At 34.7% G+C, this 60,948-nt stretch overlaps 2 protein-coding genes and 1 long non-coding RNA gene across 6 annotated transcripts; 2 read left to right on the top strand and 1 right to left on the bottom strand.

Moving 5' to 3' along the window:
- The first annotated feature begins 10,089 nt into the window (after nucleotides 1-10,089).
- LOC145055461 (cyclin-C1-2-like) lies at nucleotides 10,090-20,637 on the top strand. Of its 4 annotated transcripts, none has more exons than XM_079003796.1 (10): nucleotides 10,090-10,246; nucleotides 10,411-10,517; nucleotides 11,017-11,056; nucleotides 11,303-11,347; nucleotides 11,462-11,580; nucleotides 11,667-11,781; nucleotides 11,855-11,899; nucleotides 11,985-12,132; nucleotides 12,216-12,324; nucleotides 20,433-20,637. In XM_079003796.1, the coding sequence occupies exons 1-9, from the start codon at nucleotides 10,215-10,217 to the stop codon at nucleotides 12,318-12,320; spliced, it is 756 nt and encodes a 251-aa protein (XP_078859922.1). In that variant the 5' UTR covers nucleotides 10,090-10,214; the 3' UTR covers nucleotides 12,321-12,324; nucleotides 20,433-20,637. The 4 variants fall into 4 exon arrangements, with proteins under 4 accessions (XP_078859922.1, XP_078859923.1, XP_078859921.1 ...); XM_079003797.1 differs by lacking the exon at nucleotides 20,433-20,637 and adding an exon at nucleotides 12,798-13,050 and having other exon boundaries at nucleotides 11,673-11,781; XM_079003795.1 differs by lacking the exon at nucleotides 20,433-20,637 and adding an exon at nucleotides 12,798-13,050.
- A 5,702-nt stretch (nucleotides 20,638-26,339) lies between these two features.
- Nucleotides 26,340-28,714, top strand: LOC145055460 (GTP cyclohydrolase 1-like). Its single transcript, XM_079003794.1, has 2 exons — nucleotides 26,340-27,224; nucleotides 27,364-28,714. The coding sequence occupies exons 1-2, from the start codon at nucleotides 27,017-27,019 to the stop codon at nucleotides 28,506-28,508; spliced, it is 1,353 nt and encodes a 450-aa protein (XP_078859920.1). The 5' UTR covers nucleotides 26,340-27,016; the 3' UTR covers nucleotides 28,509-28,714.
- Nucleotides 28,715-39,249: 10,535 nt separating this feature from the next.
- Nucleotides 39,250-41,409, bottom strand: LOC145052081 (uncharacterized). The gene is made up of 6 exons (XR_013683966.1): nucleotides 41,323-41,409; nucleotides 41,134-41,249; nucleotides 40,997-41,054; nucleotides 39,617-39,693; nucleotides 39,440-39,543; nucleotides 39,250-39,366 (listed from the first exon to the last, which is right to left on the bottom strand). It is a non-coding gene; the product is annotated as an uncharacterized LOC145052081 (long non-coding RNA).
- Nucleotides 41,410-60,948: the final 19,539 nt, after the last annotated feature.

The raw sequence follows: 60,948 nt of genomic DNA, 5'->3' as shown, positions 1-60,948 counted from the left end.
CGACGTCTGCTGCCTCCTTCGCAGCCTCGAGCGTCATCTGGAAGGCTCTCGCCTTCAGCTTCGGTGGTATGTTGGGTCTTCCTGTCTCCTTCTTCTTCGGGCAATCCCTTGAAATGTGCCCCTCCTCGTTGCACTCATAACAGACCTTCTTAGTGAACGTGCATTCATTGGCATAGTGCCCAGGCTTTCCACATTTGTAACAAGTGACCCCTCCTTCACACTTCCCAGAGTGCTTCTTCTTGCACTTGTCACACCACTTCGCTTCTGATCCTCCTCCTCTCGAACCAAACTTCGAGAATCTACCTTTCTTACCGGACCTTGAGGATCCGTCAAATTTCCTTTTCTCTCCCACTTCCGCTCTCTCCAGACCCTTCTCTCGTATCTGGGTCTCCATATTCTTAGCAGCCCAGATGGCGGCTTTCAGAGTGGTAGATTGTTTGACCATTGGACCGAAGTCCGCTGGTAATCCGAGGGAAAATTTGTTAACCTTGGAGAGTTCAGTTGGGACGAGGTGAGGAACAAGCTTCATTTTCTCAGTAAAGCTTGCAGCGTATTCCGTAACGCTCATTCTTCCCTTCTTCAGATTTTGGAATTCGTTGTTGATTTCCAGAAGATCCTGCTCAGAGCAGTATTGCATCTTCAAATGTACCAGAAAATCCTCCCACGACATCTTGCTTGCTTCCCCTTTGGGCATTGAGTCAGCTAGTAGCTTCCACCAACTTAGTACTCCAGATTTCAACAAAGGAACCGCAAGAGCGGTCTTCTGCCTATTGCTACACTCGCAACTCTCAAACATTGTCTCCATCTCAGAGATCTAATTCATGACTTCCACCGGCGTCGGGCTTCCAGATAGACTCGGTGGCTTGGATGCCATGAAATCCTTGTATTTGCATCCACGTCCGTCATTTCCTCCCTCCTGGTGGTTTTGCCTAACTATCGGTGGGTTGGGTTGACCAACAGTCCCACTATAGTTTCCCTCCTCAGTCTGCCCTTCGTTCAACTCGGGCTGTTCGATCTGAATAGTCTCTTCCTCTCGATTTTGCTGGAGCAAACGTCTGGTTTCCTCCATTTGACGATCCAACATAGCCTGGATCATCGCTTGCACTCCGGCCATCGTGACTGGCTCAGGTGCAACTTCTTCTACAACAGGTATTTGTTGAACCACTGGGGGTTGGTTCCTATCTCCATTCGCGTTCACGTTTCCGCTACGGGTCCTTGCCATCTTGATCTATACACCGAATAAGGTGAATTTAGATCTTTATTTAGGATAGACGTTTAGATCGTCCTTATCACTCCGAAACGTTTACATACTAGTTCTAATATCGTAGTCGTACGTTTAGAATCCTAAACACATAAGGTTTCCAGATCCGGTCGGCAACAGACCACAGATCCGAACAATTAACAGCATATTATGCACAAAGCATTTAGCACATAAAAGCATTTTAGGCACAATTCCTAAAATAAGCTAGTGCTCACACCTCACAATCATCGCTTAGTATTCTAAGTTTAAGTCTAGAAATCCTACAAATTCCTAGTTCGCTTAAACTAATGCTCTGATACCAATTGTGACATCCCCAAAATCACGGCCAGAAAAGACCAGTTTGTTTATGCTTTGTTTAAAAATCAGAGTTACATTTTAAATGAAAGTGTTGCGGAATTTGTCCCAAAACAAAAATATAATAAAGATTTATCAAAAGCATTTCCATAGAAATGTATTTCATTAAAAGACTTGGGATGTCATGTTCGTACAGATCAAAAGCATAAACAGTACAATATAAGCCTTACTACATTATTTCATATCTACAGGCCTATATCCGTAATCCCTCGTCCAAAACATCACACCTATGCTCATGCACCACTACCTGTAATACAAGAAACTGAGTGGGTCAGGCTTGGGAGCCTGGTGAGCACATAGGGTTTTCAACCCACAATAAATAAGTTTATTAATTTCATCAATCAACAATAACTCGATTACCCGTTCCCGTTATCCTCACTTTACGTCCCTAAACACCTATCATAAGGGACCTAGCCTAAGGATCATCATCGGGACGGACACTACTGCTAAGGGGATTCCTCGGCAATAAATGTCCTAAAGGCAACCATGTGGGGGATGGAGTACACCGGTGAACACATCGTTCACAAACACCTACAGGTTGCGAGCCTGCTAGTGTTCCACTGGACTGTCTAGAAGAGTCTGTGGTCGTCATCCATACTCCGCTAGATGACAGAAACAACAACATCAACATCGAGGCCTCTCATCATTTTATCACACATCACCTATTACATCTACCCATGTTTTACCCCAACATTTTCGTAGATATAAAATACATATACAGTTTAAATCATTGAAAACATGTATAACAATGTTCACCCAGCATAGATAGCAAGTATTCAGATAATATGCACACATAGCACGTAATTTATATAAAATACTTCATATTTATGTGTAAGTTGAAAGTAACTATGCACTCACCTGATTAGGTGGTGACTCAGCACTCGGACAGCGCTTCGATACTCTCAAAACGATATTCCTTCGATAAAACCTAGTACCAATACCACTAGGGTTTAGTCTAACGATAACCGCGATTAATTAATATTCTAGCTATTATTATTATTATATAAGCGTTAAACGATACTTATATAACCCATAATAATAGCCCAAGTACTTATTATAAGGTCCTAATAACATTACTATATTAAAACGTAAGCTTAACCAAAGATAGGTTAGGCGTAGCTCACTTACAGCGGGTTTTCTTGAAAACCGGGCTTCGCTGTAGCAGCGTTCCCGAGCCGAAAGGCTCTTTTCTCGGGACTCCGGGAGCCTAGGGGCTTCCTTCGGGTGCTAGGGGGTTTACCTAGGCTTTAGGGGGCTTAAGGAGGCTTAGAGAGAGAGTGTAGAGAGAGAAAGAAGAGGGTTGAGGTGTGAGAAATGAGAGAACCCGACACTTCTATTTATAGGGTGAAATCTTGACGGACTCGCCGAGTCGGTTCACTGACTCGCCGAGTCAGTGCCACGTGTCATCATCTGATGGCTTTCCTTGGGGAGAAAGCCTTGGCCCATATTCAGCCACGTCACCCCTTTTGCAGCAGCACTCTGCCAACTTCTAAACCCCGTAACTTTCTCATACGAGCTCCGTTTTCGACGTTCTTTTTTTTCCACGCGTAGGTAAAAACAAGATCTACAACTTTCATTTAGACTCCGTCGGCTAATTCTCGACTGATCTCAAATTTAACAGTAAGAGGCGTTTAGACTGTTAAATGACCGCGAAGAATTCGTAACTCCTTCATACGAACTCCGTTTTCGTCCATATTTTTACCTTTGAGTTCCTATTAATGAGATCTTCAACTCTCATTTAGGTCGCGTAAGCCAAAAACCGCTCGAACAAAAATTCGAGTTTCGGGTCGTGCACTGCTAAGCCGAATCTTAGAAAAATCATAACTTCCTCATACGAAGTCAGATTTGGGCGTTCTTTTTATCGACGTTCTTAGTTTAACATATTCTACAACTTTCGTTTAGATTGCTAAGGCTAAATCTCACTCTATCGTAAATTCACTATTTACGCTTCCCGGTGTCGTGCCGGTTTTGCCGTAAAACTTCGACGGGCCATAACTTCTTCGTTGTAACTCGGATTTCGGCGTTGTTTATATGTACGGAAACCTTGAGACATATTCTACAACTTTATGTAGAGATATCAGGATTATCTCATACTTTAATTTTGACGCTTATTTTTATTATTTATTAATTATACACTTATAATTAAATAATAAACACATAAACACACATAATTCACATAATACTCAAATATTTCATCTTTATTTCTTCAAAAAGAGTTACAAGAGTTGACCTAGACTATTACATTGACAAAAATGCTTAGCCCTGAAACCCGGGCGTTACAGATACTGTCTGGAGTCTGCATTTCTTTGTTTTAGACTTTGCTAGTTGTGTCGTTCATTCGATACTGTCTGGAGTCTGTATTTCCTTTAGGTTAGACTGAGCTAGGCGTATCATTCATTCGATACTCTCCTGGAGTCTATGATTTCTTTTGCTTTAGTCAGCAGTATTACTGTTGAGGCATATGTTATTTTTCCCCTAGTATTTCTACTTGTGATTTTATCATTATTCTTTTGAAGTCAATTATGCATTTTTGGTAATGATAATAATTTTGGGAAAACTACTCCTTAAAACATAAATATGTTGGGTCTTGGTAGAAGACTGCTTTTATTTAGGAAATATAGGATTTTCTGGAAAAGACGCTAATACACCGTAGTTCTAAACTACTATCTTTCATAAAGTTATTTTGAATAAAAATGTATATTTATACAAATGAAACTAAATACTTATGAACTCACCAGCATTATAAAAATGTTGATACTCACTTTCAAAATAACTTGTATTCTCAGGTCATCGATAGACAGGTACATCCCGGGAGCTTTTGCGAAGTCAGCCTAGTACCAAGCTGCATCTATACTATTCTCTGTGTTACTTGAATGTTGCTATGAAATGTAACCTATGTAAAATTATTACTATTAATGCAATGGTTTTTGTACTTTGATTACTATACTGCATATGTTGTGATACTTGAAATGACGTCATCCACCCCAGAACGTTTCCGCCATTCCGGTTTTGGGGTGTGACACTGTAGCTAGCAGTTATGGTGTGAGATTGTCAATCTCGTATAGATCTATACATAAACTCACATTCCCCCCTCCAGGAGACTCTGGTTATAATGTCAGGACTTTTGCTATTACTTAGGTAAGTAAGCGAAGAATTCTCACTCATAAAATGCTATACTAACGATTACATGTAGAGTAAAATGAATCCATTGAATTTAACTTACTATTTATATATTTCATAAACTACACCTTTAATAGTTTATATGTCTAGTTGCATTGAATCTATGAATTGTACATTGCTATGTTAATTTTTCCATAAACTATACCTATTATATTTTATATGTTCATTCATGTATTCAATTCATGCTTTACATTGAAATTTCTATGATTATGATGAAGAGTTCCCTTATGCTCTGCATAATACAAAAGGGACAAAATATCTACATATTTTATAAAAGTATAGAAACTGTATGATTGTATCAATTGCATCCATTTTAAGTTTATTGAAATCCTTTTGTTTAAACTTCATAAAATCATTTATGTTTGGCTTGTATTCCCCCTGAAAACGTTAAAAACAGTAAAGACATAGGGGTATGAACTCACAGTTAGTTGTGTGCGAACGTCAAATCAACGATTTTGAATGAAGACCCTCAAGTTGTAGCGTGTGGCACTTAACAGAATCCTAATAACAATACATATATTTATCTAAATTAGCGATTTCGTTAGATAAAGTGTTAGAAAAACATATATTTTTTGGTTAAGGAATGTTACCGAGACTTGATTGAATCGAGGAAAGTGGGTTTTCAGTCCAATTCATTGCTTAGGAAGTGTGTACGGACGTGAAGGGAGTGTACGGCCGTAGACTGCTTCTTGAATGGTGTACGGCCTTTAAAGGCGTACGACCGTGCATTCAAGAACAAGGTTACTGGATTCAATGAAGAACGTGTTCTGGATGCTCAGAAATGACCCCCGATGGTGTTTTTTGATGTTTTTCCGGAAGAAATAAGGGTGTTTTAGAGGTGTATGGTCAAGAGTCTAGAGAGAGAAGGAGTGGGTGTTCGACCAGAAAAGTGTAAATGAGGGGTAGGGTCTTGTATTTATAGGGGTTGTCATGGTCTGTGGTGGGGTCCACCCGACGCTGGCCGTAAACGAGTGTACGGCCGTACAAGGATGTACGGCCGTGTAGATTTGTCTGATTTGTCCGAATAGTTATCTTATGGTATATCATATTATTCAAACTATCCACAGTCGATCATACTTTGGAAGTAGGTATTGAAATAAGACTGTCATGAATTGGGTTTGTAGATTTGTCTGAATTGTATTAGACATAGAAATTGTTGCTGCAACATTCATGAGTGCTCATAAGTTCTGAGTATTGGATTCAACCTACGCTCACTTGTATCACATCACTGAATTTATCTTGAGTGATTGTGAGCCGGTAATATCATATAAGTCTTCAAACCAAGAGATATGATTTTTGACTATGAGTTGGTTATACATTGATAGTACGAAAACGCATCAGTAACTTGATGTTATAAAACGTGCTGTTGTGTACAATTTGATGATTAGTTAGTACAAGCATATGAGTCGAAGTTTATCTGTTCCTTTTAGTCCTTGGAGGATTAAAAGCGATATCTTGGGCCCTTCGATAATTTTTTTTTACTCATGTGTTGGGCCCGGTCAGAACTAATTGATGTGTTCGATTAAGTTCTATGTCAAACAAATCGGAAATCGGGAAACAAACTGCTGGACAATAAGTACAACATTGTTCCATGTATTTTTCTGGCTAATATCTTGAACAGAGGATTATATGATCACTTATCTAAAAGGGCACAACTTAGTTCCGTGAGACCTTGAAAGAGCCACGAGTGCTAGTCGGATCCTGAATTCGTACTTACAACTATAGTTATTGGACTTATCCAAGTGGGAGACTGTTGGATAAGGTGTCTAAGTCCATAACTATATTTGGTATGTACTTGACCCGATTTGGCATGGTCCATTTGGGTTGCATGACATCAGAACATTTGGATAGACTTTTGTGAGAAGAAGATATTTATGGTTTACAAATATATTATAAGTTCTAATATATTAATATGAATTATTTAATTAGTATTGATCAAGAATTAGTTTGGAATTAATTTTGTGATCAAAAGAGACTAATTAAATAAATGGGGATTGATTTGGTAAATCATTCATTCTTATGTAGTGGGCTTATGATCCATAGTTCTTCATGATGGGCTAAACCCATATGGTTACCCATGGATACTCCATGGAGGTTAAAACCCATGGATCATGAAGAATATGGAAACGCATGAGTTACATGGTGTAACCCTACTTCCTCTTCCGCTCTCATCACTTGTATCATTGCTTGTCTCTGTTCTGAATTTCCCATGTCTGATCTTGGCCCTTTATCCTTCTTTCTTGGTATTGTTGCTTCTTGAACTACCCAGAGTCATTTTCCGTCCCAAACTTCCTTTGCTAATGAAATATTGCTTGTGCTGCAATAACCATGTGCAATCCCTGCAACACTCTTTATGACTTAAAATCGAAACTCTCTCCGGATGGTAGTCCTATCTCTGATCTCACTCTTTATCGTAGTCTTACTGGTGATTTGCAATATCTCACCTTCCCTCGTTCTGATTATGCATGATCCGCGTGAACCTCACTTTCTTGCTCTTAAACGTATCCTTTGTTACCTTTAAGGTACGTTATCTCATGGTTTATTCATTCGACCATCCTCTGTTGATCACTTGGTCCCCTATACTTATGCTGATTGGGTCAGTTGTCCTCATACTCGTCGGTCTACCTCTAGGTTTTGTGTCTATCTTGGTGATAATATCGTGTCTTGGTCGTCTAAACGTCAACACGTAGTTTCTCGATCCTCAACTAAGGCTGAGTATCGTGGGGTGACTAATATTTTGCTGAAGCTTCTTAGTTTCGTAATCTTCTTCTCGAGTTATATTGTCCATTATCTAAAGCTACAGTTGTGTTTTGTGATAATGTGAGTGCCATGTATTTATCTTCTAACCCTATACAACATCAACGTACAAAGCATGTAGAAATATATTTACATTTTGTTAGGGCATGTTTCTATTAGACATGTGTGTGTCTTACATGTGTGATCAACTCACCAGTTTGCATATATTTTTACTAAGGGTCTTCCTACTCGGTTGTTTCTTGATTTTCAGGACAGTTTAAACATTTGTAAACCCCATGTTCAAACTGAGGGGTGTGTTAGTTTATATACGTTTGTGCTCTTTTGTATAGTGTAGGGACCCCTTTTGTAATATATATATATATATATATATATATATATATATATATATATATATATATATATATATATATATATAAGACGTGATATCAAGAAACAGGATAATCCTCAAGATCCTGGACATGACTCGGAATGTTAAAGATAATAACAAAAATAGAAATTATCATTCATAACAATGTTATACAACAACATAACATTTCAATAACAAATAACTGTATAATAGTAATATCATAAGATATAACACCAACAAATATAATATTCATATGATATGTGGACATCAATGCAAATAAATGCATAATGCCCACCCATTCCTCTATCATCACAACAAATCTAATTAGGATTTTCATAACTCACATTGATCATAAGATAGCTGAAAAAGATTGTGATGTATTAAAATGAAGAAGAATGAAGCTAGGTTTTTTATTATCAATAACTAAGAAACAAGAGGGAAACATTTAAGATAAGCAATTTATTTATTCTTATGAGTCAGTGATTATAAAGCTTGGTTGAAAGCCAATTGTTTATAGTATGATTTGATATTTTGTTTCTTTTTTGTGGCAGTATTTACGTTTGGTTTCACCAAATCCACCAAAAGAACAAAATTAAATCATCAAAAACCTCTATCATGTAAAAAAAAGGATTCTAGATTGCATAAGAAACAAAACAACCCAGAATACCGACAATGACACTTGACGATTGGGTGTGCTCTAACAAAAATAATATCTTGATTAAACCGTGATTGCATAAACCAGTAAATTGAGTTTTTTTGTTTCTTAGTTTGTTTGTTAGGGTGCTACTGGTTCTGATATATGTCATATGTGTAGTCATGGGGTATTTTTGTGTTTCTAAAACTTAACATTGCATATCTAATGTGCTTAAATTAGATGCTTAATTATAATACTAGTATCTAGAGTTTATAGAAATATAGTCTATAAATATAGCACATAACAATGTAGTAATGAAACTATAATACCATCATCAACTTATGTATCATCTTAGAAGCACAACTAGATGTAGCATATAACATCGTACAACAAGTTTAGTAGATTCATAAATATAAACTTTAGATGCTTACATGATGATCTGATGAGAAATTGTAGAAATTTAAATATTATGTTCTATAAGAGTTGAAAAATCAACGACCTAAGTTTTGATAACTCGGATGACTGAGTTCTTGATCTTAGCTATCTGAGTTCTAGATATCGGCTTACTAAGTTTCCAACTTTGCTTGCCAAGTTTCCAACTCAACTAACCGACTTTCGATATTTCCACTATGTATAGTATATATGAGGTTGAGTGTTAGTTGACTATGGACGGTAGAACTAGATTAATAAGTAGAAACTAGAAATATTTCACATTTCTCAACAATAATTACCTTTGTTGATATGTAATTCTTTGAGATTATCTATTTTAGCATGGAATAAAGACATTTTTTGTCTTCACAACGATAATTCACCTTTGGTGTATCGGTCGAACTTGCAACCTCTTCGCCTTTGTCAGTCCTCATGGATGACTTGTAATTAGTGAGTCGTTATTTGAAAACGAACTAGTAATTAATATCTTTGCTCTTTCATTTTATGTTTTGTAATTTTGGATTTCGATAAATCATGATTTTGGTTAATTTGTGTTATTTGAAGTGTTTTGGTAAGAAAGTTAAAATATAGTTTTTTCTAATTCAGTAGATCCGTTCAACAACTTTACCAAACATCAACTCTTAACGATTTAGCACCAAATCATTCTATTTCTACCAAACAATCCTTAATGATCGTCTTTTTATGAGATATGATAAAAACTTTGATATCATATACACATCTCAAATATTATTTTTTAGGGAACAACTCAAAACTTAATCCATAAAATAATATTAAAAGACAATTTAAAACAATTGTCTTCAAACACATATGGAGTTTAAGTGGGTGTTTGGTTTATCTAGAGACCAAACGTCCTTTTAGGAAAAATTGCAAAAGTCGGGTTTTCTGAATTTTTTAAAAAATTCATTTTATTTATATCAAAAATCCAAAAGTAGTCTTTAAAAATGTTTTTACCAAATATCTTTTACCTTTTATGTTTTCGTAAAAAAGAATTTTAATCTCTCAAAACACCCCCTAAACTTAAAACCCCAAACGTGCATATCTCAAAAAACAAGTATAAATAAAAGACATGGGCTAACATTAAAGTATCATAATCCACATACCACTTTCCACTTTTCAAGACTCATGAGTTATGATATAGGCCTTACCTCAGTTTTCATTCATAGAGCCCATAACTCGATTCCATAACCTGCAATTTCTCCAACCTCCTTTTGTCTTTCCTACCAGAAACAAAAATGGCGACTAATTTCTGGGCATCCACACACTAGTAAGATTCCGTTGCCCGCTTTCCTCCCTTCGATCACCTTCAATGTTAGGGTTTCGTGTGTTGAATTTTTGTTTGATCGTAACATTACCCTAGTCGGTCCATTTTCGAATAAACAATCGGAATTGCTAATTGATAATTCTGTTTATGGTTTTGTTTGTGCGTAGCAAGGAATTATTGGACCAAGAAGAAGTGGATGTGGTGCATAACCTCGACAGGGAGAGGGGAATTACCCTCGAAGATTTCAAGCTCATCAAGTTGCAGATGACCAATTGTATGTACCTCTCTATCTGTGTGTATATCTAGGTCTAATTCCCTTTAAGTTTATATTTAATTGATTGAATCATGGTATCATTCTGGGGGATTTTGTTTCTGTCATCTGTTTCATTTTTGTTAAACTCGTAAGTAGTTGATCATCTATCTGCATTACCATTGATCATATGCTGTTGGATTGTGTCGATTATTACTAACCAAAAGTTGCGGATTTTGCCAAATCCAATTTGGGGTTTTTGGATATAACTATGCAATTTTTGTGTATATATCCGATCGAGTAAGAAAAATTCAGTATTCTTAAGCTCGTATAAGATGGATTTGGATGCAGAGCGTTTGAAAAAAACTGCTCGTGATTATGATTTTCACTAAGAAGACTGATGATTAAGATAATATCAAGAACTGTGCTCTCGATTGATATACAATGCTCTTGTTTATGTCTAATATTTAGTCTTTAGTCTCTTAATCTTTGTATTTCTTCTCTTTTTTGTTTTTCCTTCCAGACATTGCGAGATTGGCTCAAAATGTGAAAGTGAGGCAAAGGTTAGCCTCAAGTTTTTGTTGCTATAAATATATTTTTTTCACTTATTAGCTTCTCTCTTTCGTGTCAAGTCATTAGCTGTAATGCATCCATGAATATACATCTTCTTGTAATCCATCCATAAAACCCATTTGTCATTGATCATGATCTTTAGTCTAGGCATGTTATCATGTAGTTCACAATGGTTTCTCAAATTATTTATTATGTTGCAGTAGTGTATATGATCATTTCATTGGTTACTATTTCAGGGTTGTTGCAACTGCTGTAACATATATGAGACGTGTTTATACAAGGTATTTATTTCTACTTTCTTAGATGCCCCTTTTGTTATATAGCAATATTTGTCCCACTTTCTCTGTACAAAAGACGTTAATACCCTCCTCATCTTTTTTTTTCAATCTTTACAGGAAAAGTATGACTGAATATGACCCTCGTTTACTTGCTCCATCATGCTTGTACTTGGCAGCAAAATCTGAAGAAAGCACTGTGCAAGCAAGACTTCTTGTATTCTACATAAAAAAATTCTGTAATAATTTTTTTTTATAACTTTCTCTAAATAAACTTTCAACTTTGGAAAATGGTGGTGTTGAGCAATATGTCGTATCTTTGTAGATGCAGATGAAAAGTATCGATGTGAAATAAAAGAAATACTTGAAATGGAAATGAAAATCTTGGAAGCTCTCAACTATTATCTTGTTGTCTTCCATCCTTATCGTGCATTATCTCAGTAAGACCCCATTTCTTTTTTCCTTTTTATTAAAAATATATTTTGAGAAAGTTTTGAGTTTTGTCTTAAACAGGTTGGTTCAAGATGCTGGGATGAGTGATGCAACTCAGTTGACTTGGTATTGACTTTTTTTGACCATGTTGGTTTGAAGTTTGAGCATCTTTACATCAATCTTGATTTTGTTTTATGAAATTGTTGATCAGGGGACTTGTGAATGACACATATAAGACAGATTTAATTCTGGTGCATCCACCACATCTGATTGGATTAGCCTGTATTTATGTAGCCAGTGTGCTTAGGGAAAAAGAGAACACTGCTTGGTTTGAAGATCTAAGAGTTGACATGAATGTGGTAAAAGCTTTGAACTCATAAATTGTTTTGGTGATATTTATGAATGTTTTGAAAGTCTTTATTGAGTTATTTTTGTTTGATAGGTGAAGAACATAGCAATGGAAATACTTGATTTCTATGATGCCCATAAAATGATAACTGATGATAGAGTGAATGCTGCAATGCATAAGCTCACCATAAGAACTTAAAAAGGTCAGCTGGATTTTTTTTTTTTTTTTTTTTAAATTTGTTACATCCATTAAAATGGCTACTATATTTGAACTAGTATACATTCCTCCCATTTTATACTAAATTCAAGAGCATCATTTATTGCAAGTTTCTATGTTTTTCTCTTTTCAACTTTTGAAAGAAGCGCTCATGTAACATCTGTTGCATTTCATCACGATTAATATCTTTGTTGATGGTTAGTGTCTTAATACATTAAGCCAAGTTTTTTTTGGCTTAACACATTAAGCCAAAAAGAAACAATAAGTGCCCATGAAGCTCGATAAGTCAAAAGAAACAACCCCTTGTATAACTTGCTAAAAAGAATATAGTACTGCCAAGAAATGAAGATTATTGTGCACATCATTTTGACAAAACACTACATTTTATTCAACTTGTTTTAAGAGAGACAATCATGATTCAAACAAAAAGAATGATGTGAAACTATATTTTTAATGCAGATCTAGGTTTTCTACGTAAGATTGAAAAGCTAAGAGCTCAAACCAAATGATGTCAAATGCTATCCAATGAATTAGCCGTTGAACATTGATGAAAACAGAGTTGAACATGTTATCGTTTACGTCTAAAAATATACGTTTTCATCTTAAATCAATATGGTTTCTAGATATGCTACGAACGCATAAATAAAAACCAAAATCAATGATGAAAAAGACGGATGAAATCAAGGATGAATAAAACGATTTTGTTTTCAGATTTCGCTAAAATATCAAACAATGAAAAAGACGAACAAAATAGATCTAAAGATCCAACCACAACCGCCATCATCTCCATAGGCGGAAAAATGCTTCCTGGTGACTTACATCACTCCACCTCCTCTTACACCCCGTTTCCGAGTTCAACTTAACGAGATAAAAGAAAGGAAATAGGTGGAAATGAGAAAAAAATAAAAAAATCGGTGTTCCCGAGTTTCATTAAAGGAAGGAAGTCGAGGGAAATGGAAGGTTCACTTTCCCTCTTAACTATCCTTTCGATTTGGGAGGATTTGGAAAGAAATAACAAAATGATTAATTTTTCTTCCATTTGTCTCCAACTTAGGAACGCAAAAAAAATGTTTTCTTTTTCTTTCTCTTCTCGTTACTCTTTTTTCTCTTCTTTTCTTTTCTTTTGTCAAACTCGGGAACTAGGTTTTAGAGATGTTTGTTTGAATGGATTGGTTCGATCTGCTCCGAACAAGTAAATTCAAATTAATTTTGATTTTCAAAAACATAGATCCAAATAGTTTATACTAAATTAAAATACGATCCGAACCAACTAAACTTTAATTCGGTTGGATTGATTTTTACTATTCAGTTTTCAAGTTTCAAAAATATTTAAAAAGAATATATAACTTTAACATTAATAAGCTAGTTTTTTTAAAGTTTAAATCCAAAAATTATTCATGATGTGATGTCATCCAACTTGCCAACCTGTTGTCAACTAATGAACACAACACGATTGTCATCCCTAGTTATCATCATCTTTTAACAGAAATCCAAGTGCCAAGTTTTACAATAATCTCCTTCATCCCTAACAATACATTTTTCTTTCATTTGGTTTTAGAGAATGATGGCTCACCCTTGACTTGTGATTCCCCGTGAACATTTGAATTAATTATTTGCCCATTTTGTCATTATTAGGAAGGGTGGGGGCATTAAATAGTAATAATTTGGGCACAGACGAGTAGTCAGATCGACATCAATATATGCAATTCTAACAAATAAAATACCATGCATAATAAATAAACTACATTGAACAACTTTTATCATTATATCTATTAATATTTGAAGAAGATTAGAAGAACATATACTTGGTTGGGACATAAGTGTTATCCAATATATCTTATCATGTGTGAATTAGATAGTGTTTAAGGAAAAAAAATGAAATTTTATTGTGGCAGTTGAAGTAGATAAGTGATCTTATAGTTGGTGCAACACCTCATTATGGATTTATTAGCTTAGACACATATTGAAGGTTTTAAAAAGAGATGAAAACGTTCAATGGCATTTTTAGAAACATCCCCAAGGATAATGGATATCTAATTTATGATACAGCTCATATTAGATGATATGATAGAAATACATACAATAGGAACTGATAAGTCATGAATGAACTCATAGGTTTGCATTATGCTAAGCTTAATGGCCAGTTTTGGAGTTAGAAGGGCCGGAATAAAAGTCAATTTTAGCATTGGGCTTTGAAAAGGCATCAAATTTACTCTCAAGACTAGTTAGGTTATCATCAATATTATTTTGGTATGATCAAAACAGATTGGTGAAGTCATCCTTTTTTGAAGAAAGGGTTTGAATGACACATAAAATATGTTGCTAGAATCAAATGATGTTTGCATAAGAGTATGATCAATAGGAGGTGCTAATGATGGAGTAGGTGTTTCAAACCATTTTGTCTTTTCATGAACTGAATTTATTTCAAAATCAAAGTATGTGTCATGTTGATTAGGGCCCGACGTTGTTACACCACAAAATCACACTGGAACAAAGTGATAGGGTTGACTTTCATGTTGATTAGAACCTGAAGTTTAGCACATCGTGCTTTGTGATGATATTTTATTTTTCTGGTATAGGTGACAAGGAAAATGACATTTTCTACTAGCTAATTAAGAACTAGTAGCACCATTATGTAACTTCTAATGCAACGATTTTCTATTAAAAGGGAATATGTATTTCAGTGATTTACTCATTGTAGGAGTATTGTCTAGATAATGTGGCTCCCTTTTTAATGTTCATGCCCGCTTTTGAGGGCATGGAATGGCTTTGGGTGGCTTGGTTTAAGGCACCCACGTATGGTTTATTTGAGATTGGAGTTTTGCTAGATCCAGCATGGTTGGACTTGGTCCAAACTCTTGATTTTGAATGGAAAAAGGTTTGAGGGGTGATGGTTAAACAAAGCATGTTGTGAAAGTTAGTACTAAACACAAACTAAATAGAGGCCCTACCATTAATAAAAGGTGTTAAATGTGACTTGAGTTTAATGGAGCACTTGGAACTCATTTGGAGCAACTTGGAACATTTGGAGTGGAATGGAGCAACATGTTGAGCCAATCATATACATGTTGTGCCATTCATGAAGATGTTGCACCAAAGTGAAGATGTTGTGCCAAACTAGAAGATCTTGCACCAACCTGGAAGAAGTTGCGCCACATTGGAAGCATGTTGCGTCACTTAAGAAGTAGTTGCGCTATCCTTGCATGAGATGGACAATCATCGTGCAAGATGTGCCATCTTGGTGGATGGTGCACCATTTTGGTTCCTTGATGAGCCATGATATCCCTGATCAGCCACGTATGCTATGAAGTCATCTATGATGCTCAGAAGTTGGTGATGCTAAAAAAAATACACCATATGGTGCCGCCATGATGGATGTTGGGCCACTAGTGTTCATGACGTGCCACATATACACCATGATGCTCCAATATAGCTCAAGATGCTCCATCATGTGTGTTTCTGATACTCATGTGTTGTATGTCATGGGTGAATGTTCTAGAAGCGACTGCATGGCAGATTGTGATTGGTTGGCACAATTCATGGGCTTGGCCCATTAGGGTTTTAGATCTATCCCTCCAGTATAAATAAGGATGCATGTTAAGTCATTTTATGTGTCTTGTAATTATAGAGCGATAGGCAAATCTCTATGAATTTGTACTTGTAACCTCTATTTGAGAGCTTTGAAATAAAGAATACTCCCTTTGTGCCCGTTGATGTAGGTCACATTAACCAAACCACGTAAATACTATGGCTTGTGTGTTTTTGGTTTTGCTTGTTTTCTGCTTTACTTCCTAACCAAATTATAACATCATACCAGGAAGGTACAAGTACATATGGAACATCACACAAGCACCACGAGAAGAATTTATAAGACCCCACCAACTTATAAAGGCTTTTCTACAATGCCATTCACAACATCAATATCCATACTGGATATCCAGGTCATCATAATGTCCAAACCATACAAGTCTCAAAATCCACCCAATGAAATGTATGAACATGATCATGATTTTCAAATTCAAAGTTCTTTTTGAAAACACATAAGTAAAATGTGTCTGTTTCAAACATTCATTCTCAACACATGGAAGGTATGAATGCACCATAAAATACATATAGTATTACAAGCAAGTATATGCAGATAGTATTGCAAAAATTGGAAAAGATATCAAAATATTATTTCATATTAGGGGGCATGTGCTCTAGGGTAATATACTCACATCAAGTGTTTATGTAAGACTCTATCATTTTTCTTAGATGTATGGATGCTTAAAGATCATCTATAAGATCATAACTAACTAAGTAATTAATCACTAATTAACTCTTAATTATCTAAATCATGATTTCTAAACTTAATTACTTCATTTTATCATTTAGATACTAGTTCCAAATCCATAGAAGAGTAATGGAGGCAACCAGAGGCTAAATAGATCAAAATTGATGAAGTTGCAAAGTGTGTTCAAGGTACATAATACAAAGACTACGTAAATTAACAAAGATTACTAAATAAAAAAGTTACACGAATTATGTAAATGCACAACTTACCCTTTTTGTTTAGAAAACCAAAAAACAACATACTTTACTAAAATCGATTCTAGCACTTCTAAAACCAATTTCAATGATTTTTATTGACTATAATAATTCTAATAGTCCATTTAATCATGTTTAATCATTCATATAACATCATTAATATAATGAAATCATAAATCTAGTAGGTCATCACATAATTTCCAAATTATGTTTTTAAAAGCATCAAAGTGGAATTTTAGATATGGTTTTCACTTATGCTTTGCAATTAGGGTGAATACACCTAACTCTTGTTTGAAATTTGGGGTATTTCGATATTGCTTGGATTCACTAAAAGTCGTGTTTGCACTATCAAATTGAAGTATTTCGATGGTACTCTTGAAATCTTAATTTGATACAATTCAATGATGTTCCAAAACAGAGAATGTGAGAAGTTATGATCTTGTTTTTACTAGAAAATGATCAAAAACGGGTATTTCACCCTTGTCTGAAAACTGACACAAGAAACTGTTATAAAACAAATTCACAACCACTATAACATTATCATAAGAACTGCCACTAAAAACGGGTTCAAATACATGATCATAAAACCAGATTTAAGACACAAATTCATTGACAGCTCTACCCAGCCAGGGGTTTTGCCCTTTGGGCCACGCTTCTAGGGGCACTGACCCGTACCCCCTATCGATTCAGGGGCTTCGCCCATAAATATAAGTATACTTTCAACTAAGACAAACTTAAATAAATGTGCACTCGCACCATCCTAACTTGTTAAATATTTATCAAGGCAATCATTGATCAATAAATTAATCTCATTACACTTAAATAATATTAGTGATACAAATCACCAATAAACTCTAATGTATAATAGAACCTTAACAACATAATTCAATCAACATCTCATGAATTTAAAGGCGATCTAACAAATTTTATCCCAAAAATCTATTAATATGTCATAAATCCACATTTGACCTAATAGGATGTTTCAACCCCATTTTTGGACTTTGCATCATTAAACTTAATCCAAATCATAAAATAGAACTATGTTAATGCTTTGAATCAAATTTTATTAGATCTAGAGATGATTCCATGAAATCAAGGTTTCAAAACCACAATTAAAGCTTCATGAACTCACTTTTAACCATGAAAATGAACTTACACAATTATATTACTATTAGAAACAACAAAGTAAAAAATAAGCTCGAATTATTCTAAAAGATCATCATAAAATTTGAATTTGAAAAAATTTTAGAATTGTTGGAAACTTAAATAACAAGAAAATGGTCGAATCAACTACTACGACTGGTCGACTGCAATCGATGGATTTGTTGTTGGAAGATCACTAGAACTTCAAATTTGCTTCTAATATTCCAATTCTTTCTCAAAATCCAGATTCACCTATTCCTTTCTTGCTCCCAATAGTTTGAATGAAGAGAAATAAGGCTTTTGGGTGTTTTGTTCTAAACTTTCCTCATTTAGAAAGATAATCCCGTCAACTTTCAAAGTTTTGATTAACTTCAATATGATTCCTATTTAGCAACTCTAACACGGTAAGCTTGATTTTAACCCTAAACGTTAACATGTTAACAATTTAGGTCTAAATTCTAGTTAAATAAATGAGTCGAGTGCCATATCTTAATTTCCAGCTTTGAAAAGTCAACTCTTATTTTTTCCTTTACCCATATTGTTTAAAATCTAGCCTTTTAAATGAACATTTTTAACTAATTACCATTATTTTATTTTTAGAAAAAATAATTCATTTTCCCAAAGAAATTATACTTAGAGAGGAGAACTTTGAGTTCCATTTTGCGGATGTTATATTTATTAAATGTTTTTTTTTTTTGAATTTGAAAAAACCATTACAACAAATGTAAACCATAAAGACCATTCATGTTACAATATCAATAATAGGACCAATAGTATGAATTTAAAAAACCCACATGGACCACACATGTAATTTACTCTGAATCTTTGTTTAATCATGCAACATCCTTTACATCTTAAATGGTAAAATCATTATGTGTATTTATACATTGAAAGTTCATATAAAAAGTTTAAAACACAACACTCAGCTTTAAAATTCACATCTTACATACTTATAAATGATGCATTTTTTCTTGCACCATATTAATTTGAAACCTCCAAAACATTTTTCCTTGAACCTCATGCATTTGAAACTCCAAAGACTATTCAACTTATATAATTTAATTTATGATTAATTGAAATAGTATGATTTGTAACTTCCAAAACTCTTCAAATCATGCTATTTAATTGATGAGTTAAATGAAATTTTTAGCCTATATAAGAACATTGTAGCTTGCATATTGCATGTATGTCAACACAAAATAATAGATTATATTGGTAGAGTTTGAAGAGTTATACGATTGGTTCCATGGATGTAAGAGAACAATTGCAACTTTTCTAAATGTAAATGTAAACTTGGTGCATGTAAAGTTTTATATATTAACCAAACTTCAAATTTGGGTTTGTGTATAAAGGTATACAGATTTTTTTTTTTTTTTTTTTTTTTTTTTTTTTTTTTTTTTTTTAAATTTTATGTGTTATGGATCTTTTTATAATCATAAGATGATGAAGTGAGACTAATAATTACTTCTCATGAGCTTTTGGTAAATCAATCTTTAAGTTATTTATTTATCAGTTAGATCAATTAACTTTGTTAACATGTATGTATCTTTATGTCGTCTTTCTCTTTTATGTTAAGACAATCTTTTTTTTTTTTCTGTCCAATAGAACATTATTCAACATGTATTTTATGTTATTGGTTATGTACTATGTTAGTTTCTATCGTTTATTTTGGTGTAAATAACATCGATGGAACTTTTGATAAAAAGGAGTTTACACTTATTATCCCAAAATGTTGGTGATAGTGATAAATTAGAACGAATGATTTTAAATATGATATGGATTTATTGTTGAAAACCAACGATTATTTATGTGTTATAAAAATACTTTCATTATGTTCTCAAAAAATTTATATGTATGTATCCATTTTTTAAATGTTCTTTATAGTAATAAAAATAAGCACTTTATTATATCTTATTATATTAGTCAATTTTTTTTCCTATTCATTCTTCACCTTAAAGTTAAAGTAAAACTAAATAAAATATTAATACTTTTATAAGAAAATATTAATACTTTTATATTCCTTAATTAATAGCATTTATAATATTTATAAATTTCCAATAATTTTTTGCATTCTCTTATTATATATGTAGTTATATTAGTATATTTTTCTTACAAAAAGTCGTCATTTGATTGAAGATATTGTGATTCAAAAGTTTTCATATAGTGAAGCATTCATGATCCAAATATGATGATTTGAAGAAATGGGTTATGTCACATCGATGGTAATTGTAATATGATTTTTTTTTCTTTGAAACGATACAAATGAGGCTTTTCTATTCTTTCATTCTATTCAATTTCTCATTTGATCTTTATATGTGATTTGTGTGTATTATTCAATCTTGAATGTGACTCTCCAAACATCAATGTTTTGCTTGAAATATCTTTTTTGATTCTTCTTTTTTAAGAAAAACATTTTGATTGCAGGTTAATGAAGAATTCTCATCAAGTTTCTATGGTTGAATGGTGTTAAATGAGGAAAGAAGATTCAAAAAACGGATAAAGGTTTTTTGTTTGAGCAAAGTAGACGAACGTTAGTTTTTTCTTTTGATTTAAATGTATATTTGTGTAATATTTTTATTTATATATTCAACAACTCAACGTTCTTATTTATTTGATTGTAGTTTTTCTATTTTGATTATGTTTATTTTCTATTATTTTTTTGTTGGATTATTCTACACAACATATTTACAAGACAATATTTAAAAGATAGCATAATTTTTGACATTTGATATGTAATTATGACGAATTATCATGATATGTTCTTCATATGAAAGTAATTTATCCATAATACTACGACAACAATTACATATGACATTTACGAAATTATATATTATATGTGATTTGTTTAACACACACACACACACACATATATATATATATATATATATATATATATATATATGTTGTAAATTTATAATTAAATATCTTTATGTTTAATAATTGAAGGGATTAAAAAGATGCATCAAACCCAATTATTTAGAAGAATATAATAATAATAATAATAATAATAATAATAATAATAATAATAATAATAATAATAATAATAAATACATATTTTCAAGTACCGTATTCATTTGAAACTTACACTACAACTCAAAAGTTTTCTAATTTAAGTATATTTGTTAGTTACAACTGAAGAGTTTTTAACTTATGATTATTAATTAGTAATCACTAATAACTTTTTATTTTTCTTTCTTTCTTATATAAGGTTATAAAGTTTTGCTCATTAAAAGCATTAATGTATTTGAAGAGATTTGTGATTTAAATATGAAAAGTTAATATAAATGTTATAATAGATGTTTTAGTGTTTTATGTTATTAAAAGTTGTAGTGTTTATTTTTCATATTTTTTATTATTCGTTGTATATGTATATATCTTAATACAAATGTTATAATAGATGTTTTTGTATTTTTATGTTACTAAAAGTTGTAGTTCATATTTTTTGTTCATACATTTTGTTACTCGTTATATATAAATTATCACACGTTTGATATATAATTTACATAATTTTAAACGGTTTATAAAATTATCAAATAATTGTATATATCACAATGACCTAAAATAATTAAAACTATAATGTTTAATGAAACTAATATGTTAACTATATGTTTGCTTTTCTACTAGCATTTTGTTTCAAAGAAGAAATATTATATAATAATTTGGTAAAAATTATCATTTTAGCTATATAATTGTATTCTCGCGGAACGCGCGGGGATTCGCCTAGTTTAACATAATTGTGTGAAAAATATCACATCAACCATAAAACTCAATTTTCACATAAACCTTTTTAATGCTTAATGCTCAAAACCTAATTTCTTAAATATATCCATCAATGTTGTTTAAAAAAAGTCTTCATAATAGTTCTTATTCAACATAAAAATATATAAAAAAAATAACAAAACCTATATTATTATTTCTTCAAGTCTACAAAACCTTAACTCGAGCTCTAAATATTAATTAAAAAGGGAGATGGCCCCACCATCTCTCTCTCTCTCTCTCTCTCTCTCTCATACACAAATACACACACAAAAACTCCAAAGCATATGGTTTTTGTGGGTCTTGAGACCTCATCATAAATGAATATCAAAGATTTGCCCTTGATTAAATATGAAAAATTCGCATACCTTCGATTAACTTGTCCGTAACACACCTTCGATTAAGCCTGCAAACACTGTACCAATGATTAACTTGAAAAAAATCACACGTCCCATTAACCTATTTGAAAAACCCCCTTTACCTTCTGCCACCAACTCCGATAAGCATCTCTAAACCAAATCCCACATTTAATTAATAATGACACTTAGTTCCTATAAGGGCACTTAAAGTGTAGGTATGTGCTTTGAGTAGTAATAGACAATAGTTGGAGGTTGTTGGAACTACATTTTTTCCGTCATACCTCTTTACTTCGGATGCGATCTTCTCTTAGCCCCAACTCTTTCTCTCTCTTGGGAGTAGTCTTTATTTTTTCAGATGAGAGAAAGAGAGGGAGAGGGAGAGAGAGAGAGAGAGGGAGAGAGAGAGTTGGTGGTCTTGTCTCTTTTTTGATATTTAAAAGAGTAAATTGGTTAAAGAATGGAAAAAATAAAGACAAAATTGCAAAAATGGGCCGTGTGGTATGCATTTTTTCTGAGGTTTTAGTCCAAATTTCGACTCTTTTTTGCTTCATGGTTTTTTTAAGCTAGTTTCATTGCGTATTTGGTCCCTCGATAAACTGAAATGACTTTAATACCCTTGGGTATTTATTTTCTATTTTTAAATTCATTTTTTTAAAGTTTAATAATTATTTATTCATTTTAATAATTAAAAAAAATAAAAGGACCCACCTCTCTCTCGACCGAATCATCACCTTCGCCTCAACCTCCCACGATTCACCACACTAACCCACCTCCTCCGGTAAACTAACATCACCGCCAATCAATCGACTCCCACGAACCACACCATCTCCTTTCTCTTTCCATCATGTTTTTACATATTCAGATTTGAGAACCACTAAACCATCTGAAAACCCTTGATTACTCGTCCAACCTACGACTAAGGTTCTCGGCTGGTGAGATGGTGGAGCAAGGTTGATGATGGTGGTCAGATGATGTCTTCCCCCATTAATAGATAATGCTTCAATGGTGTCTTTTACCCCTAAACCCTCTTCGATTCTCGATGTCAACAAAAATTCTACGATTCTTCAGTGATGAAATCAAATCTGCAAAGAGTTTGATGAAACCTCTCCATCTCCATCGTCATCTGAAACCCTTCTCGGATCTATTTATCTCAAGCCCTAGGTGAAGAAATCAAATCTGCAAAGAATCTAATGAAACCTCTCCATCCCGTCTTCTCCCCTAAAACACACATATGCTCTTTCTCTTCTCTCTCGCTTCATATTTAGGGGCTCCGTCTCTTCTCTCTCGTTTCATATTTAGGGTATTTTACTGTAATTAGAGTTTCTCAGTGGAACTCCTTAGTTCCAGTTAGTTCTTGTTTAGATTAAGTGATTTAAGTCAACTCTATGAGATTCTCAATTGATGGATTCAACGAGTCTGAGTGGGAATGTGTGTATTTTCTCATCACTGTTCAGTCGAAAACACACACACACACATACGAATCGATTACAATTCATCAGATTACAGTTTTGATTACATCTTGAAGCTCACCGAAGTTCATTCTTTCCACTATCTCCATTAATTTGGAGATTTTTAGACAGGTTGCTGGTTTGATTTGTTTTGAGCAAAAGGTTATTGTCACTAAAGCCCAACTATGTTTAGTATATTGGTTTAAAAGGTCCTTTATAACTTTTTTTTTTTTTTTTTGCATTTTAGGGGTATGTACTTGTGTTTTACCGTTTTAAAAGGTCATTATCAAAAATATGAAGGGGTCACCCGATGAACCCCTTCCTAATCATCAATTTTGATATGCCACTTGGCATTTAGTCAATTGAAATGGTCCAAACTACCCCTGATGTCACTGCAATTCATCTCCTTAGATTGAGTTTGAAGACATTCGTTCCCGCAATTGAGCCCTGTCAAATCAAAATCAAAACAAAGAAAGACTATCAAAATCAAAACATATACATAGTGACAAAGAAAAAAGACAGAAGTGAGAGTCCTATAGGTTACCTCCGAGTCGAAAAATTTAAGGAATAATCATGATTTGGGAACAGAGAGCTTGGAGCTAAGAATCTCGGCAACTGCAGCACTTAGTTTCTTGTTTACATCAGGATTCAAATCTGCGATGGACACCAGCTCACCATATGTTGCTGGTTGCTCGCAACCTCCAAAATCCACCGTCACAGATCCCTTGCTTAACTTTGACTCTAGAATCACTGCAATCGGTTTTCAAGTGATATTGTCATAAGTTCATAACCACTGCCTAATTCATTTCTACCCCAAGGAAATTGGAAATCACTCATGAACACTGAAACATTAACCACTCGTAAAAGCAAGACATGGATTGATTAGAAAGGGAGTTTCTTTTCCTTGGATAATTTTTGAAGCTATAATAACATCAAGTCATCAAGTAACATTCAGGTTCGAAGTAAGTACATAAAACACACACGCATTCATAACACACACACAGAGAGGTGTACGTACGACTTTGGGTTTGCCGATCAGGTCGACGACGGTAGAGGTGGCTTCAGAGAGGATGACAAAGGCATCCACGCCCTCCAAGCTCACGTTTGTTGATAGATTCAGGCACGACAAACTCTCCAAAAACCATCGTCTAGTCTCAACTCTCGGTTCCCTTCCACGTGGAACTCTCACATAACCCGTATTCGATTCCAATTTTGCAAATCTAGTTTTGTTTGAGTCGAATTTGGTGTTTGATTCGTTGATTTTAGGGGAGGAAAAAGATAGTAAGAAGATGTTGTCAAGGAACCGTCGGGAGGGAAGAGGCGTTCGTCATCATCATCATTATTCAACTTTTGTGTTCATTGGTCAACAAAAGTAGAACAAAGAAAAACATGGGCCTGAGATTTTAAAAAGAAAAATGAACAGCAATCTGTAAAAACGGCTCAAAATACAGTCTATCCCTTTATTAGCAGGAAAAACACAAGTACATGCCTCTAAAATGCAAAAAAAAAAGTCATAAGGGACCTTTTAAACCAATATACTAAACATCGTTGGACTATAATGATAATAACCCTTGAGCAAAATGATTGACCACCATCTTGGAGAGAGAATGCACGGGATGGGAGGAGGAAACGGGTGTGTGATTACAAATTCGTGATTTGATTGTCAAATTTGTATAAACAAACAACTATGTGTGTGTATGTGTGTTTGTCACACTCCATTGAAGAAATAACATTTTCCTTTACAATCAACAATAGATATGCATTTCCTTTTGAGAGTTCGATTGATGAATTACATGGAACATCGAGTACAATGAACTTTTGGGGTATAATGGTACTGGTAGCGGTGGTGATAGGTGGTGGAGATTGAAGGAGTGAACAAAGAAGCATGGTGAAGGGGTGGAAGATTGTGTCAGGTTGGCAATGGAGATGGCGGTGAGGTCTAAGATGTTGAAAAACATAAGGCTTTGTTTTTTGCAGATGGGGTCACAAACCGGGTATGAGAGAGAGAGAGAGGTTCTTATTTTTTTATTGTTTAAATAAATAAATAAATAAGTATTAGATTTAAAAAAATAAAAGAAAAATAGAAAATAAATACCCAAGGGTAAGTGAGACAAAATCCGCTACGAAACTAACTCAAAAAGACCATAAAGACAAAAAAATTGAAGTTTAGACTAAACTTCAGAAAAAAAATGCATACCATAGAAACTAGTTTTGAAATTTTGTCAAAAATAAATTAAAACAACAAAATAGACATTTCAACGTTTACATGGACCAAAACCGACAATGAAAGCCGTTCTATACAAAAATGAAAGTTAAAGGGACTTAAACCCCACAATTTTAACATCCACATGGACTAAATTTGCACACTACTTAAAATATTAACAAATCAACCGTACTTCTATCCACTTTTTTTTTTTGAAGAAAAATGTTAACAAATTAACGGTTAAGATACCACATAAACCGTTAAAAAGTACAATATACGCTTTTAAACAAAACCCATTTTTATTCGTTTTCTAAATCAATTACGATAAAAATAACTCAATAAAATATTATTGGTGTATTTACTGTTCTCTGATCCGGAATCTATGGGAATGAAAAAAAAAAAAAATTCCAATTTCCAAATACCCAAATCACTATCGTTAAAGTCCATTTCCATTTCTATGGTGGGTTGGTGGCCTCCATCATCAAGATGATTGTCATAATGTCATCATCTCTTTGACCCGACGCGTTTATTCGACCCGGTTCCCATCAGGCGGTGGGTGAGTCCTATAAACCCCACTCAGCACACCTTTACCTTTTGACCTCCCACCACTCCCTATCTCCTCCCTCTATTTCTCTCACATATACATATACATCCATGTATCTATATATTCCACAGGCACAAACACCATGCAAGTGTGTAACAGATTGAAAACGATGGATTACTAACCCCAGATCTTGCACAAGGGTCCCACTTCAAGACTGGTGAAAAAAAGACACAACCGCCGATAACCCTCATTCACCAAGGAGTTAGAAGATCCAAGGTTGGGATTGGATCTATTTCTTGATTTTTTATTATTCAATTTAATAAACGAATAAAACCCATTACAAAATCAACGTCATACATACCCTTCATCTCTATATAATTCACACAAATTACATTCACAAAACGCACATCTTTGACTCTTATTCTCTCCAACTTGTTTATCATTTCTCTCGTAATTTTCACAACCCCATCCTCCATATCCCTAACCAGTGGCCACCTTTCTTTATCTTAATCTTCCAAAAAGTGCTTCTATTTGGCTGGTTTATTTCTTGTCTTGACGTTTCTGATTTTCGATCTGGGTTTTCGATTTTTGGATCTTTTTACTCAAAGATACAATCTTTATTGATAAATCAAGAAAGGGTTTTGATTAGATTTAGATTTTAGATTAGATCCGATTTGGGTTTTAAGGCTTCTCTTTCAATGGGAGCCTTGGATGAGGGTCACTACAATGTGGTGCTAGAAAATGGAGTGAAGCTTGGTGGTTGTGGTTTTGAGCAAGAACCAGAGACTGTAGCCATTGAAGATGCTGTGAAGGTTTTGTTACAGGGTTTGGGTGAAGACATCAACAGAGAAGGTCTTAGGAAGACCCCTCTTCGTGTTGCTAAAGCCCTTCGTGAAGGAACCAGAGGTTAGCTCTTTTCTTATTGTGAAGATATATGTTGAATTACTGTGGTTTGAATGTTTCCTTTTCGAATAGGGAATCAAAAATGGTGTTTTATGTATGTTTAGTTGTAATGTTTTTTTTGGGTATACTTGCTCTTATCCAGGCTATAAACAAAACGTGAATGACATAGTCCAAGGGGCGTTATTCCCGGAATTGGGATTAGAAACCGGAATTGGCCATGCCGGAGGAGCCGGTGGACTTGTTCTTGTTAGAGATCTCGATCTCTACTCATATTGTGAGTCATGTTTGCTCCCATTCCAGGTCAAATGTCACATAGGTTACATTCCATCTGGTCAACGAGTTGTGGGCCTTAGTAAACTTTCCCGTGTAGCCGATATCTTCACAAAACGTCTCCAAGATCCACAACGGTTAGCAGACGAGATTTGCAACGGCTTACAACACGGAATCAACCCAACCGGTGTTGCGGTTGTTCTCCACTGCTCACACATCCACTTCCCCGATTCCCATTCCGCTTTTCTCGATTCCAACCAAAAAAGATGGGTCAACGTAATAGTCAATTCCGGTTCCGGGTCTTTCGGAAAACCAGATTCCGCCAATTGGATCGATTTTTTCGGTCTTTTACGACGCCGGGACATAACCTTAGATAACATCCATTCAAGAACCACCAATAAAGATTCTTGGTGCCCGTGCCCGTCACGGGTCAAAACCGGGCCCAATGTTTCACCCATGGATACCGCGGTCACCTCGATTATACGGTCATTGGGTCAAGACCCGGGTCGAAAAGAACTCACGGGAACCCCAACCCGGTTTGTAAAATGGCTATCTAACTTTAAGGATTCAAAATTGGAGATGAAATTTAACGGGCTTGGTTTGGGCCCATTGAAAACCACAAGCCCAACGAATTGCAAGATTAGATCGGAGTTGAACTTATCGCTATGGTCGCTTTGTGAGCACCATTTACTTCCGTTTTATGGGTCGGTTCATATTGGGTATTTATCAAGTGAAGAGGTGAGTCCGATTTTGAAATCTATTCTACAATCGGTAGTACATTTTCATGGTTTTAAACTCCAAGTTCAAGAACGACTCACGAGGCAGATTGCTGAGACTGTTTCTCGATTATTGGGTGGAGATATAATTGTTGTAGTGGAAGCGAATCATACTTGTATGATCTCAAGAGGGATTGAAAAGTTTGGTAGTAATACGGGTACAATTGCGGTGTTGGGTCGGTTTTCACATGACCCAGCTGCAAGAGCGGAGTTTTTAGAATTGATTCCAGAATCGTTGTAGGGTTGTGCTCAATTTCGCATATATTTTGTATCATTATTTTGTGGGAATTCATCAAATTGTTAGGGTAGATGCTGGTCCTGTTGTTGCAATGGATCATTATTCTATCAACCACTTTATGGTTATGGATCTTTGTATGGGGTATCATTATTCAGGTTTTTGAAAGTCGACTGAAAGATTGTATTAAAAGAAAACATGTTTTCCGACCACGTTCTCCCTCTCTCGCAAGTTCAGAGAGTTTTGAAATTAAATATAATTTATGATGAAAATAAAAGTTCACAAACATGAAACATCATTTGTTACTTGGTAAAACTAATTAAGTAATTCAAAAATCTTACTAACATTCCTTGAAAATATCTTAATCTAAATGAAGAATTAAATGGAAAGTTCAAACATGTTTAAAAATGACATCTAATTCTTTTAAACTAGATTTATAAAAACCAAACCAAATTCAATCAAAACCCAAAAATTTAAAGAAAAAAAAAATTCAACCTAATAATATTTTTGTTTGCTAAACCTAACTTTGTTTTAGTTTTGGTTTGATAAGAGTTTAAGATGGAAATTGAGGAGTTTAAGACGTAGTTATTTTACTTGGACTTTAAGGACATTTTGTAACGCAGGGACAAACCTTGCAACAAAATTATACTTTAATGACCACTTGTGCAACAAATGAAATATCTAGATCAAAACCATAACTGTATTTTGAAATATCACAAGGACGGAATTGTAACTTACTTTACTCTATTTACCAATATAGGCAATGTACATTAGTTTTTTTTATCAATCGAAGCAATGTACATTATTTTTTATCCATATTAGCAAGTATACTTATACTTTTACCTGTAATAGCAACATATTTTCATTTCCCTACTAATAAGGGCAATGTACTTTATTTGTTACATACATATTGGCATATTGCAATTATTGGTAAAGAGATCTAAGTATGTTACCATAATTGTAAGTGCAATGCTTTTATCTATAAGGAAATGCAAGTATGTAGCTATTAAGGGTTACACATCACTAACATGGGTATAACATAAAGTATATTGCCTAAATTGATAAAAAGAATGAAGTATATTGCTATTTCCTGAAATTTCCCGTATAAAAAATAAAAAACAAATGTGTTACCTCTTCAACCCCCAAAGGATGCTGTCATGGCTTTCATAAGACCAGTGATAATTAATCGAACTGCCAAATAAAAATGAAAAATAATAACTTTGTCATGATAGAGTAATAATTATATTAGACAAAGCCTAATTATTATTGATATAAAAGTAGCTTTTCTTAATTAATTTTCTGATATAAATTACCTCAATGGGGACTCTTTGGGAACTATGGGGGAAATCAATGGGGGCCATTTCAAGAGGCTGGTGGTCTTTGGAAGCCCAAATATTTCTCCTCCTTCATTTTGACCTTGACTTTGACTTTGACTTTGACTTTGACCATCTACAAGGCCTCTGCCTGTTGTTTTGCTGCCTGCTGCCCGAATGATTGTCTTCTGAAGATGGAGTTGTTCCATTCGCAAGAGAGAGATGTTAGAAGCTCCAATGAAAACAAAGTTCTTTTGAAAGTTAATCACAGGAAATACATTTGTGTCTTCTGATGATCTGAAACAATAACAACAACAATTTTTAAGCATATCAGATATCAGATGCAATTTTTTTTTTAAGGAAAGAGATGAATTTTGTTGGGGTGTTATTTATGCTGCTTGAACATGGAAATGAGAGAGATGAAGAAGACAAGGGTAAAATGGTCATGTTGAAATATTTAATATGTGTTGTTAAAGTTGACAACTCATGGAACAAAAACGTTATGGAACCATGAAATGAGTACCAAAATTTCAAAAAATATTCTTTTTTAGAGATTTTTTTTCAGGGATTATTAGGATATAGTTATGCTCCTTAAACGTATGACAGACAATTTTTAAGAAAAGTGATGAATTTTGTAGGGGGGTAAGTTATGATCCTTGAACATGGAAATGGAAGAGATGAAGAAGACATTGGCAAAATGGTCATTATCATAATCATAAATTTAACATATGGGCTGCTAACGTTGAGAACAAGAGACCAAACACAATATTATCAAACAACGAAATGAGTGCCATACTTTCAAAAAGATACTATTTTAAAGATTTAGGGTTTAGTTATTCTCCTTCAACATATATGACAACAGTTTCTAAGGAAAGAGAGAAATTTTGTTGAAATTTCATCATGCTTCTTGAAAATGGAAAAGAAAGAGACGAAGATGATAGGGACAAAATGGTCATTTTCATAAGTTTAACATCTAGGTGATGATGACCCAGGTATAAAAAGCGGTTGAGAAACCATGAAATAAGGACCAAAATTGCAAAAAGATTCTCTCTTGGACCTAAACCAGCAACCTGACAATAAGGACATGTTGTTTAACCGTAGCAAGAAACTCCCACACTCCTCCACTATAGAAGTAAAGAGGAGGGAATGCTAGACCTGAAATTAATAGAACACATTTTAAAAAATCATAAATATAGCACAAAAGAATGTAATAACATACCAGATGTTAAGACACAAATCCAGAAAATATAAGCCATTTTAATCTAGGTAGCACAATATCAGTGCAACACTTCTTGAGAAAAAAAAGTTATGTGCATCATATCAGGAACAATATAAGCTTCTTTTTTTTTTCCAAAATTCAGTTGGACTTAAAAGTAAAGATTGGAGAACCGGGATAGAAATCCATAGAGGGAAAAGGCGGACTAAAAACTAATGAATCAATCCGATATAATTCTTATTTTCTTTGCAATTTACAAAAAAGGAATAAAATGAATTTCGTTCCTATGGTATTTTTTTTTTCCATTTTAATATTATGTAATATTTGACGGCATGCCAAATATCATAAAGGAACTGTACTATTTGTCTTGGTTAAAATTATAAAGTTGCATTTTGTACTGTTTAAAATTGTTAATTGCTACTAAAAGAATTTATCATTTGATCAACTTCTTTCAGCTTCTCATTGATCTGCTTTAACAAATGAAGAACTCAGGTGTCTGGACATTTAACAAATCAGAACGTTAGAAAGATAAATTGATATGAACATGTATAAGGGAAAATTAGGTATGTTCAATGAATCCATCTGTGTAACCAAAATAAAAGAAATTTAGATTTATAGAAGTATTGTATAATATCTTTAAAAGGTTAACATTCAAAATAAGAAGTCACAATAGAAGATAAAAAAAAGGTACATGATGTCAAGTGTGTGTTAATATGTTAGATTTCGAAGTTATAATGTCATAAGAAATAGTATCATGTTAAAACTGAAAGTACAATCTTAATAGAAAATAAGTGAAGGTGTAATGCTAATCAAGTTTAGCCTTCAGATTAACAGGAAAATAAACAACTTCTTAATAGGTTGGATTTTGGAAGTACAATAATATAAGTAGTTAGATTTTCAAAAAAAATATTAATGGTAAAGAAATTAGAATTACATGGTCTTACTAGAAAAAAGAGATTAAACCAATGTCTTAATATGGTTGATTTTAAAAATGAAATTCGTACTTAACATAACTGGTTTGGTTTGGATAAAAAGTAACAACAATAAAATGTTTGTTTAAGCATCATAGCTGAATGAAGAGGTTCCTACAAAAAAAATGAAGTTTCTTTAACAAAATTCTCATATATAATATTTTTATTCACAAAAGAGAATTGATTATTACCTCTTTATATCGACCACCTGTTTTTAATGTTTCAATCTACCAAAGACCACACCATTTCCTGGAGTAATAAATAAGCACAAGTTTTAGGGAATGAGGGGTACTTCTGGAAATACACAAACAAGGTCATAGACTCATAGCTACCTGCATATCGCTTCCATGCTTTGTCAGCATGTAATCAGTGGATAGAAGGTGGTAATTTGATAAAGCAACTTCATAATTCCATAACATGAAGGCATAAATATCCTTATTTGAGATTCAATGATAACAGCACCCTTATTGGTTATTTGATGATATCTATTGGAACTAATAGCATAGCTTGTTATTTCCCACAATTTTCCTTAAAAATTTAACATAAGTTTTGAGGCTTGTGGTTATCATAACCAATTTGGTGATATCCATCATCATTGGTAAAGAAACTTGCTGCACCATCTCTGCCTCTCTTGTTGCCATTATTCACAAAAAGAATTAATATTTTCAATCTGAAAATAAACACAGGAAACATTACATGACTAAATTTAAATAAATGAAACTTCATAGTATTTACAAAATGATGGTTACCTTCTCTGATCCTTTCTAGAGAACGTTAAGATGATGATTACCCGAAAAACCATCGTAAATATATTTCATTCACTTATCATTTTTTTGAGTGAGATTTAATTCTCTAGAAATGTATTTATTACTTTTAGTAATAACAGATATGAAGAGTTTGAAAGCGTATTTATTACTCACTAACACACGACAACTATAATTACTCATAGCCTATTAAAAACTAAAAAAAATTGATTGTTAATGAATTTAACTCTCTTATGAACGTTTTGTGGAAACTAAAAACCGAAAACTAAACTACAATGATATAATTGGGAATATCTTTTTTTAAAGTAGGTAGGATGCATACAATTCTTTTCTGGCTTAAGTATACCAACTTACTAAAGCGTTAAATTTCGTTAATCATGTCTTCTGTGAAATGAAAGCCCAACATGCATAATATGATACCATTTGACATTCTGAGCATGTCAACTTATCATGAACACTTTCGATCAATCATTTGGAAAAATACAAAATATACATAGTAAAGTATAGTTTACATACATTATAATATAATATAATATAATTATGTACATTCACATCTGATATGAGTATAAAAAAAATCTTATGCCTTGATGAGAGATAGCCTTGATTAGTGCATACCTTGAAAGGGGGGTAGTGTTGATTCGGTTCTTCATGCCACAACGTTACACGACTTTTAGTGGAAACTTGAAAGATTAAGGCATAAATAAAATGTTTTGTAATCTAAATAATACTCAATTGTGGAACTTGATTTGGTGCTAATAAATACCTATGATGTCTTAATATGAAAAATAAAATAAAAATTAAGTATAATGTTATAATTGGTAACCATGGTTAAACAAGTTTAGATTCTAAAGTAGAATGTATTAAAACTAGTGTCTTGAAAGGGTGGATTTTTAAAATATAATTTTACGATTTGGAGTATAATGCTGCATGCAATTGGTTAGATTTTGATAGTAAACTATCTTAATAATAATAACTTTGAAGTTATAATGCTATAAATGGTATTCAAATCCAAACACGATTAGTTTTTCAAAATACACTGACTTAATAGGAAAAATAATAAAATTACAATGTCTTCATAGGTTAGATTATGAAAGTATAATATATTAATATAAGGTTTTATAGCTTAGCATCTAAATAACATTCTACTATATATATATATACATATATATATATATATATATATATATATATATATATATATATATATATATATATAGTATTCAATAAAGTAGGGTTTGGTTATTTACCTTGGCATCATATATAGTCATTTAGCTTTTTCTCTAGATTTCTATGTGCTCTTGACTGCTCCAGCTTTTCCTATCAAATAACCACAAATTAGAAATTAAATACATAAATTAAGCTTTACTACCAATCTTCACGGGGAATTGATAGAAACAATAACCAACAAATAAACAAGGAATCTAACGGGAGATTTAAAAGTGGAAAAGAAGATTCAATTTCACTAAAATGGAGATGCAGATACAATGAAACAAATCATGGTTAACCTTCCTGCCCAAACTATTGCTAGCCGATTCTTTCTAACTAAAAATGCAGAAGATATTCCCCACTACTACCAGGACTCTTATTTATACTTAGCTAAGGTGTTTCTAGAATGGGGTGTAAAACAGTAATTAAGAAATATTCCAAATAAGTCCCTCCATCTTTTCCCCTATATTCATATACGACTCATTCTCTATCAGGAATCAAAACCCATTTTTATTGGTTTTTAACAACAATAATTTTTAAGCATATCAGATATCAGATGCAACTTTTTTTCTAAGGAAAGAGATGAATTTTGTTGGGGTGTTATTTATGTTGCTTGAACATGGAAATGAGAGAGATAAAGACAAGGGTAAAATGGTCATATTGAAATATTTAATATGTGTGTTGTTAAAAGTTGACAACCCATAGAACAAAAACGTTATGGAACCATGAAGTGAGTACCCAAATTTCAAAAAAGATTATTTTTTTAGAGAATTTTTTTCAGGGATATTAGGATATTGTTATGCTCCTTAAACGTATGACAAGATCATTTTTAAGAAAAGTGATGAATTTTGTTGGGGGTAAGTTATGATCCTTGAACATGGAAATGGAAGAGATGAAGAAGACAATAGCAAAATGGTCATTATCATAAATTTTGATCCTTGAACATGGAAATGGAAGAATGAAGAAGACAATGGCAAAATGGTCATTATCATAAATTTAACAGATGGGCTGCTAAAGTTGAGAACAAGAGACCAAACACAATATTATCACACCATGAAATGAGTACCCTATTTTCAAAAAGATACTATTTTTAAGGATTTAGTGTTCAATTATGCTCCTTCAAGATATATGACAATAGTTTCTAAGGAAAGAGAGAAATTTTGTTGAAATTTCATCATGCTCCTTGAAAATGGAAAACAAAGAGACGAAGATGATAGAGACAAAATGGACATTTTCATAAATTTAACATCTAGGTGATGACCCAGGTACAAAAAGCGGTTGAGAAACCAGGAAATAAGGACCAAAATTGCAAAAATATTCTCTCTTGGACCTAAACCAACAACCTGAAAATAAGGACATGTTTAACTGTAGCAAGAAACTACCACAACTCCTCCACTATATTTCATTCACTTATCATTTTTTGAGTGAGATTTAATTCTCTGGAAATGTATTTATTACTTTTAGTAATAAGAGATATGAAGAATTTGACAGTGTATTTATTACTCACTAACACACGCCAACTATAATTACTCAAAGCCTATTAAAAACTAAAAAAGTTGATTGTTAATGAAATTAACATTTTTTTTATAAATACAGGTGATTTGAGGTCATCGAAATTAACTCTCTTATGAACGTTTTGTGGAAACTAAAAACCGAAAACTGAACTACAATGATATAACTGGGAATATCTTTTTTTAAAGTAGGTAGGATTCATACATTACCGGGGGGGGGGGGGGGGGGTTGTTACACGGCTTTTAGTGGAAACTTGAAAGATTAAGACAAAAATAAAATGTTTTGTAATCCAAATAATACTCAATTGTGGAACTTGATTTGGTTCTAATAATAGACTTAGTGATAATAAATACCTATGATATCTTAATATGAAAAATAAAATAAAAATGAAGTATAATGTTATAATCGGTAACCATGGTTAAACAAGTTTAGATTCTAAAGTAGAATGTATTAAAACTATAGTGTCTTGAAAGGGTGGATTTTGAAAATATAATTTTACGATTTGGAGTTTAATGTTGCAAATGGTTAGATTTTGATAGTAAACTATCTTAATAATAAAAACTTTGAAGTTATAATGCTATAAATGGTATCCAAAACCAAACCCGTTTAGTTTTTCAAAGTACACTGACTTAATAGGAAAAATTAATAAAATTACAATGTCTTCATAGGTTAGATTATGAAAGTATAATATATTAATATTAAGTAGTCAGTAAAGTAGGGTTTGGTTATTTACCTTGGCATCGTACCTTTTACTCCAGATTTCTATGTGTTCTTGACTGCTCCAGTTATCCTATCAAATAACCACAAATTAGAAATTAAATACATAAATAAAGCTTTACTTACAATCTTCATGGGGAATTGATAGAAACAATAACCAACAAATAAACAAGGAATCTAACGGGAGATTTAAAAGTGGAAAAGAAGATTCAGTTTCACTAAAATTAAGATGCAGATACAATGAAACAAATCAGAGAAGATAACCTTCCTGCCCAAACTATTGCTAGCCAATTCTTTCTAACCAAAAATGCAGAAGATATTCCCCACTACTACCAGGACTCCTATTTATACTTAGCTAAGGTGTTTCTAGAGTGGGGTGTAAAACAGTAAATAAGAAATATTCCAAATAAGTCCCTCCATCTTTGCCCCTATATTCATATACGACTCATTCTCTGTCAGGAATCAATCTATGTATTGATAAGTGTTGATAAAAAAATCAACTACAATATGTTAGACCTAACACATTCAAACCAAATGACTAATCCAAGATTTTGACCATAGTTATTTTGCTAGTACGACGCAGATCAATGAAAGAGAAACGAGAAAAAACATTAATTGCAATTTCTTTTTTCACTAATAATGGTGTCTTTCAAGAATTACTTTAAATAAGTATTAATTTCTTGCATCTTACCTATCAATAATCTTTAAGCGTCCTCCAGGTGCCCACAACCCTATATCAATTGCATCCATCCTTCTTCATCAGTTACTTCCCTCCTGACAAAATCTTATAAATGTTTAAATGCAAGAAATATCAGTGTACTTTCATTGATTTGTGCATTGTAGTATCAAACTTTCATTTAAAGTCAAGACATAGCAATTTAAATTTGTCAAAGTATAATGTCCTAAAAAGCAAATAAATAAATAAATAAATAAAAGTACAATGCTATAAATGGATAGATTATTCAAAGTAAAATGTCACAACAAGAAAATGCTATAATTGGGTATAAATTTCAAAGCAGAATGCCCTAATAAAAAGAAAGATGAAAATACAATGCTATAAACATCTATAAAAATAGAATGTCCTACTAATAAAATAGCTAAAAGTAGTATGCTATATGATTGGGTATATTTTTCAAAGTACAATGTCTTCATATGAAAAAGTTGAAAGTAGAATACTGTAATAGAAAGAAATGAAACTAGGATGTTGAAATAAAACTCACATAAATGAAAGTAAGTTGTTATTTATGGCATTTACCCTAAAAAACTTGAACTTTACGAAAATCCATGACATCAGGAGACAAGGGCAGGGTGATGCAACTGAAACCATAAACGAAAGTAAGTTGTCTTTTATTTTGTTAAATACTAATTAAACTCCCCCACATACCATAGCATAGCATAGGAGATGCCCGAAACTACAAGGCGCCCTCCCTCCCTTGGGCTTGCTGAAGAAAGTTTTGCAAATTGTTACCTTTAATTTAAATAATGCTTTTTGCCTCTTCAATGCATTCATAACACTGCAATAACCAACCACACACACACACACACACACGTAACCGAGCATCAATGATTGAAAAATACAAAAATTTATCATACCCAACCCATCATATGCTCTGTTATATATTTGTGTAACACAATAGGTTGAACTCAATTCCGCCATGTCATCCAACAATTTCAAGTTGTTGACCTACACAAATATGAAAATATTTGTAAGTAAGCCAAAAAGAAAGAACAGTTCTTACATGAACTTAATTTTCTTTGAAAAGGTACAAAACCAACAAGGATAAATTAGTATTTGTTTTGGGCATGGGCCACTAATCCAAAACCAAAAGCTGACTGAGAGTTCTGGCAATAAGTCGTCCATTTGTATCTTTAAAAAAATGCAAATAAATAAACTATAAAGTATTTGTTTTGTACCTAATTCGCCTTAAAAAATAATAAACTACTCAACATACTATTCTCCAATAACTCCATCTACTTGTAATCTCGGAAGGTTTCAGATGCATACCTATTGTGGAAGAAAATTAGTGATGTGTTTTTTTTTTCAAATATATACAATTTCAGTGAAGAAAGTATTAGTACACAAAATTATGATGTAACTTGTAAGGTACCAATTGCATTTCTTCAATTTCTCTGGAAGAACGACATTGTACCCTTGTTCTACCACTAACTACCACAACTACAAAATCAGTAACTATGGTGATGAACTGTGGAGGGTTTACGTTAAGAATGTATATTGTACATGAATATGAAATCTAGAGTTGATAAAAAAAAAGCAAACCATGGAACAACAAAAATGTACATTGATTTAGGCAAAATTAATCCCATGTATGTGAAAAGTATGTATCAACTACTCATGTCCTATTTGACAATCTTCTCCTATTAAACTAATTTCATCCAGAGGTGATGTGGTGTTGAACCTTTTTATTTTTCAAAGAGATCAGACTATTAATTAAACAATGAAAAAAAGAGTAGTTAGTTACATTTGTTAAATAATGAAAAAATTACCTCGTGTCTATCAGAGTATGTATTCATCAACTTCTTCAGCTGGATGTTGTGCAAAATCTTAAAAAGCAACAGGAAGTTGGTTATGTTGAATAAATCATTGGACCTTGGAAAATTAAACATGTCTACACAATATTAATTTTACCTTGGAAAATCATACACGTGTTGGGTCCCGGGTTGCTGACCTATAATCCAGATAGATGTACACTATTATTATGCCAACAAATCTAAAAAGAAAAACCATCTATCATAGTCATACCATACATAAAACATTGACCCAACGCAATTTCACTTGGCATATGATGTGTTCGCAAAAAATTGAAGTTTTTCTTGAAATACCCTTGTCGTCCATTAAAACAATAATAATAAGAAAAAAAACCTGTTAGTGTTTCTTCAAGTTAACGATTGTTGTTTTTGGATGAAAAGCTATAAATACATTGCTATTATAAGTAAATATTAAAGAAAATTATCTATTAAGTACTAATAGTAAAACAAAATTATCTACTAAAATATTAACAAAAATTGCAATACCTGATGGCATTTCTTGTATAGATCATGAGAAAGAATGAGATGAAATCCGTACTTTCTTAATATAATTGGTTTGGCTAAAAGGTAACACCAATAAGATCCTTGTTCAAGCATCACAGCTGAACGAAGAGGTTCCTGCAAAAAATAGAAGTTTTTCACAAAATTCTCATATTTATATTTTTATTCATAAAAGAGAATTGATTATTACCTTAAACACCAGCACCCTCTTTATATTCACCACTTGTTTCTAACATTTCAATCCACCAAAGACCACCACCATGTGGCATTTCCCTTCCATGATGTCTTAGTTTTCTAAAAGAATGTACACTTTTTAGATAAATAAAAAAACTTGACTAAATAACAAATATAAATTGTAAGGAATTACCAGGCGTACGGAATAAGTGTTGAAGGCATTTTCCATGCAATATTTAGGATCTTTTAAATAAATAAGCAATCATTTTCCTGAGAATAATAAATAAGTACAAGTTTTAGATACAGAGGGGTATTTATGGAAATACACAAACAGGGTCGTAGACTCATACACAAATAGGGTCGTAGACTCATAGCTATAGCTACCTGTACACATGTATACTGTTTCTAGGCTTTGTCAGCTTGTAATCAATGGATTGAAGGCGGTTATCTGATAAAGCAAGGTATTTGAGATTCAATGGAACTAAAAATGTACCTTTAAACATTAACATAAAAACTAAATAAGAACATAAAAAGTATGAAGTTTTTTCTAGTGTTAAGGGTAAAAACATACATGTTAACACTTTGATTCTCGGGGGCATCTTCTTTTCCTTTTCTAAACCACAACATATGTATTTGGTTTCTAAAACCTTTTCTTGTTGCAGAGTATAAAATGGAATTTTGTCAAAGGAATCGGAATTAAGTATAGCAATTAATCTCAGAGTAATGTAAAGTAACTTGTGGTTTGCAAAATACTTTTAAAATGAATGAAATTGGTCAACAAATTGGAGTAAGTCATGTGTATAGTTGGAAGAAAATGGAAAGGATTTCGATTCATTTTATGTGTTGTTTTGTGTTTGGTTTGCAAATTATTCAAAAGAATTGAAGTGAAATTATGTTAAATGACCAAAACACCCTTTAGTGACTTTTTTTTTATAAAAGAATAGATAATTACTGGAAAAGATTTAACTCATAAAACAACTAGTAAACACTAATTATGTAAACATCAAACATACATACTCTAATTTCATAAACACTAAAAGAAAAAGTAACATACCATTAAAAATGAAGACAGATAACTAATTAATACTAATATAACAATTGATTATAAATATCTACATTTATAGAGTTGTATATTAGGGTAAATTAGGGGTGACAATACATAAGAAGATGCAAGATTCGAAAAACAATATTTGGGTTGTAATGACAAATTTAGTCTTTTTAATGAAGAAATATATAAAGGAATTCCAATTCTTCCCTAGGAATGATAAATCCGCCGAACACAGATTTTGGAGGAGTTTAATGGAATCCAATTCCATCCATTTTGTCAACCACATGTGTAACTTAAGGATTATTCCATTCCAATTCCCTCAAATTTCTATGGATGCCCTAAATTGCTAGTAGGATTAAAATAGAAAAGGTAGGAAAGAAAAACAACATGCTGATTTAGAACAAGTCATGTTAGGAATAATATCCTTCAACTGATGCAATTGAGAAAGGTTAAAAAGTTTATATTTAGGGACAGTTATTCTATTATACAACCTTAAATAATTTTTTTTTTCAGAAAGAGCCTCACCTGCATCCTCTCTACTGAGCAAAAAGCCAAGATGCTGACCAGGAGAAGCATTAGACATCTGTCAAAAAAATCCATGTCATTCAAGTTTAACTTTATGAAAAGATGGAACCAAATTGTATCACATCAAATGCACTAACATTCAATTCCCATGGATTTGGTTCATGATCAGAAGCAGGGGTAACTGATTCATGTTAAAAAGTTTCACAAACTTATTGATAGGATCCATGTCATTTGAACAAAACAACCAACATGCCTGCACATTCATTGTAATTAAAGCCATGTAATTTAAATGGGAGTATGAGCAACAATGCACTTTAAAAACTTACATGTAATAGATGATCAAAGGATACATTGCGTACAAATTCTTTATTGAAAAATTGGAACCATGTTTGATACAAAATCAGGTTGAGAAGCTGCAGGGACAAGTAACTAACAATAATTTTAAAATGATAAAATTTAAACTCTTAGAATTGTGTGTAAAAACTTACAGATGGGTATAATTTCTAATTCTATAGGTGATGGATGGCTCTAAGTACGAGTCTGAATCCTCATTGTTTTCTGCATCAGCAATAACCAGTTTTAAATCAAACAACTAATACTACAAGGCTAAATTGGCTAGTAAACAAGTTACTTAATAGGAAAGCATTGTAATATGTGATGAATGTTGTGAACATGTAAACAGATAAATTTATTTATACCTCAACATTTGGTACTTGTCCAACATCTGATGCATACAACATTAGCAATTTGAAGCCTATAAACAATATGGAAAGGCTTTTCATTATTACCCTATTAGATATTTTGTATGTTTATTAATATTAAGTAATTAACAAAGTACAGTTTGGTTTCATAATCTTTAGAAATTTATGTACCATGGGGAATCAATCTATGTGTTGATAAATGTGGCAGATTATGTGACCCTAATAATAACCCATGATGATAATGTTGTTGTTAGCCAGAATTGGTTATTCATAACAAGAGATTTGAGTAAGACATTTGTGGTCTGATCTGATAAAATTGGTTATTCATACGAACACATTTTGAAACAAGCGTACCAGACACGCTAAATCAGATTTTACAGAGAAAAAAATCAATAAAAAGATATAGGAGAAAACCCTAACGAAACGATCAACAAAACTACAGAAAAACTATGTAGTTTCCTTATGATTTTAAGTTGCAATACAACTTGTGCAATTAGAAAACCAGAGGTTACTGAAAAAAAAAACGCAACTATGCTTCGATTTTTCTCTTATCCATACATATAGAGGAGATTACAACATCTGAAATACAGAAAACCCTAGAGAACTAAAATAAGAGGGAAAAAGAATGAAAAGTTACAGATAACTTCTTAGGATTATCGACATGGTTGTGAGTGTCCTACGAAGGGTGGGAGTGCTTGTGTCTCCGGTGAGCTGAGTTACAGAGGTCGTGATGAGTCGTCTCCGACGGTGTTAGGAGAACGAAGCGGGATGAGTGAAGTGAAGAAGGAAGAGTAGAGAAGGTGATATTTTATGCGCCAATACACCGAACCAAACCTTTTGGCTTCCCAATTCCAACGGTCATTTTTATAAAACCTTTTCCAAAATTAAAACCTTTCTAACCTACATGTCTCCGGATCGTGAGTTTTGTAAAATGCGGTTTGTTTCCCCCAACTTCCATATGTATTCCAAACAATTGACATAAATGGTCCCTTGAATATTACAATATTTATTTATGCGAAGGAGTTCAAAAGTTTTTAACTTGCATCTTTGGTTTAAAATCTCAATTTTTGGTTGATTTGGTCATAAACAATTTGAAATGAGTCTTTTATCTTTTTCATTTATTTTTTCTTTTTTTTTTCTATTAATTTCAATATTAAAATATTTAGAAAAACTAAAAAATAAAATCCTACCTACCTACCCCTCTCCACCAATAACCACCCCCCCTCTCTCTTCCCCTCTTCTTACATACGGACACATGTTTAGTGCTTCACTTGCAAAATCCAAATACATACAAACAAAACAAAAATATAGGTCATCTTCGTCATCAGGTTCTTTCTAATTCAAAACACACACATACCGACCAACACACATGTTTGGATTCTGAAATTTCTTTCTTCAATACTTCTGATTCACTCTCCAATGTGCCACTTAGTTCCTGTTTCTCCAATCAATGCTTTCAAATTAGTACCAATATTTAGTATCGTAACCAGTTTATTTAAATGTTCAGTGCACCATTTAAAATGTTAGGTGAAAATTTTGTTTACATTGGTTTATTTAAAAAATGTATGAATATAAATGCAATGTTACATTCATTAACTTAAAAAAATAAATAAATAAATGAGCAAACACCAACAATAAAATATACATTTTTTGTGGACACCTTTCGTATATGTCCTTATAAATTACACCTTCTCCATATTATATGTCTTTTTAAATTACACATTCTTTGGATTATATGCAGGGCATTGGTCACGATATAATTTCTTTTTATTTATTTATTATTACTATTATTGTTAATGTTGTTATTTTCATGTCGGAGGTTTTCTGTGAAAGCAGTATCCAATTTTACGGTTTAGGGTGTCGACCATTTTACATCTCCTACCCTATTTGTATGGAATTGAGACTGAGGTAATATTATTGTTTTAATAAATTACACCTTATAAAACCAACATATTAAATCATTTACTTTTTCAAATTTATAAAACAACTTAGATCCATATCAATTTGTTTACTTTGTATTATTTTCGTAAAATAACCTAAATTTGTTAATATGATTATTTATCAATCGTTTACATTAATGTTGTTTGGAATTATATATACAATTAATTTTGAGTGCGGCTTACGAACAAGTATTCAACTGATGGCTTGGACGATTTGACTCGGCTTCAATATCATCGTTGTTTCCAGACGCTTTGGAATTGGAGCAGTGGTGGTGACCAATTAATTTTGGGGGCCGAAAGTATTATAAACTAAAATTAACTTTCTTACCAAAGTAAATAAAAAAATAAAACCAAATTGTTTTCAACAAATAAACACCAAAAACACCTAGAAAAAGAATTACAACTCATTTGTTGAAGCTTTGTGACATTTACTCTCTTCACTTTCATTGTGAGTTTCTTCGTCATCAACCTTTCCTTTGTAAAAATAATCCTAAGGTTTTCATTATTCTCATGATTGTATCTATAAAAATCAAAATGAAGGAACAATTGATTCAATAAAAAAATAGACAAATCATTCACCAGCTTATTCCAGAGAAACAATAACAAAAATCTGCAATAACCAATTTAACAATGTGTAAAATAGAGTATAAGTGAAAACAATAACTCATCTAAAATTTGTAACAAACTATTTGTGGTGGGTATTGTTCTTGTTTGAAGCAGATTAGCAAACCTAACCCAAAAGATTTTCAGTTTTGTAAATTCTAATTGGTTGTTTTCAGTTCTGTAACAATAACTCATCTAAGAAACTTGGGATTTTTTAAGCTAGATGTGAAATTGAGTTGATGATTTGTTTAGCTCTCGAAGCTGTCAATTAAGGACCGGACAGTAGGACAACGGAACACAAACATAATAGAATCGATTTTGACTTGTCGCTTTGGAGAAATTGGAGAAATCGGATTACTGAGTCACTAGTGAAATCGGGAGGGGCCACAACCCAATTTTGACACTAAAAGGCCTATAATTAAAAATTCTAAATTTATATTTCTTATATCTAGCCCAAATATCTTATGGGTTTGAGCACTACAACATCCCTATGATGTACATGCAACCCTAATGTTTTGGATCTAGTTTTTTCTCAAGTTGTACATGCAAAATATTATCCAAAGCATGAACCCTAATCTAGTATACAATTTTCGAGAATTATAATTAAAACAAAGTTAGATGAATACCTTTTCCTTGTAGCTTGTAGATCTTGACCTTCAAGAGTTTAGTGCCTCAATTGTTGCACCTCTAATGAGTCACAAACACCAAGTAGCAATTGGAAGAATATGAAAGAGGTAATGGAGGCTCTAAAATCGGCTAGGGTTCTTTTTCTTAATGCTTTGACCGATTTCAAGTAGCCAAGGAGTTCCATATATAGATGAGCTGCAAGGGTTTCAGGTAAAACCCTAATCTGATTGCTTATGCCTTAAGCAGTCCAGTAGATCCTTCCAGAAGGCCCCCTTTGGACGAAATCTATGTGGGTTACACATATAATTTCGTCCACCCCTTACTAGGGATCCATAAGCCCAACTTGCAACTATTAGATAACTGCAACATCAGTCCCCGTAATTAATCAGTCTCTTTTGATCACCAAATTAATTTCCGATCAATACTAATTAAATAATATGATTTCTCAATTAATATATTATTATTATAATATATTAATAAATCCAAAATCTACCTCTCTATTCATAATTCATCCTATCAAATTGTTATGGTGAAGGCAACCCAAAAGGACCATGCTACTATCGGGTCAAGTACATACAAATTACAGTTATAGGCTTAGACACCTAATCTAACAGTCTCTCACTTTGATAAGTCTAATAATTGTAACTGCAATTATGACTTCAAAATCCGATTAGCAATCGTAACTCTCAAAAGTCGTTGTCGAACTCTGGCCTAGTCAATGACGCGTCCTTTAGATAAGGGATCATATAATCCTCCATTCTACAAGATATCATGTGGACAAAGACATGGAACATAATCATTCTTAATGTCCAACAGTTTGTTTCTCGACTTTGATCCGTCTGACATAGAACTTAATTGAACACATCAATTTAGACTTGACCGAGTCCGACACATAAGTCAACAAAAAATCATCGAGGGGACCAAGATATCTCTTTTACCCTCCTAGGATAAAAAGAACATATAAACTTCGACTTATATCTTTGTACTATTTACTCATCAGATCGTACACAACCACACGTTTTATAACATCAAATTACTGATGTGTATACGCATTATCAATGCACGATCAACTCACAAAAAAACAACTCATATATCTCGGTTTAAAGATTATACGGTATTATCGTCTCACAATCACTCGTGATAAATTCCATGAAGTGATTCAAATTAGTGTGGGTTTAATCCAATGCTCAAATCTTATTTCAAGACAACTCATGAATGTTGCAGCAAACCTTTGTTATGTCTAAACACTTAGACAATCTACAAACCAATTCATGACAGTTTTATCCTCATAACTTACTCTCAAAGTATGATTGACTGTGGATAATTAGAACAATCTAATTATTCTGGAAGTAAAACATGCAAAAGTGAAACAATAGTAAACAATTAACACAAGATAGTAAACTTTACTCATAAATAAAACTCCTTTATTTAATCATCAAATGTCAATTACATTATATCTATTACAGGTTTCTAAACAACTATCTAATCACTAAAACTAATATCGTCCTTCATACCAATACTCCCCGCATGCTATAAGTGCTTAACCCTGCTCAGACCCTTCGTGAGGGGATCTGTTGGGTTCTCTTCTGACGATACCATCTTGACTACGAGGATTCCCTCTTCTAACCGATTTCTGATGAAGTGGTATTTTCTGTCGATGTATCTGGATCTACCATGATCCCTTGGTTCCTTGGTTGAGGCAACCGCTCCTTCGTTATCACAGAAAATCTCCATAGACACCTTTATGGTTGGTACAACTCCGAGGTCTCCAATGAAGTTCTTCAACCATATTGCCTCCTTCGATGCTTCGCTCACTGCTATGTACTCTGATTCGCACGTTGAATCAGCCACAATCTCCTTCTTGGAACTTTTCCAAGTGATCGCTCCTCCATTCAGGGTAAATACCCAGCCCGACTGAGGGCGGAAGTTATCTCTGTCGGTTTGAAAGTTGACGTCACTATACCCTGTCGCTCTCAAGTCATCACTCCCACCAAGGGTAAGGACCCAATTGTTAGTCCTTCGCAGGTACTTCAGAATGTTCTTCACTGCGGTCCAATAAGATCTACACGGGTTCCCCTGATATTTGCTAACCATGCTCAGCGCAAAAGCCATATCAGGGCGAGTAAATGTCATAGCGTACATGATTGAGTCAACGACGGAAGCATATGGCACTCGACTCATGTGACTATTTTGAGGGATTTTTGTTTGAAGGTGAAAGGTGGAGCCACGGTGACGGTCATAGGATGGAGTGGTTCTGGGAAATCGAAGATCTTATGATTGAAACAATGGTTCTATGATCCATCTGTGGGAAGTTTTGATGGGATGTGTAACACACACAAAAATCACAAGAAATTTAAACTTTTTAAAACCGACTCAAAATCACAAATTGTTTACACACATAGTTTTCAAAACATTTTGAACATCATAGTCTCCTAAATTCACAAGTCATAAATAAGAGGATGTGTATGGTCACGCCTTCGTCTTTCCGTGGTCATCTGAAGTACCAGAAACATAACCTAAAACTGTAACCCAACGGCTAGTGAGATACCCCCGAAGTCTAGTCAACCATCGGGTTGGAATACCCTAGGCCCGCTCAACCATCGGGTTGGAATGTCAATCTATAATGGGTCCTTTCATCCTCGGGATGGAATACCCTCGGGCCCAATCAACCATCAGGTTGGTGTGCCTCCGACCTCTTGGCTTACGCACAAAGCAGTAAAGCCTCAACCACCAACCAAATGTGTGCACATATAACAAATAAACATATAAACAGTCAACAGACAATCAGACAGATCATACAGATCACCAAGGTTGTAAAAATCGCTCGACGGTAGCTCGACGGTCGACTGGGGTCAAGCGATTAATCGGTTTGGCGGGGATTAATCGGAGGATTAATCGGGGACCATAAATTACTAATAAAACTATTTTAAAACATAATATATCCTAAGAAAAAATAGTATTTGAAAATTTAAAATTTTTAAAATTTGAAATATTTGGTATAATATTTGAATATTTGAATATTTAAAAATTTAAAATGTAACACCCCGTTTATTAGATGATTAAATGGATAAAAATCTATAAGTGAATAACAACCCTAAAATCCATAATAATTTGGGGATGTTTATACTCTGATATACTTGACAGTTGTTATAATATTTTGAGATACATTGCTTATGATTTTTATATGAGGTATATCTGATGGGTTTTAGCCATAAGAACTTTCCTATGTGCGCATGCAAAACTCTAATGCTTGGATCTAGGCTTTCTAATTAAACATGCTTTGAATCCAAGACTTGTAATGACTAATTAGGTATAAGAACAATAAAAAATCAGATCTAGAAGCATACCTTTGAATCTCTTGTTTGATCTTGTTGTCTTGGAGCTCTAGAGTCACAATTGTCACTCCTCTAATGCTTACAAACACCAAATAGCAAAGAGGATGATTTGAGAGAGAGAGGCTAGGAGGAAATCGGCCAGGGGTTCTCTATTCTCAATGAGGTGCCGATTTCCTTAAGCCATGGGGTCTATTTATACTTGTAGACTCCTTAAGGGTTACAACTTAAACCCTAGTTGGATAATCTTCTCTTAAAGCAATCCATATCCTTACCATAGATAGCCTTGGACGATTTTGAGCTATCCTTAGCTCTAGAATTCGTCCAACCCCTATCCATTAAGGATTTACAGTCTAAAGTTTAACTATCAAACAATTGACAGTTTATACCCTCTTATTTAATTAATCTCTTTAAGTCACCAAATTAATACTAATTAATTTATGACTTATATTAATCAAATAACAATATTATTATTCCTTATATTATTCTCATAATATATTAATAATATTTATTCTCTCTTAATAAATCATCCTATCAAGTTGCTATGGTGAAGGCAACCCAAAAGGACCATACACAACCGGGTCAAATACTTGCCTAATATAGTTGCAGCCTTAGACACTATTCTAACAGTATCCCACTTGGATAAGTCTAGTAACTATATGCACAAGTACAATTCGATTTGCAATCGTAGCTCTCAAAGACGCTGTCAAACTCTGATCTAATCAATCTTGTCCTTTAGATAAGGGATCGTAAAGTCCTCTGTTAGATATCATGCTGACAATTCTATGGAATGATTAGTCAAGCATTTAGGTTTCTCGATCTCTGATTTATTCGACATAGAACTTAATCGAACACATCAATTGAGTTCTGACCGGGCCCGACACATAAGTCAAATCAAATCATCGAGCGGCCGAGATATCGCTTTTACCCTCTTGGGATAAAAGTTACAGATAAACTTCGACTTATATGCATTTACTTATTCATTAACCAACTATACACAACAATGCGTTTTATAACATCAAGTTACTGATGCGTTTTCACATTATCAATGTACAATCAATTAACAAATAACAAACCATATATCTAGGTTTTAAGACTATATGATATTATCGTCTTGCGATCACCCTTTTATATCATATTCCATAAGGTGATTCCAGCAAGCGCGGGTTTGTTCCAATGTCAAAACTAGTTCATAAGCACTCATGAACGTTGCAGCAATCCTTTGCTATGTCTAATACCATTTAGACAATCTACACACCAATTCACGACAATCTTCATTCATATCTACTTCCAACATATGAACGATTGTGGACAATTTGAATAATTCGATTATTCTTAATAAATTCAATTATTCTGGAAATCAAAACATGCAAAGTGAAACAATAGTTAAACAATTAACATAAGATAGTAACATTACTCATAAATAAAACTCCTTTATTTAATCATCAAATGTTAATTACATTTATCTATTACACGTTTCTAATACTATCTATCTAATCTATGCTAATATCATCCTTCAGCCCAATACTCCTAGCATGCTGCAAGTGCTTAACCCTACTCAGTCCCTTCGTAAGCGGATCTGCTGGGTTATCTTCTGATGATATCCTTTTCACTACGAGTTGTCCTTCTTCTACACGATGTCTAATAAAATGATATTTTCTGTCGATATGTCGTGATCTACCATGATCCCTTGGTTCCTTGGTCAAGGCAACCGTTCCTTCATTATCACAGAAAATCTCCATGGGCTCCTTTATGGCAGGTACAACTCCAATATCACCGATGAAGTTCTTCAGCCATATTGCCTCCTTCGACGCTTCGCTCGCTACAATGTACTCTGATTCACACGTTGAATCAGCTATGGTTTCCTGCTTGGAACTTTTCCATGTCACTGCTCCTCCATTCAAGGTAAAGACCCAGCCCGACTGCGAACGGTAGTTGTCCCTGTCGGTCTAAAAGTCGGCGTCACTATACCCTCGCACCTTCAAGTCATCACTCCCTCCGAGGACTAAGAACCATTCCTTCGTCCTCCGAAGGTACTTAAGGATATTGTTCACCGCAATCCAATGGGCTCTAGGATTCCCTTGATATCTGTTAACCATGCTCAAAGCAAAGGCTACATCAGGGCAAGTACAAGTCATAGCGTACATGATTGAGCCAACTGCGGAAGCGTATGGTACTCGGCTCATTTATGCTATTTCAGCTTCGGTACTCGGACTTTGAGTCTTACTCAACTTGGCATTACTTTGTATCGGTAATTCTCCCTTCTTCGAGTTTTCCATACTAAAACGTTTTAGTACCTTCTCTAAGTAAGTGTTCTGACTAAGTCCTATTAATCTCTTACTTCTTTCTCTTACTATCCTTATTCCCAAAATGTAAGAAGCCTCTCCGAGGTCCTTCATAGCGAAGCACTTCCCGAGCCAGGACTTAACTTCCTGCAGAGTCGGGATGTCGTTTCCTATGAGTAATATGTCATCGACATATAGAACGAGGAAGCTAACTATACTCCCACTGGCTTTGATATATACACATGATTCATCTTCGCTTCGTACAAATCCAAACTCTTTGACTTTCTCATCGAAGCAAAGATTCCATCTGCGAGACGCTTGCTTAAGTCCATAAATGGACTTCTCAAGCTTACACACTCTATTCGGATGCTTCGGATCCACAAACCCCTCTGGCTGAGCCATGTAAACATCCTCAGCCAACTTTCCGTTAAGGAAAGCGGTCTTGACATCCATTTGCCAAATCTCATAATCATGAAATGCGGCAATCGCTAGCATCACTCTAACAGATTTTATCTTTGCAACTGGTGAGAAGGTCTCATCATAGTCAACTCCGGGAGTTTGAGTAAAGCCCTTCGCAACTAATCGCGCTTTATATGTGTGTATGTTTCCATCCATGTCGGTCTTCTTCTTGAAGATCCATTTGCACCCAACGGTCTTACGTCCGGGCACATTATCAACCAAATTCCAAACTTGGGTATCATACATGGATTGAATCTCGCTATCCATTGCCTCTTTCCATTTCGTAGACTCCGGGCCTGCCATGGCTTCCTTATAGCTATTAGGTTCATCAAGGTATATTAGTGTACCGTCACTAATATACGTGTCGCCTTCGGTAGTAATATGAAAACCATAAAACTGGGGTTGAACTCTAACTCTATCGGAACGTCTAAGAGGTAAGGAATCGTCAATCGGTTCAACCGGAGTTTCCTCCTCGGGTTAAGTGCCAGCGGTAGAGGTTCCTTCATCTATCGACTCTTGAATCTCTTCAAGCTCGATTTGCCTCCCACTGTCTCCTTGGCCTATGAGTTATCGCTCTCGGAAAACTCCTCTCCTCGCAACAAAGACAACATTGTCCTTCAGTCTATAGAAGAGATATCCAAAGGATTTCTGTGGGTAGCCGATGAAAATACATCGCTCACTTCGAGGTTCGATCTTGTCGTGAGTATCTCGTCTTACGAAAGCCTCGCAACCCCAAACCTTTATATGTGCCAACGAGGGAGCTTTCCCTGTCCATATTTCGTGAGGTGTTTTGTTAACCTTCTTAGTAGGGACTCGGTTAAGGATATGGGCGGCAGTCTCTAAGGCATACCCCCAAAAAGAGATAGGTAGTGAAGCACGACTCATCATAGAGCGAACCATATCCAATAAGGTTCGATTACGCCTTTCTGCCACACCATTCAACTGCGGTGTCCTAGGAGGCGTTAATTGTGAAACTATTCCACACTCCTTGAGATAATCGTGGAATTCAAGACTTAGGTACTCTCCTCCTCGATCGGATCGAAGCATCTTGATTTTCCTGCCCAATTGATTCTCCACTTCATTCTTGAACTCTTTGAACTTTTCAAAGGTTTCTGACTTTTGCTTGATTAAATAGATATACCCATATCTACTATAATCATCGGTAAAAGTCACGTAGAAGCGGTTCCCATCCTTCGTGGTTGATCTAAATGGTCCACACACATCGGTATGTATTAGGTCCAATAGACCCTTACCCCTTTCCAAGCAAACAAGACACGCACGTGTCATCTTCCCTAAGGTCAAATGACTCCAACACTCCATCCTTTTGGAGTTGAGCTATGCGTTTCTTGTTGACATGTCCAAGACGACAATGCCACAAGGATGCTCTATCAATACTATTGGAAGAATCTATGTTTAAAACATCATTTCCTAAATTATCAACAATCATAACAGTTTCATAAATTCCATTACATGGTATAGCTTCAAAATAAAAGACACCATTTAGATAAGCCAAAATAAAACCATTCTCATTATTAAAAGAAAATCTAAAACCTTGTCTAAATAAACCATGAAATGAAATGATGTTTCTAGCCATTTCTGGCGAATAGCAACAATTGTTCAAATCTAAACATAAATTATTCCTAAGCACTAAAGAATACACTCCAATCTTGGTCACAGGCGACGATCTTCTGTTCCCCATGATTAGATTGATCCTTCCTTGCTCCACATCCCTACTTCTTCTTAGTCCCTGCACATTAGAACAAATGTGATAACCACAACCGGTATCAAGAACCCAAGAAATAGCATGATTAGAATCGTTAGATTTAATTGTGTATATACCTGTGAAAGACGGATTGATCTTTCCTTACTCTTCCAATGTCTTATCTTGTGGCAGTGGTGACACTCTGCCTCCTTAGGGTTAGGGCAGGGCTTAGCAGGATCAACTTTGGTCCCACTAGAAGAGGCACCATCTTGGGCTTTAACCTTGCGATAGTTCTTAGACGAAGCCTTCCTCTTCTTTCCCTTTCCTTGACCAATAGCTAAGACAGGAGCAGCGGGTGGATTGGGAGTTGGTGCAACAGACTTGTCTTTGAAGTTGCTCTCAGCGACCCTCAAGATACCTTGGAGTTTGCTTAGGGTGACCTCCTCTTTTTTCATGTGGTAGGTCATCCTAAATTGATTGTAGCTTGGAGGCAAAGAGTGAAGCACCATGTCGATCGCCAAGTCTTCCCCAAAGTCAACATTTAACTTGCGAAGGCGGTCGACATACCTTTGCATCTTTTGCAGGTGCACGGTAAGAGATTCTCCATGACCCATCTTAGCGGAAATCATGTTAGTGAAAATCTCATAACGCTCTTGTCTCGCGTTTTGGTGGTATCTCTCCAATAAGTCTTGATGCATCTCGTACGGGTACATGTCCTCATAGGACTTTTGGAATTCAGAGTTCATGGTGGCTATCATGATGCAATGTACCTTCGTTGCATCGCGCTCATGAGTTTCAAAAGCGGTCATTTCAGCCGGAGTAGCGATTTCAGGGTTGATTTTCTCGAGCTTCTCATCGAGGACATACTCCTTATCCTCATAGCGAGCAATGGTGCGAATGTATCTTATCCATTCGCTAAAGTTCGTTCCATCAAAAGTGACCTTTTGGCAAAGTCTCATCAATGTGAAAGAACTAGCAGCAACGTTGTTTGCGTTCGACATCTACAAATAGAAAGGACAAAGATAGATTAGAATATGAATCCCTAATTATCACCCAATAAGAAAAATTAGGGCTTGGATCCAACAACAATATTCACATATTAGAAAAGGGATGCCGTAATCCAACATGCAAATAATATGAAGGTAAGTGAATGACGATTTACTAATTCTCCACCATAAAAACATAACTTTAAGTCCTAAATGTATTGAGAATTCCTAGGTTCGGATGAGATTCATTGAAACTATTCAATGGCATGTTTAAATCTCGATATGCCCCTCTTGTTTGTGACTGGGATACCGAGGATCACAAAGCGGGTGTGAATTACCATGCAAATTCACATGGTGCCTTCATTGTAACGATCACCTATTCGATGTGCCGGTAAACCACACACGCTCCATCGAACTATGATAAACAATGAATCACCCTTTACCACCTTTGCTTAGAACCAATTAGTGTGCCGGTAAACCACACACGCTCCACCAACTTCTTAGCAAGGGTGCAAAGTGTAATTTCATGGGATTGCATCAATTCACTTTTTCCTAAAGTAACTAAGATTGAGAAATTTTAAAATATGTGTAGTTACTTTGTATTTCATATTATACTTTTAATGAGAGGATGAGGTTGCCCTATCCTACCCGTTCGACTAACGACCCTCCACCGATCAAGCAAGCGGTGGGTGTGAGTGTACACCCATTAAGCGCCATTTTATAGGCTGCAACCTTATACCCACCTTATAGATCAGCTTCGTGAATGAGGCCTACTAACGGTAAAACTAGCATTTTAGTTATACATATATATTAACCTTGTAATATTATATTAGTATAGGGTTGTATTTTTAAACTTTTAAAATCTAGGGTTTGAAATTTAAATTGTCTAAATTAAAACTTTTAATTACAAAATATAAATTTCAAAACTTGAGGACAAGTTTTAAGCGTTTAAAACATGGAGGATCAAATAACGAATAATTTTAATTAACAATTAATTTCCTAATTATCTATATTTGATTTATTGAAGATTTCATGCAAGATAATTACCAAATTAATCAAAATAATTAATTCATTATCATATAAGGAAATTAAATATTTTATTATTTGATAAATATCTTTAATTAGATCAAGATTATATTCATATATATCAAAAAATCGGGTTAGGGTTGATCTAATATGATTAAGGTAAGTTTCCATCAGATAATCATGAAGAAATCCCGAATCTGGCCATTCCTGACGCTTGGACTCGCCGAGTGCACCAAGGGACTCGCCGAGTCCACTATGGGACTCACCGAGTCCATGACTCAGAAACACAAAAATCGAATTTTGCAGTTAAGTTTCAAACAAACAAGCAACAATTTAATAGAAACCAAGCTAGGCTCTGATACCACTAATGGGTTTTAGCCATAAGAACTTTCCTATGTACGTATGCAAAACCCTAATGCTTGGATCTAGGCTTTCTAATTAAACATGCTTTGAATCCAAGACTTCTAATGACTAATTAGGTATAAGAACAACACAAAATCAGATCTAGAAGCATACCTTTGAATCTCTTGTTTGATCTTGTTGTCTTGGAGCTCTAGAGTCACAATTGTCACTTCTCTAATGGCTTACAAACACCAAATAGCAAAGAGGATGATTTGAGAGAGAGAGGCTAGGAGGAAATCGGCCAGGGGTTCTCTATTCTCAATGAGGTGCCGATTTCTCTAAGCCATGGGGTCTATTTATACTTGTAGACTCCTTTAAGGGTTACAACTTAAACCCTAGTTGGATAATCTTATCTTAAAGCAATCCATATCCTTACCATAGATAGCCTTGGACGATTTTGAGCTATCCTTAGCTCTAGAATTCATCCAACCCCTATCCAATAAGGATTTACAGTCTAAAGTTTAACTATCAAACAATTGACAGTTTATACCCTCTTATTTAATTAATCTCTTTAAGTCACCAAATTAATACTAATTAATTTATGAATTATATTAATCAAATAACAATATTATTATTCCTTATATTATTCTCATAATATATTAATAATATTTATTCTCTCTTAATAAATCATCCTATCAAGTTGCTATGGTGAAGGCAACCCAAAAGGACCATACACAACCGGGTCAAATACTTGCCTAATATAGTTGCAGCCTTAGACACTATTCCAACAATATCGACTATGGTTTTTATTATTATATTAAACGAAATTTCCAGACTGTGACATTGGGATGTTTCAAGTTGGTATCAGAGCCTTGGTTTGAGGGATTCGGGTATACTTTCGGGTGTGTCTAAACTCAAACTAAGGAAGTGGTATAAAGTTTTCAAGAGAAAAACCATGTTTACAAAAGGATTTTGAGAAAATAAAAGAATTTTAGAAAAAGTATAAAGAAAAGAGTTTTAGAAAAAGCGAAAAGAATTTTGAAAAGAGAAAAGGGTGTGGTGCATGCAATCAGCCAAGCTCAAGTAAGTACTCCTAAATTACACATACAAGTTCATATTATGATATGAGTATCAGCTTTATGAGAACTGCATGCTAGATTAGGACTAAGGATCTAGGAAGGATGCCTTATATGCCTTTTGTATGTGTATCAACTTTATGAGAACTGCATGCTAGATTAGGACTAAGGATCTAGGAAGGATGCCTTATGTGCCTATTGTATGTGTATCAACTTTATGAGAACTGCATGCTAGTTTAGCGCTAAGGATCTAGGAAGGATGCCTTATGTGTCTGTTATATGTGTACCAGCTTACTGAGAGCTGCATGCTAGTACAGATTAGTCAGTATGATAGCCATAGTAGTATATGCTTGATTATGTGTACTCAATGCCCGAATGTTGCTTGCTTTGTGCTTTTAGGAGTTCTAGTTGTCTTTCACTAACCAGTAAACAAATATTTTAAGTTACATATTGCAAGGAATAAATAATTTCAGAAGGTTAGGTCTAGCTCTATTTCATAGCTCTTGTTTGAGTCCAACCGTTGTAGGGTAGGATCTCTCATTCGAAGAATTATCTAGTCTGAGTAATATGTAATAGTATTCGCGAGCGAGTTAGGGGAATAAAGCAGGGACTTCTTATGCAGCTGATGGCGGAGAGTGGATCGGTGATTACCCTAGGGCAAGCCTAGGATGGGACTAGCAAAAGATCAGCAGTAGTAGTAGAAGGGACTTGTTGGAGTCGAGGCAGCACTTGAGGAAAGTATGGATAAATGTGGAAGGTAGTATGGGCCCGTACTACTGAAAGCAGAGGATTCGTACTCAAATCAAGGAAGGCTGAGATAAGACCAGGGGAACTTGTAGTGTGTGAGATACCTCGAGTTTTGACGAGTATTGTGATGTTAGTGATGGTATATTACTGAGTATAGTGGCGATACGTAGTAGACCAAATGGTAGTTCTAGTGATGACCAGGGATCAGGCTCGGACTCTGGGGCCGGACAGGTTGATGATCAGATGAGGGAGTTCATTCCATCTGAGATTACGTGCAGTATAATTGACCAGACTCCTTTGATCTCCAGTATGATCAAGGAGGGCATTATAGAGATTTGTGACGAGAGGCCGAGTGCATTCTGCACTGAGATAGCAGTCATGATAGGGACGCATACATTGATGTTTCAGGAGTTCAGAGCTTGTGAATCTTCATATTGTCATGGGGGTTAGGGACCCTATTGTTAGCAGCAGATGGTTGGCAGATGTCGCCAACACTTTTATGCCAAACATTGTCTCGAAAGGAGACAATATTTGGCTTACTTCCTGTCTCCTGAGGGATAGAGAACGATAGTGGTAGGAAGAGGTTGGTAGTGAGTTGAGTGATGATGCGGTTGATGCTGTGTCACGGGATGACTTTTAGACCAGATTTTGGGCAGAGTGTGCCCAGGCGATTGAGGCGCAACAGTTGGCGAATGAGTCATTAGATCTCCACCAGACGACTGATACTGTGGCAGAGATCACTACTAATTCTCGGGAAAGAGCTTATATGGTTCCATAGTATGCATCGATGAGGAAATGAAGAAGGTAAGTTATCAGAACATACTATAGAATGATAGCAGGGAGATTGTGAGTATCTTGGGGTGCAAGACCCTGAATGATATGACTTCTAGAGCTCGAGAGCGGGATATTGACTTAGAGAACACTGGGAAGGATGAACCAGACCAGTTGCTTATAGTGAGGGGTCTCGGGAGGAGACCGTAGATTTCAGCTCAGCTTCTGAGAGGACAGCGGGGTCAGATTCGTTGCAGCACTTGTGGGAAACTGCACAAGGGAGCCTTTTGTTCCAAGGGTTGAGTAAGTGTAACCCTGATTTATCCTTAGTTTGTGTCTGAATTATATTTTCAAGAGATGTCATATGCCAATTGCATGCCTAGAAGTATTAACGAATAGTGATAGAGCAATTCCCCAGATTACGGGATTGGGAAAGTACAGCGTCATCTTGGTTTATTCCAAGACTAAGTAGCAACACGAGAAGCAACTGAGGGGGGTGCTAGAGACTTTGAGGAGGGAGAGAATTTTTGCAAGGTTCTTCAATTGTTAGTTATGGTTGGGCGGGGTGTAATTTATTGGGCACCTTGTCAATCAGAAGGATATTCTAGTCGATCTGGCCAAGATAGAGGTCGTGGTGTAGTAGGAGATTCTGAGGTCTCCAGTTGAGATTCGGAGCTTCCTGGGTCTAGCGGGTTATTACCGGAGATTTATTCGGATTTTTAGAAGTTGTGTGATCCTTTGGATTAGCTGGTGTTGAAACCATAACAAGGATAAGCGTGAGTTCTAGCAGATTGGTCATGGGAGGGTAGGAAGAATTAAGAGTTTTTCTAGTTTTGGGTGTTGTAGGGCATTAGTTGAATCAAAGTGGGGGAGAATCACCCAAGGATTCCGAAGCAAGAGCGGTTATGAAGATGGGATAAGTTTCACATCCTTGTCAAGAAGGAAAAAAGCCCAAGCGACTGTATGATTTGAGGATAGTGTGAGATGGAAGTTCAGAAAAACTTGCCAATGATGAGATCGTGTTCTCGGAATGTTGCTAGCAAGTCTTAGGGAATCAGTTTGGGGATTCCAATCAGGACATGGGTTTAGTTTTGGATGTTAGGTCGCATGTATGCTCGACGTCGGATGTGTTCGGATTAGTAATCAGCGAATGAGATAGTGTCAGAGTGTTGTAAGTCTACGGGTGTAGCTGTAGCATTCACTAGCAGCCAGATATCACCAGAGTGTTGTAAGTCTGCGGGTGTAGTCGTAGCATTCACTAGAAACCATATAGTGTCAGAGTGTTGTAAGTCTGCAGGTGTAGCCGTAACATTCACTAGCAGCCAGATAATGTGAGAAAGTTTTGTAAGCCTGCATGTGTAGCCGTAGCATTCACTAGCAGTCAGACAGTGTTAGAGTGTTGTGAGACTGCGGGTGTAGTTGTAGCATTCACTTGGTTGGTTGATAGCATGAGTGCGTTGTTAAGACGCGAAAGGAACAGTAGTATCCACCTGTTCAGGCGTAGCAGTGAGGATATGGAAATCCACGGATTGGATTTCGGAATTTCTTAGACGGATTAGACCGGGTTAAGCCAGTAATAAGACTCTAGATGCGCCACTACATAGATGAGAGCAAGGAAGCAGTGGATTGCTTAAGATCATTTATGACATAAGGCTACTAATGGTCAAGAAGCAATCACTTTTAGCCTTGGGTTTGGTGACGTCAGGATTCGACGCATGGAACCAATCAGTTATATTAGAAGGTCGTTAGGGCCACATTGACAAGATAATTAGTGGCAACTAGTTCTAGAGGAGGATTTCATTCGGAAGTTGTGTGAGGAGAATAAGTGGGAGTCTTTTGACGCCGTAGTCGGGCTAGAACCCGGTATTTCAGATGACTATCGGATGAATTGAGGCCGGGAAAGTCTTGATAGATTTTGGGAAAGCAGTCATGTAGCAGTTCAGTGTTTTAGGCAGTTCAGTGTTCAGCCAGTTCAGTGTTTCAGGCAGTTCAGTGTTCAGGTAGTTTAGTGTTTCAGGAAGTCAGTGTTTCAGACAGTTCAGTGTTTTCAGGCAGATCAGTGTTTTCATACAGTTTTGGGTCTCCAGCGGTAATGGTAATTGAGGATCTCATTTGCGGTAAGTGTAACAGATTGCTGAGTAATGTTAAGTCACCCCCTGTGGGGTTCATCTATAATGATGTAGTATGAGTGGTCTGTCAGGGATTCAGACCATCTCGAGACAATAGATTTCAGACGGAATAGATGTGATCATGTTTCAAGGAATTCACTTATCATCAGGTTTTAGTACCCTGCGAGGATTGGTTACGGTTGCCCGGGATTTAGAGCATGTCACTTGAGTGGTTTGGCATGTAAGGTATGGTAAGAAATGATTTCGAGGACGAAATCTAATTTAAGTGGGGGGGAGTTGTAACACCCTGTTTATTAGATGATTAAATGGATAAAAATCTATAAGCGAATAGCAACCCTAAAATCCATAATAATTTTGGGATGTTAGACATGGGGGTTATTTGTCATATTTGTTGGAATTGTGGGGTTAAGTGTAAAGTTTGGAGCCTTATTGTAAAGATTTATGAGGGCGAGGGCTAAATGGTAATTGTTGAGATTTAATTGTAAAGATTTCTGAGAGCAGGGGCTATTTGGTAAGTTTTATACCTAAAATGAAAGGAAATTATGAAATCAGGGGTAAAAGGGTAAATATTGGATTAAATTTGAAATGATCCCGTGGGGAGGGACCAAAGTTGTAATTATGGAAATTATGTGATATGGACGGGTATATAGCCTTACTTCACCGGAAACCCTAACCCTAACCTAAGGATGCAGCCGCCATCTTTCCTCTTCTTCTTCAACCGGCGGCCGCCAAGACTGTTGGAGTCGGAGGAATCGCCACCACCCGTTACGCTAGTCTTCCAACCAGTTGAGCCGCCAAGTGAGTGGAGCACTACATTGTTGTTTTGTTGTCGGCGAATGCGTGAGTCAAGGCCGACGTTGGGGCCGTTGTGCCTTCATCTCCTCCGATAATGACGCAAGCCTGCTATTCTTCTTCCTTCTCCATTTCAGCCAATGATACCTTTTCACTGGCCGATGTCGCCACTTCGGGCGGCTGCCTCATCGTCATTTTCTTCCGATAGTCGCTTGTCTCCGTGATTGGGTAGCTGCGTTGTGTTGTTTGCGTTCGTATCTCATCCCATGTCGGGGTGTGAATGGGTTATGCCGAATGGAGGTCGTGAAGAACCACCATGGCAGCCGACCATGGTGGTTTCTGCCGATATCAGAGCTACTGACACCTCTCCGGGGGTTCTGCCGCTGCCAAACGCCACAGGTGGGTGGTTGTGTTGCTATTTCGGGCAAAGGGCG

This window comes from Lactuca serriola, chromosome 5 (assembly GCF_051521515.1).
Source record: "Lactuca serriola cultivar US96UC23 chromosome 5, Lser_US96UC23_V15, whole genome shotgun sequence".
Lineage (NCBI taxonomy): Eukaryota > Viridiplantae > Streptophyta > Magnoliopsida > Asterales > Asteraceae > Lactuca > Lactuca serriola.
Note: the sequence above shows the minus strand (reverse complement) of the source record. Positions and strands in the feature narration are given on the sequence as shown.

What these genes read in the sequence shown, in the direction of transcription:
- LOC145055461 (XM_079003796.1), top strand. Translation starts at nt 10,215, where the DNA reads ATGGCGACTAATTTCTGGGCATCCACACACTA. An exon ending in TTCTGGGCATCCACACACTA is followed by an intron (nt 10,247 to 10,410) that starts GTAAGATTCCGT and finishes GTTTGTGCGTAG; the next exon opens with CAAGGAATTATTGGACCAAG. An exon ending in CAAGTTGCAGATGACCAATT is followed by an intron (nt 10,518 to 11,016) that starts GTATGTACCTCT and finishes TTTTCCTTCCAG; the next exon opens with ACATTGCGAGATTGGCTCAA.
- LOC145055460 (XM_079003794.1), top strand. Translation starts at nt 27,017, where the DNA reads ATGGGAGCCTTGGATGAGGGTCACTACAATGTGGTGCTAGAAAATGGA. An exon ending in CCTTCGTGAAGGAACCAGAG is followed by an intron (nt 27,225 to 27,363) that starts GTTAGCTCTTTT and finishes GCTCTTATCCAG; the next exon opens with GCTATAAACAAAACGTGAAT.